We start from the raw sequence: 72,089 nt of genomic DNA on the forward strand, positions 1-72,089 counted from the left end.
GACCACCTAGAGAAACCACTACAGCCACAGTCAAGTCATCATGGGAGTATGTCTAATGGGAATACGTCTTTTTGGGAACAAGCTATGGGAGCGTTCCAGCTCAATTTTCGTCTTGGCACCTGGGCCTACAGGAGTCATGGGTCGCACCATCCTGGTGCATCATTTTCTAGGATGCAACCGCAACCTCGTTTGGGAACATTTAGTGAGGTGTTTTAGTAACTATTGGTTTTTTTTTATATTTCAGACTATATGTTAAATACACTATGTTTTTTTCCAGATTTAGGTTACCTCTGGTTTTTTTTTGACATATTTGTATATTAGATTATTTGGTTCCCAAACTTTGTATCTACGGTAACTTCTTGTGCACAGGAATAAGCCTAGAGAAAATTAGGTTTTTAATACTTTATTATTGCTTTGATATTGGTTTATGTAATTCGGTTAAATTTATTTTGTAATATTACTTGCTTGTTTCCCAAATATTTTACTGTTATTCGCTTTATTCCATTTGTTCGGTTAATTTATGTCATCGTCGGTATTTATCTCAACTTCATTTCTACTTTAGTCAATTGTATATTTAACTTTATTTATTCATTATTGTATTTTCCCTTAGTGAGGCTTGGGCCTATTTATTTGTAGTATTTTCATCTTTGTCGGTTTCAATTCAGTTGTACGTAGCAGGCGTACTATAACCATTTGGTAGAAGACTCATGTGAGTTGTACCCTATATATATGTAAGAGGTATTTAAGTTTATAACAGATAACATTATTGTTGTTATCTTTAAAATATATATAGCTTCTGGTATAACTTTTGTCATGTTAGAGTCACAGCATAATATGCTTGTCTAACTCAGAGATTGTTAAAAATCTAGTAGTTATTTTAATAAATATTTATTTATTTTGTATATCATGACAGCAGTATAAGATACCTGGGAAAATGATCGAAGATCATTTTCATGGCACCCATGATATGTTAGATTTATTTATTTTGTTCGTCTTTAGCAATTATCCATCTCCATTCATTTTCAGTACATTATTCTTATTTTATTATTTCATCTTTTAGTCATCATTACTATCTATATAGAGCTACTGTTCTTCGACAGGCATGCAAACGAGCCGTATCCATCCTTGAGTGTCAAGTTGCTCTCTTGCATCTATAGCTAGCCAACTCTATTCAGTTTGCCTCTGTCTCTTCCCACTTCTACTTCTATCCCTTCTAATTCCCCTTTCTTCAGTACTACTGCACTTTAGTAGTATTTTTCCTATTGCGGCTTCTCAACGTAGAAGCCACTTCACCCCTTCTTTACAGCCCATCTCTCTACATCTATGTCCCATTAGTTATTTATTTACTTTTTTCCTTACTTCTGTTGGAGTATATCTTGCTTTTTACTTTCACTCCAACAGAAGTTTTCTTCTTTTTGTTACACTGACTTGTTACACTTAGTCTTTTTTTTCTTTCTTACTTCTGTTGGAGTATATCTTTTTACTTTCACTCCAACAGAAGTTTTCTTCTTTTTGTTACAACACGATCCGATACAGAGAGGACGAAAAGGTTGCTCGAAACAGCGGAGATGAAAACCCTTCCAAAAAATTGATGGTAAGACTGTATGTGACAGAGCTAGAAGTACAGATATACGACGGAGATGCAAGGTGGACAACATCAATAACTGGGTAAGAAACAGAAGAATATAATGGAATGAATACATAAGCCGAATGACAACAAATAGAGTAGTAAGGACAGCGAGACACGATTCCCCAATAGGAAGATGATCAGTGGGAAGAGCAAGAAAACAATGGAACGACAATTTACTAGAGGCATATTAAAAAACAGTTAGAGTCATGTCTATACAAAAAAAGAAGAAGATGAAGAAAAAGACTTACCATATCACACAATGTGTTTCATGGGTGACAAGTCAGCTGATTTTATCCTGTTACAAGATCACATTTGGAATGGTTTGTAGGTAGAGATGTAAAACCGGTAGCAGTAATTTACCAAATTATCGTCGAGCTGTCAAAGTGCCGTTAATTATAACGGCAATAATGATTTATTTACTAAATATACATACAGCACCCGATACATAATGCTTGATTTTCTTGCTCTATGACGTTTAACAGTCAAGTCTATCTTTTGTGTCACAGATCGAAAAGGTTCTTACACTTATGCGCCCATAAGGGCCACACAAACAAAACCGAGGTTTATCACTAAAGCACACAAAATTACATAGTCATTTAAGTTTTGCCGAGTTCTGTGCCATTCTAAGGGTCGAGCCTTATGCTGTGATGTCAAAGGTAACAATAAAAGCGAACGGTAAGCTCCTAATTCCATTCCAAGTAATCTTTAATTCGGCTTGAGTTAAGCTTTAATTCTTGAGTTCCAGTTGATGTACATTGTCCCTTCTAATTCTGACAGCGTCCGCATTGGTAAATTTTTTGTGCGCACCAGCTGTTCGTCGCAAAGATTTGCGTGCTCGAAATAAGTTGTGTGTTTTTAGTAATTTAGATGTCAGGTACTGTGCATGTATACAGGGTGAGCCACGCTCAACGGGACGGAGCGTACCGGGTAAACGGCTAAATATATTAAAAATTCCTTTCGTAGGAATACGTAGGTCAGTACCGGCTACAAATTAAAACTTGTGAAATATATACAGGGTGTCCCAATTTAGCGTAATGATCTAAAGTTATATATTTTTAAATGGAACAACCTCTATTTCACTTTAATTTTGAATTCTACTGAACAAAATAATGGTATTTTATTCAACATTCCCTATATCTACTCTTGACCGATTTCGATTTATTTGGGTTTTTCTGAAAATGTACTATTCGCGAAATTAATTAATTACACATTATCGTATGAATTTTAATTAACGTCTTTTTGTCAGTTAATTGTCAACTGTCCATGCTTTATATAAGAATAATTACCATTTTAAACTAATCTACAGAGTGTTCCCAATCTGAAGTGCCAATGCTGTACAATATTTTGTATAATTACTTTCTTAACTTAAATGGGACACCCTGTATTTTACTTTAATTTTGAATTCTAATTAAAAGAAAAATAATATAACTTTATTAAACAATCCCTATACCTCTCTTCGATAATTTTCGATTTATTTGCGTTTTTTTGAAAATGCACTATTCTTGAAATTAATTAATTACACTTTATTACATAAAGTTAAACAAAACACACTGGAAAAAATTAATTTACATTAAATGTTCAAAATGGTGTCCATTTTCTTTAATACATAACCTCACTCTGTGTTCAAAATTTTGTTTTACTTTTCTTAACATTTCTGGAGTAACTGTTGCAATCGCATTACGAATACGCGTTTTCATGTATTCCGTGGTGGTAGGTGCAGTTTGATACACCAAACTTTTAATATATCCACAAAAAAAAGTCCATTGATGTTAACCCAGGTGATCTAGGAGGCCAATTGACAGCACCACCCCTACTTTTTTTATCCATTTTCCGGAAATTTTCTGTCTAAATATTCTCTAACATTACGCGTGTAATGTGCTGGAGCACCGTCTAGCTGCAGAAACATTGTTCTTCTAATATTTAAAGGGATATTTTGCAAAAGTATCCAAAAGTCTCTTCGTAGAAATCTTAAAAACTTTTTTCCATTTAAATGGTCATTAAACAAATACGGCCCTATCATATGTTCTCCTATTATTCCACCATATACATTAAGGGACCATCGGTTTTGTCGATCAATACATCTATATTCATGTTGATTTTCCGTATTATAATAGTGAAAGTTATGTCGATTCACGAGTCCATTATTATGGAAAGTAGACTCATCAGTGAACAAAATTTTATCAAAAAAATGTTGATCTGCTCCCGTTTTGTCTAGAAACAATAAACAAAACTCTAACCTACGTTCAAAATCAGTTCCATACAAATGCTGATGCATTTGAATATGGTATGGGTGATATTTATATTTTTTAAGAATTCTGCATATACTAGTTTGGCTTACTTCAATCTCCCTGGCCATCGTCCTTGTACTTGTATTTGGATTTTCAATAACTGATTGAATAACTTCTAATTCGGTATTTTCATCTTCAGTTATGGGATTTATCAATTTTCGTTTAGTATAAACAACACTGCCAGTTTCACGAAACCTTGTTAAGACTCTTTCAAATACTTCTTTACGAGGATGACGTTTTAAGGGAAATCTCTCAGCACAGACTCTTGATGCTAACAAACTGTTTTGATCACATTCACCCAGTATTAAAATCATATTTACTCGGTCTTCAATTGAATAGTCTGCCATTTCTATTAGTTTAAAGCAATACAGTTAATAGTTTGACTGTTAGTTTGACAGCTAGGTACCTTTTGTTTTTTCATGGCATTCTTTATAATGTATAATGAGCTATGTAATTAACGACATTTAATGTTCCAGGTAACATAATGCAAATAGATCTGAAGATACTAGATATTAATAGGTATAAAATGTTATAATAGTTTGAGTATAATAATTGTTACAGCATTCAAATATAGGGTATTTCGTTTAAGTTAGAACTTTATGTAATAAAGTATAATTAATTAATTTCAGGAATAGTGCATTTTCAAAAAAATGCAAATAAATCGAAAATTATCAAAGATAGGTATAGGGATTGTTTAATAAAGTAAAATTATTTTTTTGATTAGAATTCAAAATTAAAGTAAAATACACGGTGTTCCATTTAAGTTAAGAAAGTAATTATACAAAATATTGTACAGTATTGACACTTCAGATTGGGAACACTCTGTAGATTAGTTTCAAATGGTAATTATTCTGATGTAAAGCATGGACAGTTGACAATTAACTGACAAAAAAAAGTTAATTAAAATTCATGCGATAATGTGTAATTAATTAATTTCGCGAATAGTACATTTTCAGAAAACCCAAATAAATCGAAATATGTCAAAAATAGGTATAGGGAATGTTGAATAAAATAACATTATTTTGTTCAGTAGAATTCAAAATTAAAGTGAAATATAGGTTGTTCCATTTAAAAATATATAACTTTATATCATTACGCTAAATTAGGACACCCTGTATACATTTCACAAATTTTAATTTGTAGCCGGTACTGACCTACATATTCCTAAGGAAGAAATTTTTAATATCTTTAGCCGTTTTTCCGGTAGGCTCCGTCCCGTTGAGCGTGGCTCACCCTGTATATTTCATGTTATTTTAATTATAACGGAGTTTATCCGTAAGTATACCGTATTTTATTAATTTTTACCGTATTCTCCGGCTAACCCGGATTATCGATAGCCCGGATCGGCCGCAACCCCGAATTAGCCGAGTTATCGAAGTTCCACTGTATATTAAAATAGCTATATTGCGGATGTGATTGTTTCACCTAGGTCAATAAACGAATATGTGAAGTTACTTTTGAATTTTATTGATTACCCTCCCTTAGATCCTTGGAAAAGTGATTTATTGTTGCACACCACAGGACCTTCGCCAGGCTGAGCTAGCCAATAACCTTTGTAAGGGTTAAACCTGTTAAAAATGTCCCCGTTAAACAAATCAGAAGGGCGCCTAGATAAATTTTTGGGCAGAAATTGTTTAAAGAATTCTTTTTAAAACAAATTAAAAAATCACCTTATTTTGCTCCTGAAAATATTTATTTAAGTTTTTTGGGTCATGCAAAAGTTGATATTTTTCCAGTTGTTAACAATTAAGATCTGAAAAATCGAATATACGCATTTTCGAGGCTTGAAAGCTCATACGTAAATTATTATTTTTGAGGTGGCCATGTGCCTAAATTAAAGACTAAAGTTTCAGTTTCAGGCTTCTAAAGAACAATTGGAGGTTTATTTCAATTTATGTAGATCCTTGTTTTTTTAAGTGTTAATAGGCTCGTCCCCTCGATTTTCTGTGTCGCCGCACGTCGCACTACAGGTACGGTGCCAATGGGTTAATTACAATAAATACGCCAATCATATAGTGATAAAACGTAGATTTCTTATATTTTTAAAATGTGGTTGATATTATGGTTTATATTATATAACGTTCATAATTATATAATATAAAAACCAAAACTATAAAACAGTTCTAAATAAATTAGAGTAATTTTCAACGAGCATAGCCGTCTTTCTCGATTTAAATCGCATTTTCTATTTAAAAATAGATCAAAATGAATCTACACATAGTCCAGGGCGCATCTGTTTTGAGATGGACGTTGAGAGGTGACTCAAATTTTTTTGCAGAAATTGCTTGAAAATAAATCAAATAATAATATTTGAGTTATCCTCCCTCTCCAAAAGGTCCGGAACATTGTTTAAATAATCAAAATGTCAAAAATTGAAAGAAAAATTCGATTTTTCTCTTCGTTCTTTGATTATAACTTTAAAAGTATTCATTTTCGAGAAAAGTTGTACTGACATAAAAGTTGCGTAATTAAATTCCCTACGATATAGAATTGGTTAAAAATTTAAAACAATAGTCACCCTAGTTGCAAAATAGCAATAATTGCGAAAAAACCATACAAAACAAGTATTCGCATTTTACATTTTTCAACCATTTATGCTACACTTAGGACCGTCCTATTTCACCCAGAAAAACTTTATTATACAGCAAAACAATACTGTAAATTTTATAAGGATCGGTTTAATAGATTTTGCAAAATAAATTTTGCAATCCAGCTTTCGTAAAAAAAATTCATTTTTTCAAAATGTTACAGGACTGAAAATAAAGCAGATAGCAAGTTGAATTTTTTTTTTGCTTATAGAAGTGTACTGTACCTTTCATTTGCAATTTTCAAAATTAAAATCGATTAATAACCACGGCGTCAGAAAATTTTTGAAATAAACAATAATTTTTGGTGCTACGCGCAGGACAGCGGTGTTCGATTCACACAATTTGATTTCCACCAAAATTTCTTCCAATCTGTATCTAATATATTATTTTCTTACTCTATATTTTGTTGTATTTTAATATTTTAATTCCACAAAAATCAAACTAATTTTATTATTGTTTGTGAAATATTGTTTAAACAATTGCATATGTTTAAAAATAATAAACTTTTATTATTTAAGTTAAAATATATTAACAAAGAAAATTTTTGCTAATAAAAGTGTTATTTCAAAGGATAGAGTATGTGTTTTTATTTTGCAATAAACAATTTATTTATTTATATCGAAATGTAATAAAAATTAAAATGTATCAATTATTACCAAAGGTCATTGGAATGCCCAATCAAAACAAACTATCCGCTGTCCTGCGCGAAGCACCAATAATTAATGTTTATTTAAAAAAATTCCTGACGCCGTGGTGTTAATCGATTTTAATTTTGCAAAATTGCAAATGAAAGATACAGTACACTTCTATAAGCAGAAAAATTTTCAACTTGCTATCTGCTTTATTTTCAGTCCTGTAACATTTTGAAAAAATGAGTTTTTTTTACGAAAGCTGGATTGCAAAATTTATTTTGCAAAATCTGTTGAACCGATCTTAATGAAATATACAGTATTGTTTTACTGTATCATATAGTTTTTCAGGGTGAAATATGAAGGTCCTAAGTGTAGCATAAATAGTTGAAAAACGTATAATGCGAATACTTGTTTTTGTATGTTTTTTTCACAATTATTGCTATTTTGCAACAAGGGTGACTATTTTTTAAATTTTTAGCCAATTCTATGTTGTAGGAAATTTAATTACGCAACTTTTATGTCAGTACAACTTTTCTCGAAAATGAATACTTTTAAAGTTATAATCAAAAAACGAAAAAAAAAAAATCGAATTTTTCCTTAATTTTTTGATATTTTTATTATTTAAACAATGTTCCGGACCTTTTTGAGAGGGAGGATAACTCAAATATTATTATTGATTTATTTTCAAGCAATTTCTGCAAAAAAATTTGAGTCACCTCTCAACGTCCAAATGTACTAATATTTTTACAGATGCGCCCTGGTCTAACATGAATTAATAGAATAAAAACAATTCATATATACACACACCCAAACTTATATGGAATCACCATGTATTTCAAAGTAATATTTATTTCATTTGAAAAAACTTGTTATTGTTGCGAAGAATAAAGGTTTTTATTGAAAATAAACAAATATAATAAGACAATCGGATAGTACAGCTCGGTACGATATAGGTTATTGGCTTGAGTTGCATTGAAGGAAAATAAATAAACCAATTTTTGCGTCTAAAAACGAAAATATGCCTTCTGTGGGGTTATAGAACTTACAACGAGGAAATATTAATGGTCTTGTGGAGAAAGTAATGTTCTCAGAGGGTTATGGCTGTAGACTACGAACTAGGAAAGCTCAAAAATAAAGCAAGGAAAAGTCGCCAAAAGTAATAACGGATCTCCACGATCGCTTAATTGTCAAATCAGCTGGAAGACATCCAACCATTTCTCACCTGCAGCTCCAAAGGCAGCTTTTGAAAGCTACAGGTGTAACTGTTTCAGTTGAAACGATAAGAAGAGTTCGTAACAAGAAGTATACAGCAGGAGACAGTTATGGGTTCCCGAGTTATCCAGGCAGCATAAGATTGATCGCCTAAATTGGTGTCTTCACTACCAAAACTGGAACTTTCGGAATTGACATAGTGTGCTATTTTCAAAAAAGTCAGAGTTTGTGTAAAATCAGATGACCCACGAAATCGTGTACTTAGAGGTCGAGGAAGACAAGCAAGGACTAAAACTCTCAGATCTGTTCACAAATATACAAGGGGAAGTGCAATGTTCTGGAGAGGAATTGTGATCCGTAAAAAACTCCTTTAATTTTCATCAAATCAACTTTAACTGCTCACAGGTATATTGATAATCTGTAGTCAGGCTCCGGAGAGGTGCAACACGAGAAAATTTAATTTTATTGCATGATAATGGACCTCTACATACCATTAGAGTGACTAAAGACATCATTGAAGCAGAAGCCTTGTTTGGAGTGGCCTGCTTGCTCACCTGAACTTAATGCTATAGAGTATTTGTGGGATATGCTTAAAAGAAAAATTAAAGCTCGCCGGGATAATCCACAAAATACCGCACGGCTAGTACAAGCTGCTCTTAATGGATGGAGCAACCTACCACACCAAAATGTTGATAATTTGATTAGGAGCGTGCCCATGCAAACTGAAGCTCGCATAAGGACTAGAGGTGATAACACTGACTACCGCAAAATACAAAAAAAATAAAAACAATTTAAATATTATTCGTTTCACATTGAAATTTTTATATGCAATTAACTTTAAAACAACTAATTTCAATTTGTTTGTTAAATACTTATATTGTTTTATTTAATTGTTATATATTTGTTATTTAATTGCTTTAAAATAAATATTGTTTGACTTCGTCTGTTCGTTTTTTTAAATGCGCACGAAATAGTAAGAAATATCAGATTATTCTCTATAAGTTTGGGTGTGTGTATATGTAGAAATTGTTGTTTGCTAATCATGTAACTAACTGGTTGTTTGTTGTATTAGGACTTTTGTACAACTAAATAATTGACTGATTTACTTTGCCGTTATTATGTGATTATAAACAAAACCTACAAACTATTAATGAATAATAATTATATCAATAAACAAAATCTGATTAAATTAAATTTTGTTATATTGCTAACAAATTGTATCCTTTGCGGACATCAACGATTTAATAAATGTTGTCCTTTTAACAATAAATAATTTTATCATAAATAAGCTGTTTTTTGTTTAACCAATATTATAAAAATTTAAATATGGATGGTGTTAAACAAAAAGTGTTTCTTAATGAATGGGCCATAGCTTAACCTAAGATTTCTGAGCTAAAAATAGGTCGATTTAAGCTAATTTTCCTTACTAAGAAAGTTGATAATAACCGAAATACAGGGTGTCAAAGTTAAACTGTTTGTATTTTATTTTTTTTTTGATTATTTCCTGACATGTATGGAATAACAACACAAAATTTGGTAAGTGGGGATTTTTTGGGACGATAAACCTAAATTCCCCACCAAAAATTATATATTACCCAGAGGGCGCTTTATACGTCTTTTAGCGCTCATTTAATACGTTAATTTTTTTTATCCCCCATTCTACATAACTATGAGGTCAAAACTTTTATTCCAATATTAGTCGAGGAAATGAAGCATTTTGGCTCACAATTTTTTCGTCTACCATGGATTTACTTGAAATTTTCACAGAAGGTAGAGAATAGTCCAAGGATCACTTTCTATATCATGCCGCTGTACGCTAAAACCTTAGGGGTGATTGCCACCCCATCTCGGGGGTGGGAATTTTTTATTACATTTTAACTATGTAAATCGATGTAAAAGTAATTCTAAGAAAAAAATGTTTTTTACATTTTCTTCGTAAAACTAATATTTTTCGAGTTATTCGCGCTTGAAAGTAACAGTTTTTCGATGAAAAAATCGACTTTTTTAGAGGGTTTTTTGAGAATACATCGAAAAAAATGCGTTTAATAAAAAAAATGTAGATATCAAAATTGTATCTTTTAGTAACTGAAACCAAATTCTTTTTCTGTAATATCTTTAAGATCAATACAAACGGAGATACGGCATGTTAAAAGTTAGCTTTTTTCGTCAAATGCATAATTTGAAATATTCAAAGTAAAATACCGGAAAAACTTTGCATTTTTCGAAGAAAACTTAAATAATTTTTTTCAAGTATACAGGTAGGCCTCTTAAAAAATAATAATAAAAACTTTTTAGCCTTAAAATTAAGCGACTTATGATCAAAAAAAGGTCGGTACCTGCTTTTCTCTATGAAAAAATCAGTGAAAACAACCCCCTAACTACCCTCCTAATTAAAAATTGGTCTTCACCTTTCCACAATTCCTTTTATATTAATATTATCAATGCACCCAAGAAGTTTGATCTATTTAAAAGGCCTAATTTTAGAAAAATTGGAGTTTAAAGAAAAATAATTTTTTTGGAATTTCCCATTCTTCACCTTTTACTTCAAAATATCTCCGAAAATACTGGAGCTACGAGAAAAATGATGGACTACTAAATTGTAGCTTTTATAATAACTAAAATTACATTGTGCATAGATTTTCATTACAGTAAACATTTAGCGAGATATAGCTGTTTAAATACTCTATTTACGAGCAAACATCCCTTATTCGAGACCTTTAAACCCACCCTAATTAAAAACTAAGAAATCTTACGGAATTTAGTTTACACAGTTTTATAACTCTTTAAAAATTCTACAAAGTTATTTTTAAAAAACCTTTTATCGCCAAAAGTGATGGAGCTATGTTTATAAAACGAATTTTTTTTTCGAAAAATTCGGATAGTCCGCTTATGGATAATTCTCAATGTATGTATAATACCACAGAACCGGTTCGTATACTCGAAGATGACTAAAAAACTATTTGTATTTGTATTTATACATATTTGTAAATTCGTATTTTTTGTAAATAAATGTTTTTGTAATTCTTTAATTCTACTTTTTTTTCTGTATAGATCTATTAAAATATGTACTTATAAAAACTGTAATGTTATTAAGGGTGGTTTTTAAGGGTTGAAATATTATGACATTATATCCTAAAGTATCAAACAATCATTATTTTAACCAATCAAAACCAAATTTTACCCATATTAAAGTTTACAATGTTTTATATAATTTTTGACAATAAGGGGTAGTTTACACCCCTAAACTGTATTATTTTTACTTAAAAGAGGTATACTAGATTCATCTCGCTAAACTTAACCGTTTTTAGGTAAATGCATTTTAAATCTACGATGCAAAATTCAATTTTTTGCATTTCATTGTAGTTACTAAAAACCATTTGACATATCCTTGTTATACTCGGTAGCAAGTGTAGGTGCTCTATATCCTACTTAATTATTTTAAATAAACATTTCTGGCTACTACCAGTGGCGTACGACGTGGGAAAGTGAATGGCTGACCCTTCCCAAATTTTACGGCACTAAATTTCGATCTTCCCAGAATGCCGATTATAACGAAACTAAAACCAATTGTAAAGCACATTCCAGTGATACGTTAGATAGAGAAACAAAGTCAAAAATTAAATTTTTAAATATATTTGCAGTAGAATTCTTATATCTGGTGTACAAAATACGCCAGCACGTGTAGTTAATGGTTAATTCATTTATATACAGGGTGTAACGAAAATACAGGTCATAAATTTAACCACATATTCTGGGACCAAAAATAATTTGATTGAACCTAACTTACCTTAGTACAAATGTGCATATAAAAAAAGTTACAACCCTTTGAAGTTACAAAATGAAAACCGATTTTTTCAATATATCGAAAACTATTAAAGTTTTTTTATCGAAAATGGACAGATAACATTCTTATGACAGTAGCATCTTAAGAAATAATTATAGGGAAATTTGGACACCCTATAAAAATTTTATGGGGGTTTAGTTCCTTTAAACCCCCCAAACTTTTGTGTACGTTCCAATTAAATTATTATTGTAGTACCATTACTTAAACACAATATTTCTAAAACTTTTTTGGCTCTTAGTACTTTTTCGAAAAGTCAGTTTTTATCGAGATATTTTGAATATTTGTCAAATCCACCACATATTTGTATATGGTTAAGTACGATTATGGAGACTTAATAATAATATGAAAATTTATGTATGATTTACATTTTTAGGTATATTTTGAACCGTATTAAAAAAGAAGCCATATCTCGATAAAAGGTGCCTTCTCGAAAAAATACAAAAGAGGCAAAAAAGTTTTAAAAACATTTTGTTTAATTAATGGTATCGCAGTAATAGTTTAATTGGAGCGTACACAAACATTTGGGGGGTTTAAAGGAACAAAACCCCCATAAAATTTTTATGTAAACATATTAAAAAAAAGCTGCAACTCGATAAAAACTGCCTTATCGAAAAAATACTAAGAACCAAAAAAGTTTTAAAAATATTGAATTTAACTAATGGTATTACAATAATAATTTAAATGGAACGTACAGAAAAGTTTGGGGGGTTTAAAGGAACAAAACCCCGATACAATTTTTATGGGGAGCACAAATAGCACTATAATTTTTCTTTAAGATGATCCTGTCATAAAAATGCCACATATCCATTTTTGATAAAAAATCTTTAATAGTTTTCGATATATTCGAAAAAATCGATTTTTATTTTGTAACTTCAAAGGGCTATAAGTTTTTTTCTGTGCATATTTGTACTAAGGTAAGTTAGGTTCATTGGAACTATTTTTGGTCCCAGAATATATGATTTAATTTATGACCTGTATTTTTGTTACACCCTGTATATTGTTATATAATAATATTTATATTTTTATGTTTATTATCTAAGCCATAAATAAGTTTGCTATTGTGCTATTTTCTTTAATAAAACATTGCGAAAGAAAATTGTTTTATAAATTTATTTGGAGGTAAAACGGTACAAGTTTACAAAAAAAATAACGAACCATTTTTGAAAAAGTGTCTTATGCTAACAAATTTTATGAGATCCAACATATAAGGTGCTAAAGAAACGAAAAATACAATACCTCTTTGGATTATACAAAAAAAAAACAAAAACTTTAACATTGAATAATTCCATTGGTCGTTTTTGTCACTTGTACCTTTTTACTTCTAACCCTTTTTCTGACACAAACCGTATTTAAAATGATCACCCCTTCGTAAAATTCTCATCACGAGGCGCACCGACTCGTTTGTTTTGGCTTATGTGACGGAATCTTCCCTGAAACGCCAATGGTATTGTTTGCTCGGCTTTCTATCGACACAGAAACAAATCCTGCTGGAATGATCAAAATTAATTTGTGAAACCACGATACACGGGTCGTCCCTGTTACGTAATCATTTGCAGATGAATATTGGTGGAAGCGCTTCACCGAAGATACAAGTATATTAAGTTATACTTGGCGTATGTGGTTCAGCGAGAGATTTCTGTTTAGTTTGACAAATTATATTTGTATTATATTTTGCATGTACATTTAGTTTATAAATATACAACTTTTGTTACTAAAGCAGTGTGACCGATAGTAACGTTCAAATGTCCTATCCAGGAACATTCGTTATTTTTCAGCACAAAATATTTAGCAATTAGAGATCGAAAAACAAGCAGGATTCCGAGCAGGAAGATCCTGTATCGACCACATCTTCAAGATCAACCAACTCAACGAAAAAAAGGAGCCAGAGACAGAGAAATACATCTACTATTCTTCGATCTAACTAATGCATATGATACCGTACCACTTTGTAAATTATGGCAAGTCCTGGAAAAAACCCCTATTAATATAACTTTAATAAAAGCAGTGTAACAGTTCTAGGTATAACAATATCCAAGCAAACATAAAAATCAACAGCAGATTATCCAATAGCTTCATGGTGAATAAGAGACTACGACAGGGATGCAGCTTATCGCCAACACTGTTTAAAATCTATATAAATGAGGTATTGAATAGGTGGCGGAAATCGTGTTCTGGAATGGGGATACAGCTAAACGACGACTCAACACTATACACACTGCATTTTGCTGACGATCAGGTGGTGATTGCCCAGGATAAAGATGATCTAATATTTATGACAAACCGGCTGTTTCGAGAATACAAAAAATGGGGCCTGTACGTTAATATAAAGAAAACCAAATACATGTGTATAGGAGGCAGAGGCGTGCGGTCCATGGAAGCGGGGGAAGCACCGCTTCCCTATACTTCGATATAAGAAAATAATTAATTAATATTTAATTATCAACAAATTTTCCCTAATCTAAATAATCTATTATGTAGGCAATAGGATCGAAAATATAAAAAATTTATCGCATAAACGAACTCAAATAATAATATACACACAATTTAACCCATCCTATACCAAGAGTGCGTGCCTGTACGGAAGCTCTTTTTAAAATTAGCGTAGTTGATCCATTCAAATGTGGGCCATTCGTGGTCAGGGTTCAATGACCGCACTGACAAGTCATCTTGAGTTCGCGCGAATTTTCCTACGCTGGAAGCGCTACTCTCGTCGCCTTACGGCCAGCATTTACTTATAAGTCAGTCGAAATTCGTAGGTTTACGAGGAGATGTTTTTTTAAATTTTAAATTTTGTGCTGTCGTTTAACTTTTTCTGCAATGAAAGGAGCGAGTGGACCGTCCTGGAGATTTATGAATAATATAGGAAACGGTGTTTGTATTTGTATTGTGAGTAGTTTATTAAAAAAAGGATTTTCAAGTCGAAGTTATCAAGAGAAAGTGGACATTATTAAGTCTCGTAGGTCAAAGGAGCCCATTAATTTGGAGACAAAAGTGGAAAAATCGGCAAAGAAATTTACCAGACATTTCCATGTGGGTTTTTATGAAAAATATGAATGGTTAACTGGCTGCCAAATTGTATCAAAATTATTTTGTTGGCCCTGTATTCTTTTTAATACAAGCGAAAAAACACATTGGAACTCGGTCGGCAATACAGATTTAAATAATTTTCACAAAAGTGTAAAGCGACATGTAAATAGTAAGTACCATTTAAGTGCTACAATTAAAGAAAAAACATTCGGGGCATATCGCATTGAACATCGTTTGGACAATCATTTAAAAATAAGCCCTAGACTTCACAATGAAAGCGTTAAGAAAAATAGGGATGTGTTAAAACGGTTGATTGATGTAACTTGTTTCTTGGGAGGACATGAATTTAGTTTCAGAGGTCATAATGAAACAAGTGAATCGGCCAATCGAGGAAATTATATAGACCTTGTAAATTTTTTGGCAAAATATGATGAAACCCTAAAAAATCATTTTATTAATTCCACAGTTTTCCGAGGTGCCTCAAACAGAATCCAAAATGACTTAATTAAATGTACTGCTGACGTTGTAATGGATCATATTAAAAATGAGATAAAAAAAGCTCCATTTGTTTCAATTGCACTTGATGAAACAACATATGTAACCAATTTTTGTCAGTTATCCATTGTTGTGCGATATGTGGTTGATGGTATTCCTTAAGAGAGATTTTTAGAATTTGTGAACATAACTGGCGATCGGACTGCACAGGCTATGTTTAAAATTGCTCAGAAGATTGTCGCTCAAAGCTATGATGGTGCTGCAGTAATGGCTGGTCAGTTAGCAGGTCTTCAAGCTAAAGTAAAGGAACAGTTTAAACATGCAATTTTTTTTCACTGTTTAGCACACAGACTTAATTTGGTTTTATCTCGAGGCATGGACAATATTAAAGACGTTAAAATTTTCTTTTCGACGCTAAGTGGCTTGGCATCATATTTTTCTAAATCATCAAAAATAACGCATGCTTTGGATATGCACGTTCAGAAAAGGTTTCCAAAAGTTGTTCGGTGTTTCGGTGTTTCAATACCGTGATTCATTGATAGACTTTTTTCAAGACGTTTGGGATAATAAAGAAAAATGGGATGCTGAGACTGTTACTTCTGCTAAGGGGTACTTACATTGGCTTAAACAAAATTTCGATTTCAATTTTTTGCTAAATGTTTTTGTAGAGACTTTTCCTTGTACTGATATTTTATTTGACATTTTACAGACGAAGTCAAATGACATTGGATTTTGTATAAGCCAAATAGATAAGTTTCGAAATACACTAATTAAAAAACGAGAGCATTTCAAAAATATTTGGGAGAAAACTGTAACTATGGGGTTAGAACCTGAAAGTAAAAGAATAAAGATTGGTAATGTCGGCGACAGAGAGACTCTTATCGACGATTATACATCGAAATTTTTGACAACATCATACAACAAATGAATTCTCGATTTCAAAATTTTAACGAATTAAAATTTGTAGAATTATGTAATTTTGATATATCCAATTATAACTCATCAAAATTTCCCACAGAGGCATTTAATTCCCTACGATTAAATTATGGAAATTTTTTTGATATCCCAGCTTTGAACTCTCAGTTAAGTGTCGTTTATGAAACAAGTGACATTAGTGAAAAAGAAATTCCCAGGAACCTGTTAAATTTTTTAAACAGTACTGGTTTAAATAAGTCCCTGTGTGAAGTTGTCAAATTGTGTGAATTAGTACTAACTATCCCAGCCACAAGTGCATCAGTTGAATGCAGTTTTTCAGTGTTAAAACGCATTAAAAGTTTTACACGAAATTCAACCAGCGAAGACAGACTTTCCAAGTTAGCCCTCTTATCTATTGAAAAAGAATGCAATAAACAATTGTCAGAAAATCCAAAATTTTACGACGATGTTATAGACAAATTTGCACTGGTTGATAGGAGAATAGACCTCAAATATTCAAATATAAATAAGTGTTAAAAGGTGCTTGTTGTGGAAATGCCTCGGAATATAATAACAATTTTAAATGGAACTCTTCTTTTTAAGTTTAAAGAAACTAAGCCCGGAGTCGAGGTCCGAGCAAGCAATACAGATCGATAATTCATTAGAAACAGCGGGAATAGAGCGCCTCACGCTGGACTGCATTGATCGGGGTAGGATTTCGTGTGTGAGTCCTTGTACCCAGGACTCCCGCATGATAAGCACTTTGCTGATAGAGAGCCCCTATAGCGCATCAGAGTGCTATCGGGGGGAAGTGGATGGTCTGGAGCATTGGGGCGGGATGGAGTGACGGCCGCTTCTAGGAGTAAATCCTCCTCTCCCCAATGAATTATATCACCCGAATGTCTTTCTCAAGGGGCGTGCAAGTCTCTCAGTCTGGGTTAAACACTATTGCTTGCTTGCTTGTTTCGTTTTACAGGTAATTTTTTAAAATTTTTTGTTTTTAGTCCATATAAGTTAACAAGTAGTGTAATATTAGGTATATATCTACTATTTACCTATTAAGTAGGTATATATTTATCACATAGTATATATTTTGATCTCGACCTCCGTAAGAAAATAATTTTATACTCTTACTGAATCGCTTCCCCTTTCGAAAATGTCACCGCACGCCACTAATAGGAGGACAGAAAAGTGAGTACAACTAGAGGATGATATAGTTATCGAGCCAAGCTCTGATTATGTATACCTTGGAACGAGAATCCAACAAAGTGGAAGGAAAGAATTCGAAATAGAGGAAAGAATTATGAAAGGAAAGAAGATAATAGGAGCTTTGAACTCACTACTTTGGTCAAAAACCATATCAAAAGAAAAGAAAACACATCTTTATAATAGCATCTTTAAAAGCGTGGTACTGTATGGATGTGAAATTTAGCAACTGAATAAGCGAACAGAACAGAAGTTGCTCGCACTGGAAATGGACTTCTTGCGAAGATCTGACTACATCTCCAGACTCTCACATATAACGAATGAACGGGTGCGAGATATTTTGAATAGAAAAACAAACATAATTGAAGAAGTCCAACAAAAACAATGTTGGTATGGCCATGTAAAAACAATGGAGGAACATCGACTCCCAAAGCTAATAATGGAATGACAACCCCCGGAAAAAGGAAAAGGGACAGACCGAAAACAACCTGGATAAGTGGAATCCAGAAAGCCACGTCTGAGAGAGATCTCCGACCAGGAGATTAGACAGACCGACGCGGCTGGAGAATAGGAACCGGAAGGCGGAGGACGCTATAAACCGGTGTTATATATAATATTTAGCAATTCCCTTGCAAATTAGTCTAGGTGCCAGTTATGTTAGCGTGGTCTTTACAGTTCTGATGGGCAAACCCAAGAATTTCTTAGGTACTTTTGGCTACTAATTACGTATTTCGAGGGTGAATTTCAATCCGAGTGGTTAAAAATTTTTTATTTTAAAATATTTATGAGGCTCTAGCCTGTAAACTAAAAGAGATAAAATAAGTTTTCCAATACAATTTATTTCTTAATAAAAAACAAACTCTAAATATTTTAAAATTAGTGCATAATGCAAATTGAAAATTCCAAAATGAGAATTTTTCGAAGTTTTTTCGATCGTAACTCAGCTTCTACGCATGCAAATGAGCTTTGCAGGGTCCTATTTTAAATCATAATAATTAATTCATAGACTTACAAACAAAGTTTATTAAATTACTTTTTCTTTATCTGTATTAAAGTAAAACATTTGTACATTATTTTGTTTATAAGGGTTTTAATCAAATTTAAGTAATAAACATTTTTAGGGGAGTAAAGTATGCTAAATTTGCAGTCACTCGAGCGTTATGGGGACCAATTGGGTTGTGATTATTAGGTCCTAAAATCAAAAAAAAGTTAAGTAAAATTTTCAACTTTAGCGGGCGCTTGTCATTTTTTAATTTAATTTTCCATTTCCAACAATCATTTTTTCCGATTATAGCGCCATCTATCCATAATTCGAAAAAATGTCTCGAATAAAAGTTGCTTATTTTTACGTAAATAATCCAAATCTGCAATAAAAATGTGGGGGTCCCATTTAAGATTTTAAAGTAACCCCCACCCCGTCCCCGTGGGGGGTCGTGTTTGGTACCATTCGATAGATTCTTCAAAAACATTTTGAAAGTGTATTTTGCAGTTTTTCGATCTCATGTTCATTTTGCGAAATATCGCGGGGTTTGTAATTAAAATTTTAAATTTACCCCCCACCCCTCTCCGTGGGGGTCTTGTTTAGTACCATTCGATAGATTTTTGAAAAATATTGAAGACATATTTTTTAGATTTCGATCTTACGTTTATTTCGTGAAATATTCGCTTTTCTTTTGTGAAACTTTTTAACTCACCCATTTCCTTACGCCCCGCTCAAATCGTCAGATTTTTTAAATATACACTCTCTTGCATGTACTTAACTTATCTTATCTTAATCTGACAATTTCGGGTATTTTTAACCATAGATATTTTTTTTTCGGCCCCCCCTTAACGAACCTCCCTGTGTTAAGAGCCAATATATGGTAGAGGTACATCTGCAGGGTACCACGTTTCTCCCATATGATAATCTGACGCGTTCGAGTAACTGCAAAAATCCCTGCTTGGGCTCCCCTACCATAACGGTAATATGTAATAGAAGAACTCAAAGGGGATATTTTGAGCGCAGACTAATGCTAGTAGGTTTCTTTTTGGCCAAGATTCAGATAATATTAATAGCGAGCTCTTAGGCGTAAAGGTCTGTATAGATATGGGCGCCGCGCACTTCGAGCCGTGTGTACGCCGTGCGTTCTTGGCGCCGACAGAAGTTGGATCGTGTGCGCACCGTGTGTGTGCCACTTGAAAACACGTACTAACATTCAATATGAACTAATTTTCTAAATAAAATTTCTAACATGGGTATATGAATTAAATTATTTTTTTGGTCAATATAATATAGTCCAATAGTATATAATCAAATCCTGAATTCAAGTTTACTTTCATATTATAACAGATATTAACATGTATATATATATATATATATATATATATATATATATATATATATATATATATATATAACATGTATATAACAGATATACATGTCACTTACAACCTTCCATTTCAGTAAGTATAGCTTTTATATTATAAAATGAAGTGTATAAATGATTTTTTCTTTTAAAATACATACAGTCGGAAAAATAAAAAAATACCCATGAACGATCATATCAAGCACATATTTTGGATTTGCTGCCTTATTCTATAAATAACAAACAAGAGAGATATATTATTAAGTATTACTAAGCAAAAACGTTATCCAAGACATACACAGTTACATATTTATAATTGACAGAGTGAGACCGTGATACAATTGTTCAACGTAGTTATATTAATTTAGTAGAAAATTTAAACCCACACTTGACTATTTCTGTACTTCTAACGTCATTTTTAGAAAAACATTCAACATCAGTAGAGATAATGATTGTATAAACTACTATTCGAGTAATCCTGCTGGTCAACTATAATCTGACAGATTCAATTTCTGTCACTTTGACAGTGAAACTGGGTTAGGTTCGGTAGAGTTTATAAATTTTAATAATCAGTCGTATTTACTTGAATAAACTTAGTTCTTTTAAAAGCTATTTTGATGTTATATTGTTGTTAGATTTTCTAACATAAAGCTAATTATCATTTCTACTTATATAAGAATCTTAATAAAATTCGTCGAATCATTGATAATTTCAAACGAACACATCTGCCCTTTGTAGCTTCCAAAATTAACCAATTCCGAGAAAACATTTGCTTGTCCCGTGGCCTCCCATTTCAGTCGGCGATACAAGGACCCGTGCACTACGAAAACATTCTAGGTTAAGATATATCCGGTTCCCAGGGTTTGGATCGAAATTAAGAACAATTCTTTCAACTTGACAATGTGTGAAGCTGTCTTGCTGTCGGATTTATGTATCCTTAAACCAATAAAGGCCTTTGTCGTTACTGGACTAAATTAAACCTTCTGTTTATTTCTGAACGTAAATTAGACACGCATAGGACATTGATGAATGAGTTCCACTTCTTTTTGGGGACCCAAAGGAAAAAGGAATCCTTATGCCTAAGTCGTTTTTAGTCTCTCGTCTCTCAACCACTTATTCGTCAACTACCGAGCTAATCGGTCGCGTCTCTCGCTCAACTCTGAAAGTGTTCACGTCTCGTATTTTCCTATCGCATTACACGGTTTTTCACGCGAATCTTCTCTCACTTGTTACTAATCACATGTTTCACTCTTAAATCGCGGTTCACTTTACTGTCAATTGCACATAGCAAATTTATGTATGTTTTTTTTGTTGTAGTAAAAACAATAATAATTATTTTGTACGATACTTGTAAATATTAGTGTTTGTGTTAAATAAACTAATTATCTCACACGTATTTTAATCATTTCAACACCGATTTACACCTTGCTTCGACTCGACAAAGAATATCAGAGTCTAATTATATCAACCACTATAGAAGCTGGTTCCCCTCTTGTGTGAAGGACAGGAGATATTCACCAGGTCCTTTTACCACAGGTGAAGCGTCCTACACATAATTTGGTACCCCTGGTGGGACGATTCAAAGAATCGTCTGCATACCCAGAAGCAAGGCTCGCGGTGTTGAAATTGAATCGAATCGTTATCGGCTGTTCCGGTGATCCTATTACCTCTACTTGGACCGTTGCTGTCCCGCTGACCGCCTCTACCTTGGACCGTTGCTGTCCCGCTGATCGACTCCACCTTGGACCGTTGTTGTCCCGCTGATCGCCACCACTTTGGACCATTGCTGTCCCGCTGACCGTCTCCACCTTGGACCGTTGCTGTCCCGCGGATCGACTCCACCTTGGACCGTTGCTGTCCCGCTGACCGTCTCCACCTTGGACCGTTGCTGTCCCGCTGATCGACTCCACCTTGGACCATTGCTGTCCCGCTGACCGTCTCCACCTTGGACCGTTGCTGTCCCGCTGACCGCCTCTACCTTGGACCGTTGCTGTCCCGCTGATCGACTCCACCTTGGACCATTGCTGTCCCGCTGAACGTTTCCACCTTGGACCGTTGCTGTCCTGCTGATCGCCTCCAGCTTGGACCGTCGCTGTCCCGCTGACCGCCTCCACCTTGGACCGTTGCTGTCCCGCTGATCGCCTCCACCTTGGACCATTGCTGTCCCGCTGAACGTTTCCACCTTGGACCGTTGCTGTCCTGCTGATCGCCTCCAGCTTGGACCGTCGCTGTCCCGCTGACCGCCTCCACCTTGGACCGTTGCTGTCCCGCTGATCGCCTCCACCTTGGACCGTCGCTGTCCCACTGACTGCCTCCACCTTGGACCGTTGCTGTCCCGCTGATCGCCTCCACCTTGGACCGTTGCTGTCCCGTTGACCGCCTCCACCTAGGACCGTTGCTGTTCCGCTGATCGACCCCACCTTGCACCGTTGCTCTCACGCTGATTGCCATCCAACTTGGACCGTCGCTGTCCCGCTGACCGCCTCCACCTTGGACCGTTTGCTGTCCCGCTGACCGCCTTCAACTTGGACCGTTGCTGTCCCGCTGATCGCCTCCACCTCGGCCTGGTTCTGCTCCCGCTGCCCGCCGCCACGCTGACACAGTCCCATTCTTCAAGAACAACGCTTTCTTGACGCACACTAAGGTAACATCGCAATAATAAAAAAAACTTTATGAACTTTTATTTTATTTCCTTAAATATTACTCCACATATTATCTTTCACTCAATAAGTTTGTGTACGCATGTGATTTAAAGGACAATTTATTTGTTTACTCTTTATTTTTTATATATATCTGCTCATCTCTTTTTTAAATATTTTGCATAATTTTTATTTCTTTTTACACTACATACTCACTTTACTCACTCTATTTTCAACCACGATCTCTCTTTGTGTAATACCGTTAAAATCACAATATTTACAGATTGTCACTGGACAATCAATATTTTAATTTTTTTAAATTTTGGTATATTTTAATTATGGACGCACTGAAGAGGGAGATTGGTACATGCAAATCATCACTTGAACGAAATTTGAATTGGATAAGCAATTTTCTCGATAGTCAAACTGAAACATTTGAACTAAGTCATAGAAGAATTCACTTAATTAATGCATTTAATAATTATAATGATATTTGTAATAAGATAGACACTCACAAAAATGCTGATTTGCACACAGAAAATAGAGAAGAAGTTGAAAATAAATACTTCTCTGCTATGTCTCGAATTGACGGTAAATTGGCGCAATTTTCGAAAGTTAATTCTTCTTCTTCGGTACCTTCTCAGTATCAACACGGTAATCATGCTAACTCCAACGTACGCTTACCACCTGTTTCTGTTCCTATATATCATGGCGAGCCCAGTAAATGGGTCTCATTTTACCAATTGTTTTCCTCAATTATAAAGGATAATCACACACTCACCAAAGCTCAAAAGCTAATTTATTTGAAATCTTCCCTCCGCGGAGAACCCTTAAATTTAATTGATTCGCTTGACGTAACTAACGAAAACTTTGATCTCGCTATTGACATACTCGAAAAGAAGTACGACAACAGTCTTGCTATTATCAATTCTCACATCAATCTTATCATAGATTTCCCTACACTCACAAGGAGCAATTATCGGTCACTAAGTGATTTTACAAACGATTTAAAAATAAATATTGACTCCTTAAAGGCTCTACAAGCTCCCGTCGAATCGTGGGATTATCTCTTAATTAATTTAATAACAAGAAAGCTCGATTTTGCCACCAAACGATATTATGGGGAAAGAAGAGATAGAAATTACACTCCCACAATTGTCGAACTTTTTGAGATCCTCAATGAACGCTGCAACATTCTCGCAGACCTCACAAATATCCCAGAATCAAAAAGGGACAAATCACACGCTAAATCTAACTCCACTTCTCTTCTCTCAAATACATCTCCACCTCTCTCCTCTAGTAATCATATCAAATGCAATTACTGTAATAATTCAGCGCACAAAATATATTCCTGTAGGCAATTCGCTGCCCTCTCTCACTCAGAAAAATATAATTTTTTAAAATCGCGAGACATGTGCTCTAACTGTCTTGGTACAAAACACACTCATGCTCAGTGTACTTCTCGCGGTTGTTTTATTTGTTCTAAAAACCATCACACCCTTCTGCACCAAAACTCGTATGCAGAAAACATTAAACGTACTCGTTCTTCTCACGCTTCTCACCACGAAGATAATCGCAATGCAAGCACACATGTAAATTCTGCTAGATTTACACCCTATGCAGAAACCGCTCAACAGAATAGTAACAGAAATACACGTTATAATGCTTCTCGTTTTAATAATGATGCAAATTCGCAAGCACAAGTTGCTGATGCTCGCAGTCTCTCACCCCGCACCACAAATGCCATAAATTCCACTAACTCACTCCACGCAAATATTGCTCAGCCATCTTATTTTAATGACTCTCAAGAAGATGAATGTAACCCTAACGTAGCTCTAACCGTTACTAATAAACCTTTTACACACTCTTCGACTCTTTTACCCACCGCTCAAGTAATTTTAATTGACAAATCTGGAAATGCCATATTTGCTAAGGCAATCCTTGACTCTGGTAGTCAAAATTCTTTTATAACGGAAAATCTCGCTAATAAAATTAATCCCGAAATTTCTGGCAATGAACTAAAAGTTTGTGGCATTGCCCAAAGTTCTCACACTTCGAAATCAATGGCAAAAATCATGCTTTACACACCTGGTTTCGAACGTAATGTCAATTTAAACTGTGCAATAATTCCAAAGATTTCTTGCCAGCTACCGCAATTAGATATCAACCCTGATTTTCTTAAAATTCCAAAAGATCTCAGCCTGGCTGATAAATATTTTTATATGGAATCAAATATTGAAATTCTGATAGGAGCAGATGCTTACTACGAAATCCTCTTACCGGGTATCGTAAAATTAGGAAAAAATCTACCCACACTCTTCAATACAATATTTGGATGGGTAATCGCCGGTAATATTCCAAACGCTGCCCATTCTAAACAACAAAACATTTCTTTATTTTCTCACTCTACAAATGTGTATTTTGACAAAATCAATTTAACCCATAAAACACCATCCGAGAATTTGAATATTGACGAATCATTTCCTATCCCAAGAAAACGTCTAAAATCTCATTTTAAAAGGCATTAACAAAAATGAAAATATTTCTTCCCTTTTTAGGAAACACAGTTCAATAACCGACCTTACCCTCAAAATATTACCGCTAGCATTGTATAACTAGACAATGCCTCTATCTACTCAAGTACCCAAGTCACCCGCACTTTCACTTGTTGACAATAAATTTGAAAAATAAAAACACCACAACAGTTCACTCAGGGCAAAACGCCTATAATTTATGACACATTTACAGTTACCCGCGACAACTGATTTGTAAATTTAGGTCAAAACCCTTTTGTACAAAATAGTATATACACTAAGAAAAATGAAAAAAAAAAAACAAGTTTTGTTTATTATTGTAAAGAATTATCTCTTGATTTTTCGCAATTTATTTGTAAATATAATTTTTAAATAACTCACAACTGAAGATAAAGTTTCCCATAATCTCTTCTTCTCTCAAGCAAATTTACTAAAAACCGCACTCTCTCTCTCCCTCTCTCGCTCTCTCTCTCTCTTTCGATCTCTCTCTCCCAATCGCTATCTCTCTCCATCGCTCTCTCTTTCTCTATCTTGCTCTTAACATTTATTTTTCCTCCTCTGGCGCGGGGGGCAATTTATGTTAGATTTTCTAACATAAAGCTAATTATCATTTCTACTTATATAAGAATCTTAATAAAATTCGTCGAATCATTGATAATTTCAAACGAACACATCTGCCCTTTGTAGCTTCCAAAATTAACCAATTCCGAGAAAACATTTGCTTGTCCCGTGGCCTCCCATTTCAGTCGGCGATACAAGGACCCGTGCACTACGAAAACATTCTAGGTTAAGATATATCCGGTTCCCAGGGTTTGGATCGAAATTAAGAACAATTCTTTCAACTTGACAATGTGTGAAGCTGTCTTGCTGTCGGATTTATGTATCCTTAAACCAATAAAGGCCTTTGTCGTTACTGGACTAAATTAAACCTTCTGTTTATTTCTGAACGTAAATTAGACACGCATAGGACATTGATGAATGAGTTCCACTTCTTTTTGGGGACCCAAAGGAAAAAGGAATCCTTATGCCTAAGTCGTTTTTAGTCTCTCGTCTCTCAACCACTTATTCGTCAACTACCGAGCTAATCGGTCGCGTCTCTCGCTCAACTCTGAAAGTGTTCACGTCTCGTATTTTCCTATCGCATTACACGGTTTTTCACGCGAATCTTCTCTCACTTGTTACTAATCACATGTTTCACTCTTAAATCGCGGTTCACTTTACTGTCAATTGCACATAGCAAATTTATGTATGTTTTTTTTGTTGTAGTAAAAACAATAATAATTATTTTGTACGATACTTGTAAATATTAGTGTTTGTGTTAAATAAACTAATTATCTCACACGTATTTTAATCATTTCAACACCGATTTACACCTTGCTTCGACTCGACAAAGAATATCAGAGTCTAATTATATCAACCACTATAGAAGCTGGTTCCCCTCTTGTGTGAAGGACAGGAGATATTCACCAGGTCCTTTTACCACAGGTGAAGCGTCCTACACAATTGTATTTTTGGTTTGATAAGTATTTTTATTTAATTAAAATAAGTCAATAAAATTTGTAAGTAATCATCTGTCAATATGGTTAACTTCTGTCTATGAGTTGGCCAAACGTGTACATATTACTCTGACTTTTCAATCATAGTGTATAAAATTACAGATTAGTATATTTTTACGAATGAACATTTATGTGCACATCATGTCTTGAAAATGATCTGGATACCAAAATGATCTGAACTCATTAAGTTTACTTTCATTTAAGTCACTTAATGCAGCTGACATAGAGGACATTTTTTAAATTCCTGTTACTATTTACGTCCGGCAGCTTTAACATGGAGAAATTGACAATACTATATTTGCTTACTCATTATTTTTGTATTCGTAATTTATACCAAATAATTAATTACAAATGAAAAGAATATCATCACAAAAAAATTTTGACATATTTACGTAGCGAAAAATCGTACGGTGGGGTAGTAGTCACATCCGTTTTTTTACAGCATTAACTTAGTTTAACCGGAGGGACCGCAGACGTTCGGAAACAATTAGCGTCTCTTTGCAAAGACAATGACGTCGACTTTGCAAAGTAACAAGACACTTACTCAACACACACACTACACATTACTCCCCTGACTTAGTGATAAGTTATACAATTACGTGGCTAAAGGTTCTAGTTCTAAACCAAAGCCAGAATCAGAGAAAAAAAAAAAACTTAGTTTAGACGTTGTTTTGACTAGAAATTTTTGATTTGATTCGTATGCATATCACCGATAACGCTTGGGTATCCCTTCATTTTTCCTAATGTAATAATAATTATTACCCGTACTTATAAGTAAGTAATAATTTTTCAATTTCAATATAGCCCAGTAACTGAACGGGAAATTCGGCGATACCGTCTAATTTTCAGGGGCAACTCCGAATTGCATGAAAATTTGGATTTGGGTTCTACTTATCCTCCACTTCAAAGTTGAAATTGTGCCGTTAGTTGCTTTTACTTGGGGGGTGAGAGTCACCCCTTCTCGGGGGTGGAAAAATCTACGTTCAAGATAAGACGGGAAATGGATAAATTGACTGATTCTAAGCAACTTTTATTCTATAGAATTTTTTACGTAAGTCAATACTTTTCGAGTTATTTGCCATTGAAAATGTTGATTTTTCGATAAAAATACTACGTTTTCAGACGGTTTTTCGCAAATAACTCAAAAAGTAAATATTTTATCGAAAAAAATATTGTTAGCAAAAGTATAGCTTATAAAAAACCCCAAAAAATGGAGGGCCATTAAAGTCTATCAATCAAATAAAAATAAAGTTATCGCTCATGAAAAATACCTTCTTATTCGTTTAACCCTTAACTACAGACATCCCAATATTATCACGTAACTACAGACTCCCGGTATTTTTTACCGGTCATTATAAAATAGAGTCAAAATATAAAGTTAATAATAAAAAACAAAAACGTTTTGCATTATGTGTTTTTATGGAGTCTCTAGATATGTGAAAAATGGTAAAATGAGTGATTTTAATAATATAATACAAGATTTTTGAAGAATAATATATTAAACCAGAATTTTGGTAACATTTTTGGTCTATTGAAACAAACGGCCATAAATGCTATGGACAAAAATTTAAACTTTTTTTTAACAAATAAACGTAACATAGAATCACAAAGGAAATATAAAATAGCATCCACGAAAATTTTTACATCCATGAAAAAAAAATCTGCAAGGGGTAAAATTGTAATAAAATTAAATGGCAATTCCATTTTTGCAAAGTGGCCTCAAAATTTTTATCTTCAAATTTAACCTTCATTGAAGGTCCAGGATGTCTTCCACAGTCCATTTCTTTACTTTTTCCCCAAAAACACAAAAAAATAATGTAAACATTTCAGATTTACAAATATAGTACTCATATAAAAATACTCCCTTAACACAGACATCCGGTAATTTTTACCCGTTAAGATTTTTGATGTGTACCAGAAAAGAAAATATTGACAATACACAATACACGCTTTGACTAGCATTGTTATACAAACTGCCCGAGAGGTACAGAGACACATGAACTTGTAAGTTGTGAGGTTACCACGAAATCCACATTTTGGGAATGCCCGCCGGTAAAAAATACCGGATGTCTGTAGTTAAGGGTTAATTCCAAATCGAATATTTCAAGGTGCATCACCGAAAAATTAAGCACTTTTCGGGAAAAACCTATTTAAACTTTTTTAAAGTGTTTATAAAAAGCTTTATTTTAATTGTTAACAAAAGTTTTAGCATTAAAAATAGCTAGTTACGCTCAAAATAAAGTTGGCCCTCTTTTTTTTGTAATAAATCATGAAAATCTCGCCGTGTTTAGCTCCCCAAAAATGAAATTAATCGCTACCGCTTTACTAACAATTTACTCACCTATCTATTTTTTATATGATCTTTCAGTCTCACTGGTTTAAAGTGTTTATTTTTTAATGGGTTATAATTGTGAAAGCTTGAATTGGTCACTAGTCACGAGTGTATGCAAAATTTGAACAGCCATATCTTAACCAATTTTTGTCTTACGGAAAAACAAAATTAAACTAACATATTTATAATAGAAAAACCTACATTTTTCTACTCTTTAAGATTTTTCCTATCACTAATACTTTTTAAGTTATTTTGAAAAAATTAAATTTTTCAAAAATTATTAGTTTTTTTTTTTAATATAAAACCAAATGTTTTCAAAAATAAGCACTTCAAACCAATCAAACTTACAGATTATATAAGCAATACATATACAGTTAGAATAGATGGTAAAGCCAAACGATTAATTTCATTTAGGGTGCTAAATAGAGAGAGGTTTTCACGATTTTTTTTTTACAAAAAAAAAGGGGCCAAATTTTTTTCAGTGTAACTCCTTTATTTTTGATGCTGTAAACTTTTGTAAAAATCAAATAATAAGCTTTTTTCGATACTTTAAAAATGTTAATAAGGTTTTTCCGAAAAACGCTTCTTTATTCGGTGATTTCGCGTTGAATTATTCGATTTGGAATTAGACGAATAAGAACGTATTTTTCATGAGCTACAACTTTGCTTCTACTCAATTTGTAGACTTTACTGGTACAATATTTATTTCGTTTTTTTTGTAGGCTACACTTTTGCTAAAAATATTTTTTTCGATAAAATATTTACTTTTTGAGTTATTTGGGAAAATCGGTCTAAAAACGTAGTATTTTTGTCGAAAAATCAACATTTTAAATCGCGAATAACTCGAAAAGTATTGACTTACGTAAAAAACTTTATAGAACAAAAGGTTCTTAAAATAAGTCAATTTATCCATTTCCGGCCTTATTTTAAACACGTGTTTTTCACCCCCCGAGAAGGGGTAAATGTCACCCCCCAAATAAAAGTAACTAACGGCACAAATTCAACTTTGAAGTGAGGAGTAAATAGTACCTAAATCCAAATTTTCATGCAATTCGGAGTTGCCCCTGGAAATTACACTCCGAAACGGTCATTTATTGGGCTAATACTCTATAGTCGGTAGTGGTCGGAATTTTTACTTATGCGAGGATTGTTGCATGTCGGGATGTTGGCCTGTCGGGATTTTGGGCGCCACCGCATACAGGTATATACGGAAATGAAAAATCAGATCAACTGGCGAACAAAAGTCGAATGAGTTCAAACCATACAGCAAAATTGAAAAAATATTCGTATACCGACCTGAAGAACCTGATCAAAATTTACTGTACTAATATATGGCAAAATCATTGGGAAAAATTAGGCAGCAAATTAAATGAAATCGACCCAAAAATAAATATTGTCCTGAATAATCCTCCCAACAGAAGAGACCAAGTTATCATTAACCGTCTAAGAAGTGGCCATACTGCCTTAACACATAAATATTTAATAACAAAAGAACCACCACCAATCTGCTTCGATCCACTGACTGTTGAATCCAAAACATATCCTGCTCGGGTGTCCGCAATCCAAGAAAGAAAGAAGATCTCATGGAATCACAGATGATGACCTCAAGACAATTCTTACAAGAAACTTCAACTGTGTTAACCTATTTAAAAGACCGGTGCGGTGTTGCCCAAAATCCCGACGGTCAAAACACCGACACGCCAGAATCCCGACACGCCAAAATCCCGACATGCAACAATCCTCGCATAAGCAAAAATCCCGACCACTACATTTTAAATACTTATTGTTCCTTTTCAAATGCAATACTAAATCATATTATAGAGTATTGAAATTGAAAAATTAATTACTTACTCCAATAAGTACGGGTATCAACTATTATGTATTTTAAAAGAAAAAATCAGTAAACGATTCATTTTATAATATAAAACTACACTTACTGAAATGGAAGGTTGTAAGTGATATGAAAATATCTACTATATGAAAGTAAACTTAAATTCAGGATTTGATTAGAGTGTAACAAAAATACAGGTCATAAATTAAATCACATATTCTGGGACCAAAAATAGTTCGATTGAACCTAACTTACCTTAGTACAAATATGCACACAAAAAAAGTTACAGCCCTTTGAAGTTACAAAATGAAAATCGATTTTTTCCGATATATCGAAAACTATTAGAGATTTTTTAATGAAGATGGGCATGTGGCATTCTTAAGGCATGAACAACCTAAAAAGAAATTATATTGAAATCTGTGCAGCCCATAAAAATTTTATGGGGGTTTTGTTCCCTTAAACCCTCCCAAACTTTTATGTGCGCCCCAATTAAATTATTTTTGTAGTACCATTAGTTAAACAAAATGTTTTTAAAACTTTTCTGCCTCTTAGTACTTTTTCGATAAACCAGTTTTAATCGAGATGCGGCTTCTTTTTTAATATCTTTACATAAAAATTTTATAGGGGTTTTGTGCCTTTAAACCGTCCAAATGTTTGTGTACATTCCAATTAAACTATTATTGCTGTACCATTAGTTAAACACAGTGTTTTTAAAACTTTTTTGCCTCTTAGTATTTTTCAGATAAGGCACCTTTTATCGAGATGTGGCTTCTTTTTTAATATGGTTCAAAGTATACCTCAAACTGTAATTTATAAATAAATTTTCACATTATTACAGTCTCTAAAATCGTACTTAACAGTACACAAATATGTGGTGGATTTGACAAAATATTCAAAATATCTCAAAAAAAAACTAACTTTTTGAAAAAGTACTAAGAGGCAAAAAAGTTTTAAAAACATTGTGTTTAACTAACTGTGCCCCAAAAATAATTTAATTGGAACGTACACAAAATTTTGGGGGGGTTTAAGGGAACAAAACCCCATAAAATTTTTATGGGGTACACAAATTTCACTATAATTTTTTTTTCAGATGTTCCTATCATAAGAATGTCACATGTCAGTTTTCAATAAGAAACCTCAAACAGTGTTCGATCTATTGAAAAAAATCGATTTTTATTTTGTAACTTCAAAGGGCTGTAACTTTTTTTATGTTCACATTTGTACTAAGGTAAGTTAGGTTCAATCGAAGTATTTTTGGTCATAGAATATGCAATTTAATTTATGACCTCTATTTTTGTTACACCCTGTATATTAGGGTGGTGCGAAAAAAGTCAAGTTGATAATTCCGTATCGCTATAGTGCGGAAAAGTTGCAATTGGTAATTACAAGAAAAACAAAACAAGAATTATTCAAATCGGACTTTACCTTCCGATCTCGTAACAGGCCTAAAAATTATGAAAAAAATGAAATTTTACCTTTTTTTCAAAAATTTTTATATAAACTCCATTATCGTTTTATCCATAGTAAAATTAATTTACAGTTTGCATGGCTGGGTAATAAAAAAAACAGTTTTACGCATTTAACGAATATATTCCGATCCTGCAATGTCAATCAAAATCTATAAAGAAATGAAATTGGTGATAAATTTGATAGATTAAAAAACATTTAGTTATCTCATTTTTCTGTTACATTGTGAAGCTCTTCGCTTGTTTAGATATTGTATGACAATATTTAAACAACCCAGAACTCACAACAAGGTGGTGGTTGCACTTGTAGGTCCACTCACACCCTTCTGTCCCACCAACCAATGAGTGTGTGTTTTTTGCAATATTTACATATATCGCACTATCAATGCAAGACTATCACAACTCAAAAATTACCATTTTTTGTTTTTTATGAATCTGTAATGGTAATGGTAAGGGATGGTAGGGATGTAAGGGATAGTGATGCGCAATACATAGCCTCTCCTATTCAAATGTCAACCTCACCTGCCCGTGAGATGATCTCGATCATGATCATCCGGTACATCCTGCTAGATAACAAACGAGGCGCTGACGTCCGAGTGATTGCCGGTATAAGCAATCCCCCACTTACTGACCAACAGCTTCGGGTGGAAGAGTCGGTAAGTGGAAGGGCACCTTCTTGTCCTAGAAATGAGAAATCATTTCTAAAGGCGGACGAACCAGGCATGGTCAACGGCCGCGGCGTGGAGATGCATAAGGCAACGGGAAACCAATGCATTAAAGGCTCATAGAGCATCCCTAGTTAATCATCATGACTAACAACATAACCAAACACTCTACTGATCATGAAACTCGGAAAACAAGATCCGGCAGAGGAGAAAACTCACAAGACTGCAAGGCCTCCCCGGTCGTCAACATGCGAAAACCTTGCAAAGTAGCGACGTGGAATGTTAGAAGTCTACATCAAGCTGGAAAAGTACATAATGCCGTTAATGAAATGGAAAGGCTGAATGTAGACATTTTAGGAATCAGCGATGTCCAATGGCCCGACTCAGGAAAGATGAAAATCAACAATAAAACAATATACTATTCAGGAAGTCAAGACGGTTCACACAGATATGGTGTCGGGATAATACTAAACAAACACATGGATAAAGCTGTAGTAAATTTCATTCCATACTCCAACAGAATTATCCTCTTACAATTAAATTAGAATAAACCCAAATTAAACATAATACAAGTTTATGCTCCGACTGCGGACAAACCAGAGAGCGATATTGAAACTTTCTACGAAGACCTAGACAATATTTTAAAATCCATTAAAACGCAGGATGTTACAATTATAATGGGAGATTTTAACGCAAAGGTTGGAGACGAAAAAGTAGAAGAATGTACAGGAGGATATGGGCTGGAGGATATGAAACGAAAGAGGTGACAGGCTTATCGAATTTTGCCAAAACAATAATTTTGTCATAATTAATACATTGTTTAAAATGTCAAAGAGAAGACTATATACCTGGAAGTCACCAGCAGATCAAGAAGGGAGAATTGTAAGAAACCAAATAGATTATGTATTGATTAGACAAAGATACAAGAACGCAATTATATCTTCAAAAACCTATCCAGGTGCCGACATAGGATCAGATCACAACCCAGTAGTGACCAAAATTAGGCTCAAAATGAAAATAATAAAACGCAGAACAACAGATGTAAAAATCGATACAAGTAAACTAAGAAACCCACTCATAAAACAACGCCTGACAGATGAAATTAATAACCGTTTAATGAATGTTAAAGAACAAATCCAGCAAAATACTGAAACAGAGACAAAATGGTTATTAATACAGACAGAAATAGATAAATGTCAAAAAGAAATTCTTACACCAACCAGATACAAAAAGAAACAATGGATGACGGAGGAAATCTTAGATTTAATGGAAGAAAGACGTCAACATAAAAACAAAGATAATCAGATGTACAAAAATGTGGATAAACAAATAAAATCCAAAATTAAACAGGCTAAAGAACAGTGGTTAAAAGAACAATGCGCAGAAATAGAAGAACACCAAAAAAGACATGATAATTTTAACACACATAAAAAAATTAAGGAATTAACGCAGATCAACAGAAAAAGAAAACCGGGAATACTAAAAGATATAGATGGGAAACTTGTGTTGAGTACTAACGAAAAATTAAAGAGATGGACAGAATACATAAATGAATTGTTCAAAGACAATAGAACAGAGCAGATGGAAGTCGAAGTAGAAGATGATACGGTTTTGAAGATATTAAAAGAAGAAATTAAATCGGCATTAAAAAACAGCAAAAATGGTAAAGCCGTAGGTCCAGACCAAATCCCAGTAGAAAGCTTAAAATGTATAAATGATGAAACCTTAGACATTATCGTAGACTTGTTTAACACAGTGTACATAACAGGAAACATACCAAAACAATGGTTACTCTCAACCTTTTGTGCTATCCCTAAAAATACAAACGCTAAAGATTGCAGTGAATACAGAACAATATCATTAATAAGTCACATTCTCAAATTATTCTTGAAAATAATACATGGTCGTATAAACAAAAAACTAGAAGAAGGAATAGATGATAGTCAGTTTGGGTTCAGAAACGGACTAGGAACCAGAAAGGCGTTATTTGCTTTTAATGTGTTAGCTCAAAGATGCATGGACATGAATGTGGATGTGCATGTTGGTTACGTTGATTTTGAGAAGGCTTTTGACAAAGTAAGACATGAAAAATTAGTCCAAATTCTAAAGACAAAAAAGATAGACAAAAGGGACTTACGAATAATAACAAACCTTTACTGGAATCAAAGAGCACAAATTGTAATAGATAACGAACCCAGTTCAGAAATTGAAATCAGGAGAGGAGTTCGGCAGGGATGTATTATGTCTCCACTACTCTTTAATGCATATAGTGAAGCCATTTTTGAAGAAGATTGCTATCTCAAAGTGAAGGCATAATAATTAACGGAAGATCTATTAACAACATAAGATATGCAGATGACACCGTGATTATAGCAAGCTCTGCTGAACAACTCCAACTACTACTGAACAAAACAAACAATTTCTGTAAAGAATATGGACTAAAAATGAATATAAAAAAGACCAAATACATGATAGTAACTAAGAAAACAAACATACAAACAAGCATACATTTGGGAAATATACCGATAGAAAGGGTTGATAAATACAAATACCTAGGAACCTGGATTTCAGAGAAAAATGATCAAACAACAGAAATAGGGACCAGGATAGAAATAGCAAGAAATGCGTTTGTAAAAATGAAAACAGTTCTCTGCAACAAAGACCTTAGCTTAGAACTGAGAGCAAGAGCTTTGAGATGCTACGTGTTCTCGATACTACAATATGGACTTGAAAGCTGGACATTAAAGCAAGAACACATAAATAAGCTACAGTGATTTGAAATGTGGTGTTACAGAAGAATGCTTAGAATAGCATGGACACAGAGGAAAACGAACACTGAAGTACTGCGAGAAATGGATAAAGAATGCGAAATAATAAACACAATAAAAATAAGAAAGTTACAATATCTGGGACACGTAATGAGGGGACCGCGATATGAAATGCTAAGACTGATAATACAGGGAAAGATCAGAGGCGGAAGGAGTATAGGAAGAAGGAGAGTGTCATGGTTAAAGAATTTAAGGGACTGGTTTAGATGCAGTTCTATAGAACTCTTTAGAGCAGCGGTAGATAGAGTAAAGATAGTGATGATGATATCCAACCTCCGATTAGGAGACGGCACTTGAAGAAGAAGAATGGTAATGGTAATGGGTAGTCAATGGTAACATAATGAAAGATTATAACTCAAAATTTAATATAAGACATTATTAAACAATATTAATGTTAAGTTATAATACTCTTGCATTATGTTAGACGAACAATTACCATTACAGATTCATAAAAAACAAAAAATGGTAATTTTTGGGTTGTGATTGTCTTGCATGGATGGTAAGATATTTACATTTTTTTTAACTGTTTGTGTCCAGCTTTTAAACGCCAACTTTTTATTGTGATTTGGTGGTAAAGTCTGGCAGCATGGACCTTATTTTAATGTTGCTGTGATGAATCCATCTCTTGATTAGGGCCCACATTTAGACATTAGACGATGCTTCTGTGACCAAATCTACGTACCGCTCGTCAGCTGCTTGCATGTAGCAGGGATAGTTTTGTACATTCCAGTCTGGAATGTCGCCCGATGTAATGCAATAACTTATATCTTCATTTGAAACTCTTCGAAGAAATGATGGAGAAGATAGTGTTGCAACATTCCAGTCTATTATTTTAGTTTAGTCTTGTGCTTCAAAATTTGAAGTAGTAGGGAGAAAGGAAACACATTAGAGAGCTAGGGCTAAGGAGGGAGTTAAACTCCGGACAGACTAAAGCCAAGGTCTAAAGTATTAGAAATTTCATTCCTCCTACTTTAAATTTTGAAGCACAGGACTACACTGAAATAATAGACTGGAATGTAGGGAAACTACCTTATCCACCAGTTCTTCGCAGAGTTTGAAATGAAGATATAAGTTCCTGCATTACACTATGCCAGACTGGAATGTACAAAACTATCCATTCCACCTGCGGCAAGCTGTCGAGCGGTGCGGAAAGTTGGTCACGTTGGCGTTGGTTGCATCGTCTAATGTATGTGGTTCGTGGATCCCAATCAAGAGATGGATTCATCAGGGCAACACTTAGATCAAGGTAAATGCTGCCAGATTTTACCACCAAATCACAATACAACATTGGCGTTTAAAATCTGGACACAAACAGATCAAAAAGAAATGTACATTTGTAAATAATGTAAAAACACACTCACTGGTTGGAGAGAAGGGTGTGAGTGGACCTAGAAGTGCAACCACCACCTCGTTGTGAGTTCTGGGTTGTTTAAATATTGTCATACAATATCTAAACAAGCGAAGAGCTTCACAATGTAACAGAAAAATGAGACAACTAAATATTTTTTAATTTATCAAAATCATCAAACATTTCAAATTTTTATAGATTTTGATTGACCTTGCGGAATCAGAAGATATTCCTTAAATCCCTAAAGCTATTTTTTTATCACTCAACCATACAAAGTGTAAATACATTTTACTATAGCGATAAATAAAACCTACATTACGGATAAATAAAAAATTTTGAAAAAAAGGTAAAATTTCATTTTTTTTTCATAATTTTTAGGCCCGTTGCGGGATCGGAAGATAAAGTCCGATTTGAATAATTATTTTTTGTTTTTCTTGTAATTACCAATCGCAACTTTTATATTGGCAAAAAAATTATTTAATTCATATACCCATTTTAGAAATTTTATTTAGAAAATTAGTTCATATTAAATGGTAAATTCTTATGGCCATAAACAAAAAACCAGAAATAAATTTAATTATGTGTCAAAAAGGAACTTATCAAGTAGGTGGAGGCCAATAAACTGAAGAAGAAGAAGAAGGAACTTATCAAACCTGTCGGGATTCTGGCGTGTCGGGATTTTGGCCTGTCGGGGTTTTGGCTGTCAGGATTTTGGCTGTCGGGATTTTGGTTGTCAGGATTTTGGCTGTCGGGATTTTGGGGTAGACACTTAAAAGACATCAAGTTATATAATTGTATTTAATGTAATATTTTTTGTATTTGTTATATCCACTAATAACGCTGCGCGGTTGATATGGTTTTGTGTGTAAATAAATGTTGATCATATATAGTATGATAGGTACAGATAATCTGATTATGTTTTAATCAATCTGAATTAAAAAGTACGGAAATAATAAAATCAAACCAGGTTAGTCATATTGACTTTAGTTAAAAGCGCAAATCCTAATCCTTGAAATTGTCTTATACTTCGGCAAGGAAAAAATCATTTTACAGAAATCAAACCACGAGGGAGTATTTAGTTCGCCAGCCACCCGCGCACTCTAGGGGCGCTAGGGGCTGCGAAGCTGGGCCTGCCCAGCAGTGCATCGTCGACCGCCACGACGCCAACGTTTCGACGCTTCGGCTGCACTGACGTCAAATCTCTTGGAACGCGAAAACTTCGCGGGAACTCTGTCTTTTTCTAAATAAGGATTATTGCTGACTGTGGTGAATGAGTGATGTGACGTTTGGCATTCGATCATTTGTGATTTGTTGTGGATTAGAGAGAAAACAAAAAGTTTGTTGTGCATAAAAATTTGTGATGTAAGTAGACGGGGAGCGGAGGAAGTTTGAAAAGAAACTGGATTCTGGAAATACTGCAATGTCTTCGGGCACAAGCTACCAGGGTTTGGAAACTTTTCAAAAAAAAATTTAAAACCACTTTATTAATTAAATGTTATTATATTATTTATTCATATCTATGCAAATTCTATTGAATAAAAAAAATATTTTGCATTTAACCAAAAAGAAGATAAAAATAAATTATTTTTCATAACGTTTTAAAATAAATAATATTATTATAATCTATTATTATTATAACTATAATTAGAACTACTATAAAAATTAACGTAAAATATATTCATATTCTGAGATAAGCCACGGTGAAAAAAAATTCTACTCATCCTTCGGAATCTTCATCAGTCGTCCAAATTTTATTTATATAAAAATGTATCCTTATTCTTCTTCTTTTTGTAAGGACATTACTCTGTCTGCTTTTTAATTGTGGTTCCAGTACGTTGTCGTTCCATTGCCTTCGTTGTCTTCCCACTGTTCGTCTTTCTATTGGGGAACCGCCTCTCACTGTCTTTACTTCTCTATTTGTTTGTCATTCGAATTATGTTGTTGCTCCATTCTACTCGTCTGTTTCTTAGCCATTTCTTAATCCTCTCCACATTGCATCTCCGTCGTATATCTGTATTTCTAGCTCTCTCGTATGAGATACCATCTACTTTTCAAAGGGTTTTCATCTGCTATTTCTAGCATCCTTTTTGCCCTTTTGTGTCAGGTTGTGTTTCTGCCGCGTTTGTCAATATTGATCTGATGATTGTTTTGTAAATTCTACCTTCCATTTCTCTCTCAATATTTTTAATTCTCCCTATAATTTCATTTAGGCAACATACAGCTTTATTTGCTCTATTCACTTCATCTTCCACTTCTGTTTTCAACTTTTCCTAGCTATATAGTGTGATGCCTAAATACTTAAGCTCCCATCACTTTTTCTATTATCTGACCCTTCCGGTCTTCTTCTTCTTCTTTAGTTTATTGGCCTCCACCTACTTGGGTATTTGGCCAGCTCATCGTTTGGCTCACAATTTGGAGATAGTACATTGTACAATTTGCTTCTTCTTCTTCTTCTTTACTTAACTGGCAATTTTGCTTGGTGTGGGACAAACATGACAAGATAAAAAAAATTCACGTTAGGGGCAACTGTCTATTAATACACAGTCTTATTTTTCTTCTTTGATTTAGTAGGAATTTTGAGTTGGCATGGGACAAATACAACTAAACTTTTTTCAACGACATTAAACTTTTTTCTCTCAGGGGCAACTGCCGACTACTGATCCTCCAGGTCTAATTGACATCTTAAATTCGAAGATCGCAAAAAATTAAAGTCCTGGCTGGCGAAAGGAAAACGGCAGCCTCTAGGCATTCCTCTAGATTACATTCTTCTTCTTCTTTTTTAATAGAAATTACTCTGTCTATATTTTCAGGGTACCAGTCATTTCTCGTTCCATTGTGTTCGTGGGTTTCCCACTGTTCGTCTCTCTATTGGGGTACAGCCCCTCACCATCTTCACTTCTCTATTTGCTGAAATTAGGCTTACGTGATCATCTCTTTTGTTTCTTGCCCAATTATTTATATTCGCTCCCTTGCATCTCCGTCCGATATTTCTAGCTTTCTTTTTGTCTTTTGTGTGTCACTTCGTGTTGCGTATGTCATTATCGTTCTGATCACTATTTTGTTAATTCTGCTTTTCATATCTTTTCTGATATTTTTAGTTACCTATCCGTATTCTTTCACTCCGGCAACATACACCTCTGTTGACTCTATTTACTTGATATTCCACCGCTCTTTCAAACTTAACTTAGCTAGATATGATGATATCTGGATATTAAGACTTCATCAATTGCTCTATGATTTGGCCCTCCGGCTATAATTTACACCTTACTGGATTTGCTGTCATAACCATGCACTTTGTCTTTTTTGGGGGAAACTAACATGTTAAATTTTCTGACTGTTATATTAGATTGGTGCAGCATACGTTATAAATCCTCTTTCCTTTGAGAGAAAACTTCGCGTGAACTCTCTCTTTTTCTAAATAAGGATTATTGCTGACTCTGGTGAATGAGTGATGTGACATTTAGCATTCGATCATTTAAGCTTTGTTGTGGATTAAAGAGAAAACAAAAAGTTTGTTGTGCATAAAAAATTGTGATGTAAAGTAGACGAGAAGCGGAGGAAGTTTGAAAAGAAACTGAATTCTGGACATACTGCAATGTCTTCGGAAACTAGCTACCAGGGTTAGAAATCTTTTCTAAAAAAATGTTAAAATCACTTTATTAATAATTAAATGTTAAATCATTATAATATTTATTCATATTTATGCACATTCTATGGAATTACAAAATATTTGGCATTTAGCCAAAAAAACAGATAAAAATAAATAATTGTTATTACCGTTCTAAAATAAATAATATTATAATCTATTATTACTTTAACCATAATTAGAACTACTATAAAAATTAACCAAAAATCTACTCAAATTTCGAGATAGACCACGGTGAATTAGAATTTTACTCCTTCTTCAGAACCTTTATCAGTGGCTCAACTGTTATGTATATAAAAATGTATCCTTATTCTTCTTCTTTTTGTATGGGTATAACTCTGTCTGCTTTTTTGTGGTTCCAGTACGTTGTCGTTCCATTGTCTTTGTGGCCTTCCTACTGTTCGTCATCCTATAGGGGAACCGTCACTCGCCGTCTTTACTTCTCTATTTCTTTGTCGTTCGGCTTTTGTTGTTGTTCCATTCCACTCTTCCGTTTCTTACCCATTTATTAATCCTCTCAACCTTGCATCTCTGTCGTATATCTCTACTTCTAGCTCTCACCTATGACTTACCAGCTACTTTTCAAAGGGTTTCCATCGCTGCTAGTTCTAGCATTCTTTTTGCCCTTTTGTGTCAGGTTGTGTTTCTGCCGCGTTTGTCATTATTGATCTGATGATTGTTTTGTAAATTCTGCCTTCTATTTCTCTCCCAATATTTTTAATTCTCCTTATAATTTCATCTAGGCAACCTACTGCTTTATTTGCTCTATTCACTTCATCTTCCACTTCTGTTTTCAACTTTCCGTAGCTGTATAGTGTGATGCGTAGATATTTAAACTCCCATCAGTTGTTCTATTATCTGACCCTCCAGGTCTAATTGACAACTTAAATTTGAAGATCGTAAAAAATTAAATAGGCCTGGATCCGCGTACCAAAAAAAGTTTATTAATAGCAAGCTGAAAATTTGTAAATAGCTTAACGGTGTCTAGTTGGACAAACTTTGATGTACGGGAACACTGGAACAGGAAAAGTTTTAATTGTGAAACAGTTTAAAAATTTGAAACGTCAGATTACCAAAACGTCCCATGTATTTTGTCGGACAGAACATCCAATTGATTTGTTACCCTTTCATTAAACTCTCATGCAAAACTCAGATTGCATTTACTAACCTACACGGTTCCTGTCATGTGACATATTCCTCGTGTTCCACTCATTAAAATACCCAGTTGGTGATAAACACAAATCTGATTTTTGCATGAGAATTTAATGAAATGTTAACAAATCAATTGGAAGTTCTGTCTGACAAAATACATGGAACGTTTTCGTAGACTGACGTCCTAAAATTTAACCTGTTCCACAATTAAAACTTCCCTGTTCGAGTGATCCCATACATCCAAGTTTGTCTGACTAGAGACCGTTAAGCTATTAACAAATTTTCAGCTTGCTATTAATCAACATTTTTTTGGTACGCGGGATGCAGGTCTAAAAGTCCTAGCTGACAGAAGGGAAATAGCAGGCTGTAGGCATTCGTTTATATGATTATCTTCTTCTTCTTCCTCTTTTTCTATAGAAATGACTCTGTCTATATTTTCAGGGTACCAGTCATTTGTCATTCCATTTTGTTCGTGGGTTTCCCAGTGTTCGTCTTCTTATAGGGGTACAGCCTCTCGCCGTCTTCACTTCTCTATTTGTTGAAATTATGCTTATGCAATCCAGTGCCTTGTGTTTCTTGTCCAGTTATTAATGTTCTCCCCCTTGCATCTCCGTTCGATATTTATAGCCTTCTTTTTCTCTTTTGTGTGTAAGTTCGTGTTGCGCATGTCATTATTGGTCTGATGACTACTTTGTAAATTCTGCTTTTCATAACTTCTTCTTCTTCTTCTTCTTTCTCATAATCCTTAGTGCCCTTCAGGGCGTCGGATGTCGGGTTCCGCCTTTCATCCACTTCTTCCAATTGCTCCTATTGGTGGCCAGGTTCTTCATATCCCTCATACTGGTGTGTCTCCTTTCACCTATGTCCTGGATCTGGTCGATCCATGTCTTCCTCGGCCTTCCCTTTTTCTTTTGTTTCCCATTTTGGCTTCATGTACCTTCTTTGTAAGTCTATTTTGCTCCATTCGTTGTATGTTTCCAAACCAGCTTAATTGTTTGTTTTCGATCTTCCTCATTATCGGTTCTTGTTCCAGCTCTCTTCTTATATCTTCATTTCCGAATCTATCAAACTTCGTAACTCCGGCTATTCTTCTCATGTATTTCATCTCGATCGCGTTTACCATTGATTCATGTTTCTTTTGGACAATCCATGTTTCCGCCCCATATGTCATTATCGGATTTACTATGCTGTTATATACTCTGAGTTTAGTTTTGTTGCCTATTTCTGACTGTCCAAAAATTGTATTATTTAAAGAGTATTACACGCTAGTTGCCTTCTTCAGTTTATTATTTATTGCCAAGTCCGTTTTCCCATCATCTGTTATTATGTTTCCCAAATATTCAAAAGTAGATACGTGTTCTATTACTTTTTCCCTTACTATTATATTAGTATTTCTTTCTCTTTTGTCATCTTCATTTATTATTATAAGGTTTGTTTTATTAAGATTCATTTCCATTTTTAATTTATGTATGTCTTTTTGCCAAATATCTATTAGTTTCTGCATTTTCTCTACTGTGTCTGTGATTAAAACTATATCATCAGCTTTATATAGAAGGGAGTTGATCTTTATTGAATTTAAGTTTTTATATCCTACTATGTATTGAAGGTTTCTTGTTTGATCTTTGGTATTTTTGATTACAGTATCCATGACTATTATAAAAAAGAGGGGGACGTATCTTCTTCAATATTTTTAATAATCCATATTCTTTCATTCAGGCAACCTGCGGATCTGTTTGCTTTATTCACCTGATCTTCCACTTTTGTTTCGAGCTTTACTTAGCTAGATAGTGTGATATCTGGATATTAAGACTCGTATCAAATATTGTTCTATTATTTGGCCCCCCGTTTCCTATTTACATCCTAGTGGATTTGATGTAATAACCATGCATTTCGTCTATTTTGGGGGAAAACTAACATGTTAAATTTTCTGTCTGTTATATATTAAATTCGTGCACCCTACGTCGTAAATCATCTTTCCTTTAAGAGAAAACTTCGCGTGAACTCTGTCTTTCTCTAAATAAGGATTATTGCTGACTCTGGTGAATGAGTGATGTGACGTTTAGCATTCGATCATTTGTGATTTGCTGTAGATCATAGAGAAAACAAAAAGGTTTTTGTGCACAAAAATTTGCACAAAGTTTGAAAGGAAACTAAATTCTGGAAATACTGCAATGTCTTTGGACGCTAGCTACCATGGTTTGGAAACTTTTCAAAAACAATTTAAAACCACTTTATTAATTAAATATCAAATTATTATAATATTTATTCATATTTGTTCGAATCCTATGAAATTAAAAATTATTTTTGACAAAAACGGATAACAATTATTGGTACTAATGATTTAAAATAAATAATATAATGTATTTAATATATCTATAATGAACATATAATCTATAATAACTGTTCTAAAAATTATTCTAACATCTACTCAAATTCCGAGTTAGACCACGGTGAATGAGAATTCTGTACTTCTACCTCTGTCCCATGACTTACCATCGATTTCTCGAATGTACAGTCAGTATTCACTCAGTGGCGAATACCTAAATAAGTACAATAATAATTTGATTGATTTGGTGTTTTAGTTCATTCGCTAGTGTTGAGGCCATGAGTGTGTGCTCTTTTTAGTCTTGTATTCTGTAGGGGTGTCAGGAGATTGGTGACTAATATTTTTGGGTGATACTGCCCATTGCGGTACCAGTCTATTGCGGTACTTGGAGTACAGGGAAATAATTTCTTCTTTGACGGTTTAGACTTGGAAATCGCTATGTATAGTACTATTAGAAATGCACCAAGGAGCTTTTTAAAGTTTACTTAGAACTTTTGATGTAAAGCGCTAAATATTTTGTAAATTTGTTTCGCTGGCAGTACCGCAGATTTGGATGCCATGCATCAAAATGTGTTTTAGTACATATCTGTAGATAAGCAGTTTAGGCGGGGTTTTTGATTCATGAACCAGTAAATTTTTTTGCAAATAGTCGCAATTTTGTAGTTGCAATCGTTTGTTCCAAATATTTTTATACAATATTCGGCTGCTGTATAGGTAAATCCCCAAATATTTGACGTCATTTTTCATTGGCAGTCGAGTGTTGTTAAAGGTTACAGCTGAATTGATCCCCTTTCTTAGTGCAGGCGGATGAACTTAGAAACGATTTTGCCAGATATGCCATTTTAGTCCAAGTAATGAAGCTTAAAATAGGACAAAATCTCGCAATGCTTACAGAATATATAGATTTGCTTGAAAATGTGAGAATAAGTAGTGGATAGTCCAAGGATCAAAATCTATTAAATGTGATGCCAAAATGCGCTTTTACCATGGAGGTGGTTGCCACCCCATCTCAGGGTTGAAATTTTTTATTACATTTTGAACACAAAAGTTGGTAAAAACATTTATTCTAAGCAAAAAACGTTCTATACATTTTTTTGATAAAATTAATAATTTTCGATTTATTGGCTATCCAAAGTGTTACTTTAATATCGAAAAAATCAATATTTTTAATAAGTATTTTGCTTCTTCTTCTTCTTTAGCTCATTTATAAAAAACTTCGGACATAGGAGGGGAGGCCGTCCCCAAACCACCCCATCTCCGTCTGTCCTTGGCTGCACTTTTCCAGTTAGTTCCCGCAGCTCCAACAATATCGTCCTTCCATCGCATCTGAGGCCTTCCTCTTCCTCTTCTTCCTGTCCACGGCCTCCAGTTTTGTATTTCTGCAAAGTTTTCTGCTAATAATTCCAAAAGTTTTGGTTTAATTAAAACAACTTCACTTAACAAAAACGTACTTTTTAAAAAATAAACAAAACCGTTTTTTTTTTAATTTTCTTTAAGACCAATAGTAATCGAGCTTTACTTTATTATATGTTAGATATTCTTCGTCATATACTAGATATTGTAGTTTCAAAGTCAAAAGAAGAGAAAGCTATGAATTTTTCGAGGGTAACTTGTTAAAACTAATTTAAAGTATTTAGCAATATCTATCTCCAGAAATAAAAAAGTCTCTAGCTCAAAGATTAAATGACTTATAATGAAAAGAATGGGCGAGTGAAATTATGTCAAAGTGTCACGAGGGCAAAAATTCTATATTAATTTTAGAGATGGAGTGCAATTTGTTGCGATTATTTCATGAATAAAACTGTTCAACACCAAAATTTTATTGTAATTTATTTATATAAGTACAAATTAGTACAATTAAACACACAGTTGTTATAAATATTAATTTGACGGTTGAAAGTCATCACTTTTATAATTTTTAAAACATTAATTTTCATTAATGTCACTGAATGTATTTTTTCGTAGCAACGAAGGGCATCTGACGTAATTTACTTGACGACGGGAAATTATCAGTAGTAACTGCACAAGAGCTCTGAAATTCTATATTAATTTCAGAGGTCGACTGCAATTTGTTGCGATTATTTCATGAATAAAACTGTTCAAAACCAAAATTTTATTGTAATTTATTTCTGTAAGTACCATTAAGCACACAGTTTTTATAAATATTTGACGATTGGAAGTCATCACTTTTATAATTTTTAAAACATTAATTGTCATTAATGTCACTGAATGTATTTTTTCGTAGCAACGAAGGATATCTGACGTAATATACTTAACGACGGGAGATTATCAAACATTATCGATTTAATTCAGATTTCTGTAGCTTTCTATTGGTCAGAATCTCCTATGAATGAAATAATCAGTAGTAATTGCACAAGAACCCTAAAATTATTGAATTTTTCCCGAGTGACACTTTAACAGTTTTAAATTCACAGAAATTATGTCAAAATGCCACGAAGGCAAAAATTCTATATTAATTTTAGAGATCGAGTGCAATTTGTTGCGATTATTTCATGAATAAAACTGTTCAAAACCAAAATTTTATTATAATTTATTTATGTAAGTACAAATTAGTACAATTAAACACACAGTTGTTATAAATATTAATTTGACGGTTGAAAGTCATCACTTTTATAATTTTTAAAACATTAATTTTCATTAATGTCGCTGAATGTATTTTTTCGTAGCAACGAAGGGCATCTGACGTAATATACTTGACGACGGGAAATTATCAGTAGCAATTGCACAAGAACTAAAAATTATTGAATTTTCCCGAGTGACACTTTGACAGTTTTAGTTTCACAGAAATTATGTCAAAGTGTCACGCGGGCAAAAATTCTATATTAATTTTAGAGATCGAGTGCAATTTGTTGCGATTATTTCATGAATAAACTGTTCAAAACCAAAATTTTATTGTAATTTATTTATGTAAATACAAATTAGTACAATTAAACATACAGTTGTTATAAATATTTTACGGTTGAAAGTCATCACTTTTATAATTTTTAAAATATTAATTGTCATTAATGTCACTGAATGTATTTTTTTCATAGCAACGAAGGGCATCTGACGTAATATACTTGACGACAGAAATTATCAAAAATTATCAGCTTAATTTAGATTTCTGTAGCTTTCTATTGTTCAGAATCTCATATGAATGAAATAATCAAAAATTATAGGGTATAGTATCACAAGAGAGTGAGAATAAATTGAAAATAATGCGACAGTTTTTCGAAAATTTGTTGTTTGGCAGTAGACACGAGAACCCGCAGGGCCCGAGTGGCTATTGCCCAATGACAACAAATTTGAGTAAATTGAAGCATTATATTCTTATTTATTTTTACTGTCGTGTGATATTAATTACTTAAAAAAATTATACCGGTAATTTTCTACAGTAGATAATTCTCAGTATAATTTAGTAATCTCAGTAATTAAATATCTTACTACACGATTGGAAGCTAAAATCATTAAAAAATAATCGATTTAATTTAGATTTATGTAGCTTTCTATTGGCCAGAATTTCCTATGAATGAAATAATCGCGGTAATTTTATTAAAACATGAACACAATAAGATAAATTTGAAATAAATTAGTAAATAATATATATAAATATTAGTTTATTGCATGTATTATCATATATCATAATGCCATATTCCAAGATAATTTACTTTCCCGCACGCCGTGCGGGAATGTGCAACTTTCGAAAATGAAATGCATGCGTGAAGGTGGAACTTTTAGCACGGCCGTAGAAAAAAATATTTAAATTTGAAATTGCAGCTTATTTAATTCCCAAGAACACTGTTTGCAAAACATTTTTCTACGGCAAAAATTAAGTGAGCTCTTGAAAATTAAAACTTGTAGTAACATGAAAAAAACCACCTATATACTCTTTTTACGACTGAGGACTTTAAAAAGACTTAATATTAACAGACTTATAGATCTTGTAAAAACATACAAAATTCTTTTTTACCGAACTTTCTAAAATAAAAAATAAAAAAGTTCCTGTTAAAAAATCAATATATTTTTTGAAAAAAAAAAGGAGAAATCAAATTGGAAGCAAAATAATGTAAGTTTGCGGTGTTTTTAGTCATTGGCCTTGTTCTTTCTTCTTTGTTTATGTATTAGTAATAGATTCTAGAAGTTTAACTGGCTTATAATGATTAGTTTTAAAAAAAATTAGTTAGAAACGAATAACGAATTTTTGTAGTTTGGTAAAAAATGCCATTTTCTTCAGAATAGAAAGATCAGCACCAGAGATACGAAAAAATGTTTAAATATGAAATTGTAGATTATTTAATTCCCAAGAACTTGGTTTGAAAAAAAAAAAAAATTTTTATGGCAAAAATTGAGTGAATCGTAAATGAGTATTTTCGAAAAACATTGATTTTTTCGATATAAAACTAACATTTTCAATAGCAAATATATCGAAAACTATTAATTTTATCAACAAATGTTTAGTGCTTAGAATTAATGTTTTTATCAACTTTTGTGGTTAAAATATAATAAAAAAAATTCCACCCTCGAGATGGGGTGGCAACCGCCCCCATTGTAAAAGCGCCTTTAGGCATCATACAGATTTTGATTCAAGGACTTTCCAATATTTATTCCCAAATTTTCAAGCAAATCGATCAATTCTGTAAAAATTGTGATATGAAATGCTTCGGTTCCTGGACTAATTTCCGATTATTCTGGAAGTGAACAACAACGTTGTTATTTTAAATAGAACACCTTGTATAGTAATGAATTTTTAGATTCTGCTTAAGATTTTGGACAAAAGTTGTATTAGAGATCATAAAATTTCATTTTAAATTAATCAGTTAATCATCTTTCTTTGTTGACAGAGAGAGAAAAAGTTTTTGATAGCTCATCCATTTACAAACATAATGCCTTGAAAACCTTTGTACACAAAGAGTAAAATTCAGCATCTCCACAAATGATATGTAATTTCTTTAAACTTCAAATCACAATAAGTCAATAGTTTTAACCTTTAATCAGCCGCGCATCAAGTTATAACGCGTGGCGTACTTTATACACCACAAGAAAATACACTTAAAAACAGCGGATTTGTTTATTATTTTTTGTTTGTTATAAACCTTAGTCGGCATCAGCGAATACTTGGAGTTCCTTCTCAGTAATCCAATTGGGATTTATAACTGGAATCTGATTCCATGATAAATAAAGTTACTAATAAAATTTTTTTTGAAATGTGACTTTTAACATGAGAAAAAAATATTTTTTTTTTATTTGCATAAAGCCGCATCAACCATGGAAGATTATTAGCGGATGTTGAGCAATTACAGTATTTATAATTACTACATTTTATGAAATAAATGTATATCTTTAAGATAATTAATAACTGTACTGAATAAATTATAATTTAATATATTCTTCAGCTGACTTGGTTCTTCAGAAATGTTGTTGATGCTTCGTTCATACGAGTAAAGTGGACATTCTATAAGAATGTGATGGACTGTTATCAGGAATCTACAGTATGAGCATTGTGATGGTAGCTCTTTGGTTATTAAGTACTTATGGGATAATGTTGTTTATCAGTTTCTACCTCAGAGGACGAATCAGTAACTGTGGGATGAATATTTTTTTTTAAGTCTTGTTAATTTATTTTTTATGCTACGGTCTGGAATATGATCATGAGCGAATAGTAAAATTTCTTTAAAATAATTTATATCTGCTGCGTAATTTACTACTATATAGGCAGGATTTTTTGAGTTTAAAGCATTACATATAGCATCGCAAATAACTGTAAATTCTAAATTAAATTTCGGGCATTTAGATTCGAGCTTACCTTTAATACACTGGGGTGCAAAATTAACCGGACACCTTAAAAATGGGTCATTTTTGATGTCTCGAATTTCCTAAGCCTGTTGTCCGATTTAAGTGATTTTTTTAATATATTATAGCCTTATTCTTTAGCAATATCGCTGTAATAGTATTGTTGCTAAGCAGTTAAATTTTCATTATATACCGGGTGTATCAATCAAACTGTGTTTTTTCTCAAAGTTCGCATCACCCTGTGGAATATTCTAGCATTTATAAAATACTGAAATTAAAATCCAACTATAGCCTCATATTTTCTCAACATTTTTTTTTGATTTATTCGCTTATGTTGGATAATAAAAAAGTTAGGTACTTTAACAACTAGCCATGTTTTTAATCAAAACAGCGTGTTTTTAAATAATAATTGGCAAACTTTAAGGGGTAATTCTGCATGAAAAAATAATGACAGTTTTCTTTAGCAACGATATGTCTGTAAATGCTTCGTTTCCGAGATAGGGGGTGTTGAAAGTTTTCTTACAAAGTGACGATTTATTTATTCCTTTAAAACCGGTTGAAGTATGCAAATGAAATTTGGTGGGTTTTAAGAAGTAGTTATTATACAGTCAGTTTGTAAGAAAAATTTCAACACCTTCTATCTCAGAAATGAAGCATTTGCGGACATAAGTTTATAAAGCAAATTGTTATTATTTTTTTATGTAGAATTACCCCTTAAAGTTTGTCGCACTTATTTAGAAACACCCTGTATTGATAAAGAACATGGCTAGTGGTTAAATTTCCTAACTTTTTTATGGTCCTACTTAAGCGAATGAATCAAAAAACAGAATGTTGAGAAAACATAAGGCTATAGTTGGGTTTTAGTTTGAGTATTTTATAAATGCTAGAATATTCCACAGGGCGATGCGAATTTTAAGAAATAAACACGGTTTCATGGTACACCCGGTATGCAATGAACATTTACCTGTTTAGCCACAATATTATTACAGCGATATTGATAAAGAATATGGCTATAACATATTAAAAAATTACTTAAATCGGGCAACAGGTTTAAGAAATTCGAGACATCAAAAATGAAAAAATTTTGAACCCTAGTGTAGATTCCAGTGATTTAAGAATATCATGTTGGGAGACATTTGGACGCTTAACTGGATTTTTTGGTTTTAAAAAAATATTTGGGTCGTCTGGATTTTGAGGAGTGTCCGGAGAGTCAGCAGATATTTGTTTTTTTTTGTTTTTTGATGAGGGGATCAGTGTTTAAAGTAGTAGTATTATTATTTGTAGTTGTTTCATTGTAATTGTCTTGTGCTGTAATTAGAACATTAGCAGTATGATTATTAGAAGTTACAGCTTCCGTTTTCATTGTTTGGGGTTTGGTTAAGAGTGGTATTCTAGGTTCAGATTCAATGGTTGTTTCACATGGTATTGCTTGCGATAAAACAGGACAATCTATTTCACGATGACCTTTAATCATGAACTTAGAGCAGTTTAAATTGTCTATGGATAGATATAATCGATTATTGTGTAAAAAATAAAAGAACTTCTGTTGGAGTGAAAGTAAAAAGGACAATATACTCCAACAGAAATAAGAAAAAAGAAAAGTAAACTAAAAGTAACTAACTGTAAGCTAATGGAACAATAATGAGAAGATAGTGAGGTTGAGGAAAATGGGATTAAAAGGGATAGAAGTAGAAGTATGAATAGACAGAGGCAAACTGAATGGACTGGCTAGCAAGAGATGCAAGAAAACAACTTGACACTCAAGGATGGATACGGCTTGTTTGCATGCCTGTCGAAGAACAGTAGCTTAAAGTAGATGCTGATGGCTAGGAAAGGTATATATTAAGGTAATAGTAATGTAGTGAAAATGTATAAAGATGAATAATTATTGCTAAAGAAGAACAAATTAAATAAAATTAACAAATCATGGGCGCCAGGAAAATGATCTTCGATCATGCTCCCATATATCTTACACTGTTGTCAAATATTAAATATATAGGTAAATGTAAATATAAAGGGAATAAGAATAAATGATGTACAAAATAAATAAACATTTATTAAATTTAACTACCAGATTTTTAACAAACTCTGAGTTAGATCAAATTGAATATAATGTGACTCTAAAATGACAAAGTTATACAAAAGTTATATTTAAGATAACAACAATAATGTTACCGGTTACAAAATTATATAAGTACCTCTTATTTACATATAGGGTACAACTCACATGAGACTACCAAATGGTTACCGCTTGCTACGTACAACTAAATTAAAACTGACAAATATGGAAAATATATAAATAAATAGGCATAAGCCTGACTAAGGGAAAATACTATGATGATTTAAGCAAGGTAAATATACAATGAATGAAATAGAAATGAAGTTGAGATAAATACCGAAACGATGACCTAAATTAACCGAACAAGTGAAGTAAAATGAATAAACAATATAATATTTGGGAAACAAGCAATTAATATTACAAAATAAATATCAAACTAATAACGTATAAAATCCTAATTTTCTAGGCTTATTCCTGTGCACAATAACTTACCTTAGATACAACAGTTTGGGAACCTACTAACCTTATATGTACCTATATTAACCAAATAAATTCAAGCTAAATCTTGAGAAATAATCATAATTAATAAACGTAATACATTAACCAAATGTCTGTGATATGAAACACCATAAACAAAAAGTTATTATCACAAACTTATTGTTCCCAAACAATCCCAACCGACTTCTTAAAAAGGTTGCTGTCGCATACCGTAAAAGGAGCACCATGGTGGTGCAAAACTGTACCTCATGTAGGTCCCGGTGTAAAAAAGGAAAGTGCTTGCTCCCAGGTTGACTGACTGGAGCCGGAATAGCTTCCTCTCTGGTGGGTGAGGGTCTATGACTTCCCATGTTGGTTTAAGTGTATTATTTCCCCAAAAGGCTAAAACAAATATTTCCCAGTCTTAGTTTCAATATAAAAGTCTAGGAAAAAGTCAAAGGAGAAAAAAGAGAAACTAAGAGGTGGTTTTTATTATGGATTGTAATGTAAAAAAGGGCCATTAACATACAAGAAAAACTTTCGTTAATGGATAGTACATGACAAAATTTGAACTTCAGAGCGAAATATGTGACAATTTCAAATTAGAGTAAAGAATAAATATGATTTCTTTAAAATAACTATAGAATACTTATTAGATGTTGCAATAAAATATACAGATATCAAAGATACATACAGATAAATAGCTAAAAGTTAAGGTTAGGATTTTCTCTGAATGAGTATTACTTGAAGATACTGAAATAATTAAAATATACCTACTAAATTCACTGAATAAATTTCATTGTCATTCAATGTCATTAACCTCGTTATGTCAAAAAAATATGTATCTATTTACCGGATCTCTCAGTTCTTCATTACTGTTTTCCTCTATAAAACACTGGATGGATTCTTGGAAAACACTGCGAAAACCATGTACATCCTAGGGAACTTTATTTCCCAATAAAGGCTTACTACTTAAGAGAAAGATTCCGCCATTTGGGTACTGTGACCTACCTATTCCGGGCTCACAAATCAAGTGGTCAGTGAACTTGACTTCTCCCACAAGGAAATGTCAAATTTATCTCAGAACACGAAATAATATTTTTCGATAGGTGGCGTATATAGTACGTTCCATCACCGAAGTATGACGTCACGTAAGTTGTCCTTTACGAGAAAATTATAGAATTTAAATGAGATTAAGGAAAAGTAATTATAAAAATAATTAAAGAGCTAATTTCTTAACGTGAACCGTTAAAATTGGTGTTGTCGAAAGATATTTTAATGAAGTTTGGTAGACTTAAATTTTCATCAGGAGTGATAAAAACTTGACGACGGAAACTTAATACGTGGTTACAGGCAATGTCCTGTACTCCAACTCGCAGAAACGTTTTGAGATACTGCATGAATCCCCAATGTTGTTCTGAAGCTATTTCCTTGTGGCATTTTTATAATTACGTATTTTTTATGGGAAATAAGCCACAATTTTACTAAAAAATGAATTTATTAACGTTTCGAAGCCCAAATCGGGTTTCGTTGTCAAAATACAAAATACTATTAAAATAAAACAAACATGTTGTTGCTAAGTAAAAAAATTCTTCTAATAATTTATTTAATCTGACTCATTTATATTGGCAATTCAGACGTATATTATACATTTTAAAGTAGAAGACTTTAAAATGATATCGCCAATATTTATGAGTTGCGTTCCTGGGACGACTTTACTAAAAGATAGTTCATTCGATTACATGAAATCAATCCCAACTCAAGAATATCCGTCGCAAAAAAATCATAGCATGTGATCTGTCTTTAAAAAGACAACTAAATGCAACGATGACAGTAAAATTCTCGCGTTAGAGATTCCATAGTAAATCACGAGGGAAAACCAGGAAAAAACCTCGTGATACTATCCCGACATCGTAAGTATTTGGTCTTACATTTAATCTACCTTCAAAAAACTAATACCAAATTCTGACTTTAATATGTTTAAATTATAAATAATATTAATATTACATAGATATACAATAAGTAATACTAAAATATAAAATTTGTACTAACTCGATATGTTATTGACTTACTAATCGTGGTATTTTCTTTCTATTGACTTCCTCTTTAAGTATGGGTAACCACATCCTACTGCATTCTACCGGGGAATTTGCTACATTCTACTTCGAAACGTTAATAAATTCATTTTTTAGTAAAATTGTGGCTTATTTCCCATAAAAAATACGTAATGAATCCCCAATTTTTTCAACTCATCCTCTAGTATTGAATTTGGTATAGTGGGAGAAATATTCGAAATGATCAATCTTGTGGCAGGATTAATTAAACGTCTTATTTCGACTGCGGTATTGGTGATGGATAACTATGTGTGTGATTTTAGCAATGTATTGACGACTTCAGTATTTGCAAGATAGATACAAATTCAGTTGTTAGAGATGCGGGATGCAAATAATATATTTTTAAGTTTTACTAGATTTCCTATTGCAATAATATACTCGTGTATTTTGACTCCATTTAGAGCCGATAGAACAACGGCTTGGTTTTTTGTTGGGCATTTAATTGAGGTTACAGCATTGGAATATTAACTTGGTTGATTATTATTAGAATAAGTAAGTCCAACAGGATCTTCATCCATTTTAATATAAATTTTTCATACCTCGATATAAATTATTTGGAGACGATATTATTTGCACAAGAACAAAACGACAATGAGCTGCCGATAAAAATATACTTGTTATGATGATGTGTAATACTCACAGTTGTAATTTTTTCCGTAGAAAGTCACTGTAACTAGAGTGTTTCACTGGTATATTATTTATGTATTTATTTAATATATTTCTTACATAATTTTATATAAACCTCGGAGTAAATTAATTACAACCTGACTTTGACCATAGTACTACTTATATTAGTATAATCGTGGCGTATATTTCCCACCAGCGGAAACAACAAATAATAAACTGTAAATTACGATATTCCAATAACCCCGATTATAAAAGCCGACACTAAAACCAATAGGGAACTTGCATAAATGTTTAAATTCGAAAAAAATGTTATAAATCACAACAGAACATAATTTAAAACATGTATCAAAGATAAAAAAGTTTTGTTTGTCTTTCGTTTGGCCCTTAAAGACGATTGAAAATTCAAATTAAAACAGGTGGTCTAAAATGCGTCGTGACGTCACTTGGTTTTACATGTACATTTTTCCAATAAAGTAAACAGAATTTTAAATTAGACTTTATAAACGTCAGTAGAAAATACATTTATGTGACGTTACAAGTGTTTTTGATCGTTAGACCTATTCATAGAAAATTTGTACTTTTACAAAATGGTTTTATTTTCAATAGTAAACCTTCGTTCCTTTCCTTCAAAAACAGTATAAAACTACAATTTTAACAAACTGGTATATATTATTACAATGATATACGATAAATGTCATTAGAATATAAATATTTTTGACTTATTCCACGACGATGAGCTTGCCAAATACCCAAGTAGGTGGAGGTCAATAAACTAAAGAAGGAGAAGAAGATTATACCTAAATATAAGGTTGTGTCTAGGTATACGCTAACGTGTACGCAAATAAAAAAGTTAGTGTCAGTGATTTCTTATTTTTTATTTGTTTAGTGTTTGTTTTTAAATTAACTACGGAGTGTGGACAATTATTTAGTTATTTTAATGAGTTTAAGAACATTTTAAAACAGTACGAAAAAATAAGAGACTATAAATTAATATATATTTTTTTTAGTTATAAATGAAATAGTATTACCGTAAAAGATTAAAATATAACGACGACCTAAAGCTTTCACAATAATAATTAACTTGTTCTGAAGCTATTATCCTTGTGGCATTTTTGTAATCAACTATTCTAAATGAGAACTAAGCCACAATTTAACTAAAAAATTGATTTTATTAACGTTTCGACTTCTAAACCGGATGTCGTTGTCAAAATACAAAATATTATTAAATTAAACAAAAATGTTGTTGCTTAGTAAAAAATTTTTTCTAATAATTTATTTAATCTGACTAATTTTTGTATTTTGACAATGACATCCGATTTGGACGTCTAAACGTTAATAAAATATTTTTTTAGTTAAATTGTGGCTTATTTTGCATTTAGAATAGTTGATTATAATAATTCACTTACGTATAAAAATTATTTTAACAATATTTTGTACCTACATGTCGTGTAAACTAAATACATATAATTATTTTGCTAACCTAAATATATACTTTTATATTATACATTGATTGATTACAATTAAGTTTGAAACATCTGAATAGTTCTGCTTCCCTTCCCTTAACAAATATGTTTCTATCAAACAAACACTAAACATATCAAAATAGCATGTACAAAAATATATAGTCACTGCGCAAGCTAAATAATGACGTCACTGGCTTGATGAAGTTTAATTCGCGTCTACCTAACTTTTTTATTTGCGTACACGTTATCGTGTACCTAGACACAGCGAAATATAACCATAATAAAAACTAATGCAAAACTATGTGACGTCACGGGCCGTTTGAACTACTTTATACCGCAGAAGACTTTAAATATGTATTTCTAAGTTATTACGAGTTTTTGAAGTGTGAAATTTTGGAAATCTCATTTTTAAACAAAACTGAACATTATTATCTAATAAAAAAAAATGTGCAAGTTCCCTATTGTAAAGCACATTTCAGTAACTGGTTAGATAGATAAACAAGGTCAAAAATTAAATTTTTAAATATATTTGACGTAGAATTCTTATATTTGGCGTACAAAATATGTGAGCGCGTGTAGTTAGGGGTTAAACATTCTGTATTGTAAAATTTTAATCAAAAAGAAGACAATTAGCTTTCAAATTATGTAGGGGTTCACCATACCTAGAGTTAATACGTTTGGAGATAATGTGGTTTAATGTAAAAAGTAAGAATTTTATTGTCGAGTCAAGTACATACGCTTTAACTGTTCTCAATATGTAAACAAACTGACTAATTCAAAAGTTAATGTTTTTAAGAAAATGTCTTAAGACGATATAGTCCAATCAACAGCCATTTTCCTTGAAAATGGTCAAGGTCGATTTTCATGAAAATTTGGATTTAGGTATTATTTATAACCTTTGTCAAAATCTACCCTATGCCGAAGCGGGCTTTTGCCCTGGGGGTGGAAATAGTCCCATCTAGGGGATGAAATTTTTTTAAATTAAAATAACTCTGGAAGTCGACAGATTGACAAATTCTGAGTAAATTTTGGTAAATTTTAGGTAATGACCTATGTAAACAAAATAACAACTGAGTTATTGCTTTAAAAGGGTGGTTATTTTCGAAGAACCTCGAAATGGAGAACCTTCAATCTCAAATAATCCCAAAAGTGGTGCAACTTTTGGGGAATCTTAGGAGCAATCTTTTATATTTCATTAAAAAATTTATTTAGATATTAATTGATACGATGCATGTGATTTGACCGGTTTAAAATGCTTAGTTTAAGAAAATAGTGGTTTAAATCGAAAATGACATTTTTAGAGTTAAAAAAAAGTTCATTTTTCTTAAATAAATCTAAAAGTGTTCATACGAAAAAATATTTCAAATATTAATATTGTAGGATATTTTTACTTAAATTTTATTTTTTTTTTTGTTTTTGTATCTTGAACCCTTTTAGATTTATTTAAGAAAAATACAACTATTTAAAATATTATAAAAAATTCATTTTCGATATATTCAATGATTTAATCAAACCGATCAAATCATATGGATGGTATCAATTATACCTAAATAAAGTTAATTTCAAGTGGGAAGCTATTTATTTCTATTAGAACTGTAATGATGAGTAGTGATGAGCGAGACTGGTATTGGTCTTGCGATCTTGGTCTTGGTCTTGCAGCAAGACCGCCTTTTGGTTGCAAGACCAAGACCAAGACCAAGCTTTCAAGAACAAAACCAAGACAAAGATCGAACCTTGCAAGACTACGCAAGACCAAGACCAACATGCAAGACTCTTGCACTTTTTTGAGAAAAATTGGTTTTTATTATTGAACTTTATTTTTTTAGTTCAATAATATATACTGACATTGTAAGAAACCTTAAACAATATCGAATTTTTAAAATACATAATATTTTGGTTATATTTAAAGTCGTTTTGATTAAGTCAAACGGTTTGCATTTTCTCAACCTTCAAAGTGTCCAGAAGGCAAGTTTTCAAACGGCGACAGTTCAAGGACAATTAAAATTACTTGTAAGACAAAAAAATGTAATTATAAATAGGGTAATCAATTTTAAAAAAATGCAATTAAAAACGGTTTTTATGTACCAGTAGTTTTCGCTTTTTTGTCTAATAAAAATACTGACACTTATTTCAATTCTTTTCGCATAATCGAGGAAAAATGTAGGTCGTTAAATTTAAAATGAATACAAAAAATATCATAATAGATTTTGAAAAGGGATTCACAATACTGCGAAAGCATTGTGGCCTGAATAAAAAATAACTGGTTGTCGATTTTAATGTGTCAAGCTTGGTATCGCAAAATCCAAAGCTTAGGTTCAGTTTCTGAATATAATGACAAAAATTCCGATACTGGGAAATTTTTAAAATTATTTTTTGGATTAATTTTTTACAATCAACGAAAGTTGGAAGTTGAATTATTTGTGAAAATCCCGGATGACAAACGTGTAAAGAATTTTACTGATTTCATAGTTGAAAATTATTTGGAAGAATCTAGGTTTTTCCCAGAAAGGGCCAGTAGTACAAATAGTATGTGCCGCATTTGAAATGCATGCGCATCATTTCAGTGTGTTTTAAATTCTAGTTTTTACTACCCACATCCGAATATTCTCAACTTTTTAAATGTCATAATGGGTATTCAATCCAAAAATATGTGAAAATAAAAAGTGCGAATAACTCGTGTTACGAGAGCAATGTAGTTTAAATAAAATTAAAGAACTGCAAGATAACAAATTACAGAATTAAAAGTTTATAACTCCCCATTAGTTGTAGTTATTATGTTATAGTATTAGGTCTATAAATAGGTATGGTAAATATGTACGTATTTACTAAAAAGTATGTTTTAGTTAGTTTATAAAAAAAGTTAATTATATTAAATAATGATTAAATATAGTAAAAAATATTTAATTTTTGTGTTCTTTTAAAAAAATTTAATTTATGTTCTTAAATTTGACCCTCGTAGGATAAATACTACAGTGTTCGAGTGATAGGAGCAGATTATTATCTGTTAACAACTATAAACAGGTTATCCCTTTTCGTAAAATCCGTGAATTGAAGGTCCCCGACCATTTGTGGCACCTTTAAGAAGCTCCTTTTCTTTAATATTTTATTAAAATACAGGGGCAATAAACAATAATCCAGACTCAAGACGTGGTCTGAAGGCAGGTGGCAGGTATCGACAGCATGCAAAACACAACGTGACACAACCGAAATCCGGCAATTGCAACAAGGGTTGTAAATGCAGATTTTTCCTACTGATAAACATTACCATAATAAAAATATACTCTAAACTCTTTATATAGAGAGAAATAATTAGGTCATTAGGTGAATGTATAATGTTAAAATTGGTATCCGTTTGAAACTACATTCTACATTCTGTTAAAATTTTAAAGCAAAAAATATAGTCTCATTCTTCACATCTTTATTTATTTCAATGTACATTTTATTCGAAATTGTTTGGTTCAAATTATTACTACCAAAAAAGCAAGACCAGCAAGACTCTTGCAGCAAGACCAAGACCAAGAACAAGACCGGCTAGTGCAAGACCAAGACCAAGACTGCCTTTTAGCTAAAAGACCAAGGCCAAGATCAAGCTTGCAAGAACAACACCAAGACCAAGACTAGCCTGGTCTTGGGCTTGTTCTTGTTTTGCTCATCACTAATGATGAGGGTTTATATATCGCTACATTTCAAAAAGAATAAAGCAGAGAGCGACTTTATTTTCGTCATAAGTTAGTCACTTCTAATGCAAATTTTTTTTTTGTCAGAGCTTATTTGAAAGATTTTTTAATGATTTTTAGATGTCTCTTAAGTTTTCCCAAAGAAACAGCACCACATTCGAGTTTTTGAGATTAAAGTTTCTCCATTTCGAGGCTCGTCGAAAATAACTATCCTTAAAGAGCAATAACTCAGTCGTTTTTGAGTTTACGTAGGTCTTTTCGACGCGAATCTGTTTGTTTTTTTATTAGCTACAATTTTATTCTCAATAATTTTTTTATAAATTTTTATATTTTTGAATTATTTATCAAAAACAAATATAAAACGTGAGTTTTTCAATGAAAAAAGCATATGGGCCATTCCACGAACATACGCCTGTTCTGGATTACTTCGACAACGAGTATTTTACTGTGCAACATTAGAAGTACGAAAGTAAATGGCGCTAATAATTATTCCAATAAACAACAATATAATTTGTAATTTACTTTCGTTCTTCTTATTTTGCACAGTAAAATATTCGTTGTCGAACTAATCCAAAACAGGCGTATGTTCGTGGAATAGGGTATAGTTTCAATCGCTAATAGTTTGGAAATTATCAACTTTGTAAAAAAATTTTATAGAAAAAAAATTACTCAGAATTAGTCGATCTATCGACTTCCGGAGTTATTTTGATTGAAAACGTTTTCATCCCCTAGATGGGGTTGTTTTCACCCCAGAGCAAAGGCCCGGTTCGGCAAACGGTATATTTGGAAAAAGAGTGTCAACCGAGCTTAAATCCAAATTTTCATTAAACTCGATGTTAATTCTCAAATTTCCATGGTTTTACAGTTTTTACCGCTGATGAATGGTTTAACCCGGCATTGGTCGCTAGGCTGGTTGTTACGCGAGTGGTCGCGCGTGAGATTTTCTCTCACATATCCAACTTTTGCCTTCCTTTACAAAATTTTACAAAAAAGATGAGGTTTCATCAACAATAAAGCCATTTGCTTTAAAACGACGCGACGTTTTTCTGTTTTATTATTGTTATCTTTATATAAAATGTGACTATTGATGCCGCCGATATTTAACATTGAAAAATATGTGGTAAGTGACCATCTACAACTAACCCGTGAAACAGAATATAGGATTTTCATATCATCGACCACATCCACGCCACCTTTTATTACATCATAAAAGGATATTATTTTAGGTTTTAAGGGGAATAATCAAATTAATTTTTATTAAACTGGCGTCACCAACTGTGACGCCAGTGGTCGCTTGATGAGAGAATCTCTCACATGAAGCGCACTGACTCAACAAAATGGTGATACTAAGAAAACTGAGTCACTATCTGAGCGGACGAGTCTATTAGATTGTCGAGGGAGGATAGTTAGGAGACTAGAAGGAAGTACAGCGCGTATAATTTCCCAGAAAAAAAGTTGTGCGCAATTTTCTGAAACCGTGAGAGAAAATCTCATATAGCGACCACTCGCGGGTTAATAGGGATATTAAAAATTATTTATCCTCAAATTCATTTTAATAATAATAAATTGTAATATATAGATGGGAGAACCAGATAGTGGAGGACCTTAAGAAGATGGGAGTCAGAGAATGGGTAACCAGAAGCAAAAACAGGAACGAATGGAGGAAAATTGTAGAAGATGCCAAGTCACACAACCAATTGTAAAACCAAAATGTTAATGCGGATTGATTCACCGCGACAAACGAATTGGAAGAGCCCAAAGAGGGCGGCAATCACTCCGCTAGGAGTGTAGATGCCATGATGATGATGAATATTGAAAATATAAATGTATCAACAAAATAATTAATTTAACCATATAACTACTTAATGTGTTTGCGTTACAAAATTAATAAATTTGAATATATTTTTTGTTGTGAATAATCATAGAATGAATCGTATATACAACTTACATTTAATTATCATTATGAAGCGCTTGTTCTATAAGAAACTCGCCGCCAGGCGGCTCGTTTCCTATTCGTCTTACTCGCTTTATAATGACCATCATTAAATGCTCGTCGCATAATATACTACTATTTAAGCAAGCTGTGTATCAAGATGTCATATTGTCATTATTGTCTTTATTTTTAGTTACTGGCGCTTGTCCAATGTGATCAAATGGCTTATTTAGAAATAAAACAATGATTTAGAAATAAAAACAATTTTTGAAGATGATTGTATACAAAAAAGATCACAAAATGTTTAACGGGTCTTACAAGCTATTTATTATATTGTTACTACTATTTTCACCTTTATTCTTATTTTTTAATCCAAATACAGACCTTACCAAATAATAAAGGTTTAATGCTTTAAAGGAATATAAAAAATATTGATTCAAGTTTAAAAACCATGCTCCTCCTATATATATGTAATATCTCCTACATTCTGCATTAAAAATATTAAGCGGTATATTTTCTTTTAGTAATATTACTTTTCTGGTTTTTCCTTTCCGATATATTCTTATTTTTTGCTCTGACACTCACTCAAAATTTCTTAAATAAATGTTTATTGAAATTTCAAGTGAAATGATAATCGTCCTACTTTTTTATTCAAAATATACTGCTGTCCTAAATTACGGATTCTGTAGCTTTTATTTCGACAACAGTCTTCCTTATCTCTTTGTCTCCGTTTTTTGTTCTCTACAAAGCCTAGGCTACGATTCCTGTAATTCATCCTAGAATACCAAAAACTTGACAATTAACATGACGTATCGTGTTTTTCTATATAGTATATTAGGCCAGCGGGAGATACCCCTAAAATGACCAGGTACTGACCACGGAAAGGTGAATGGCTAATTTTATTCATACTTTATATTTTTGAAGGTGCTGAAAGTGAAAATGAGGTTTATTTTGAATTTTAACCTAAAAATAAAAAAAAAAGAAATCACGTTTTTTTGCGTTTACCTCGCTACAACTCTTTACCCTTTTAATATTTTTTTCTGAAATTTTTACAGTATATACTTCTCACCTTTCGTAAGAGAATGGTACTTCAAGCTTCATTCTTATTATAATAAAAGTTATGAATTTTTTAAAGTGAAAGGTGCAGATTTCTGAATTGCAAAGTTGAATCGCAAAAGTTCAGCGACAAAGTTTGAAATTTAGCTTTTTAATTTAAAAAAACCGCTAAACGCCTAAAAAATGAGTGGCGCATACAATATTCCAGCTACAAAAAATCTGATATGAATATTACGTGGCGCGAAAATGTATTTTCATTTTGATGTAAAACAAAATTCTAGTTTTATTTTAAAAGATTTTTCCATAATATTCGCTAAATTTGAAGTAAACGCGCCACAAAAGAATAACTTTGATACACTTTGAATTTTGAAACTGTTTTGTAGCTGGAATATTGTATGCGCCACTCATTTTTAAGGCGTTTAGCGGTTTTTTATTCTTTTATCATGAGTTTTTCAAAGTTATTTATAAATTAAATGTATGAAGTTGAATGCAATGTTCCTCTATTACTCGTTAAGCTTTATAAATGGTCAACTTTGTTGCATTATCTCCCAAATGATCTAGTGTCCATCGAATGTACACTAGGTATTTTTTTCTATTCAAAATAGATTGAAAAAAAAAAATATTGACATGACTGGTGAATGAAGTCGGATTGCCCGTTACCAGATCAAATTTAGCGTCGTAATCACTACAACTACATAAACCATTTCGGGAATAATCGTTAATTGGATTATACTTCTGTAGCTTAATAACTTCTAAAAGGTTTAACCGATTGTGATCAGTAAACATGAGTTTGAAACGTATTGAACAGTAGTATCTGATGGATCTAAGGTCAAGTATGATAACTGAAGATATTACAGGAATTATTGAGCTTGAGAAAACGTTTTTCGTGTAGGAAATAGATTTGATGATATTTATGAAGCCTATGACTTAAAAATTCGAATTTTTCCGGATATGAAGTATACACCTTTAGATTCGTCTCGAGTCCTTCTACAAACGCTCAGTTATTGGCGCAATTCGTAGGTTGAAATTTTGAGTAATTGTCGAAAAGCCAAAATTGTCAAAGTATAGTTTTTCAGTTTTTCGGCTATACTGAGCCGTGTGTATGTTGGATCCTGACAATTTAGACACCATTTGAAAGCTTGACTTAGCACTATTGATATGATGTATTTAAGGTTCTCCGGTCTCTTCTTAATCCGAAGATATATACCCCCAAAAAATATGCCGTTTTTTACTTACCAAGTCCTCTAGTTGGCTTATGGGTGGTCAAAAGTCACAAAATACATCGGTTCTGAATCGGTCCTTACCCCCTCTTCGAACACAGAAAAAATATTTTAAATCGGTTTAACTTTCAACCACACATACATATCCACAAAAATTTTCCCTTTTTTAAATAAAAATTGAGTCATATTTCTGAGCTCGGTAACTTTTGAATGGTATCACCGATTTTTAAAATTAGACATGCGTTGGAAAGGCAATGCTCAGTACTATTAGAAGCCGTAAAGGTTGGACTTAAATTTTCGAATTTTTTGGGATATTTGGGGACGAGAACGAAAAACAGACCCTAAATATAAAGGGCCGTAAAATCCACACCCTTAGACCAAAATGGATGGTTGACTTATGAATGGGTGAGTCTTTTCCTTAACTTTAAGATGGGACTTGGCTAATCTTTCAAATCAGTCAGATTTAGAAAATCGAAAATTTCGTGTAATATAGTGTCGCGTGTAGGTGGGTTTTGGTGAGCGCCACTGGCGAGAACTTGCCGTTCTCTGGTAATATTATGCATATGATGAACACTCTGCATATTGTTTATATTATATATATTTATTTTATATTTAATGCATATTTATATTGCATAATATAAGCCATCTCTACTTATTACAGTTATTTTATAAGTTACCAATTTTTAATTAAAATTTTATCTGTTTTATGGTCGAATTTGCCATATATCCCAGTGTGCCAAATAAAAAACATTTATGGCTTTTGGTTTTGATATCGGGCGATACACAAACATTATTCCAGCTAAATAACTTTGCGATCGATCTCGCTTTTTGAGAGCAGCTTTCGTTATTCCTTGACCTCACAATATTTCCAAGCGGATGAAACTTTATACAACGCTTCAATATAAACAATTGTGATATAGTTCGTAAAAAGTTTAGAACTTTTGTAAAATGTGCAATACTCGCGAAGTGTCATCCGACAATTTAGTAATGGCTTGCCATTCTTCTTCTAGATTTTCTATAAAAATGTACGTTTTTAGTATACGTTATAAACAGAGCTGTTTTAGTTTAGAGTTTTAGAGCTCAGAATGATTACGTTCAGCTTGATTTGCCAACAAAATTTGTAAACTTAATATCAATCTTCGGTGTCGACATTTTTTTGCTAAATGTTTACAGTCAATTGTTTATAAAACACGTTTTAAATAATTTGGTGGTTTTTTTTATTTACAAATTCGCATCAACTCGAAGGTTATTAGCAAGAAGCAAATGTACAATATCAAATATTAGGTATTTACAAAATTAATAAACTTTAAGTAATGTAACATATTGGTGAAAAATCAATTTAGTTTTTTGTTGGCTAAAAAGTTTAAAAAAACTACACACCTATAGGTGTGTTCGGCATCTTTTGTTTGGATTTTTGGATTTTTGTGATTTATTCCCAAAGTTTATTTATTTTATTTGGACAAGATACAAACAATTGATTTTAAATAACCAATGTGAAGACATTTTAAATATACAATAAATATAAAGGGTTGTCTACAGCTAATACCGTTTCCCTTCCGTCAGCCAGGACTTCCATTTTTTCGATCTTCCCAGTCTCCGTCTTCCAATCCTTTATTAGTCGACTTCATTTTTCCAAGATTTTCTCGGTCGTCCTCTTCTTCTTGTTCCTCTTGGTCTCAATTCTGCAACCTTGCTTATCCAAGTGTTTTCTCCTCTGCGACGTGGCCGTACCGTTTTAGTCTTCTCTCGTCTCTATATTACAGGACATCTTTTCCCACTTGATTTCTTCTCCTTAACTCCTCATTTATTATTCTGTCTCTTCTGGTGGGACCACAGCATCTTCTTCAGTATTCCGTTTCGGTTTCCAGAATGCTACTTTGAGGTTTTTTTTGTTTATGACCCAAATTTATGCGGCATATGTAATGATGCTTCGTACTATTGTTTGGTATATCATTTTTTTTTGTTTTTCTCTTGATATTCTTATTCCAGATTCCATTATAGATTTGTCTGATGAAAGATCTTGTTTATCCCAATCTATTTTTTATTTCTGCTTTTGTTGTTTCCTTTTTTGACAATATGAAACCCAAATATTTAAAATTCCTAATTCCTTTTATTTCCACCTGTTCTTTCTATTTCTAAATTTTTAACGTCTTCTTTCGATATTGCTAAGTATTCCGTTTTCTTCATATTTATTTTCAGGCCCATCTTTTTGTATTCCTCTTTTAGTTTTCTTACCATGTAGCTGATATCCTTTTTAATTTGGGTCATAACTACCTGATCGTCTGCGAAACACATATGTAGTAGAGATAATCGTCCCTTATCGGTATTCCCATATCCCTACACTTTGTCTTCCAAGTTGTTAGTGCGTGTTCTAAAAATATTTTAAATGGAGTTGGTGACGTTGGACCTCCCTGCAGTTGTTTTGAAGTTAGCAACTACCTTGTTTCCGATTTTTGTACTTACTTCATTTCCACTGTATATGTTCTTGATTGCTTGTGTTAGGTTAGGTGGTATCCCTATTTTATCATTGCTTTGTGGAGTTCTTTCCTTAGCACGGTGTCGTATGCCTTCCTAAGGTCTACAAACGCCATATGTACATCTCTGTTCTTAGCTATTTTGTTCTCTATTTGTTGTAATGTATGGATATGATCTAGACATGACTTCCTTGCTATGAAACCTGCTTGTTCTTCTCCGATTTTACCTTCTATATTTTTCTCTATTTTGTTCCTGAGGATCCTGCCATACAGTCTTCCCATTGTAGCGATGACGCTCATCTCCCTGTAATTTTCGCATTCGTTTCTTTTCCCTTTTTTTGAATGTCGATACTATGTAGGCTTCCTGCCATGGTATAGGGCTTTCCTTTCCATTTATTGCTCTTTCCATGATTCGGCATATCATTCCTCTTAATTTCTCTGTTCCGCATTTGATTAGTTCCGCCACATTTCCTCCTGCTCCTCCAGCTTTATTGTCCTTCATGGAATATATTGCTCGTTTCATCTCTTTGTCTGTTATGACTATTTTTTCTTCCTCTTTGATCATTATTTTTTGTTCGTCTTCATCAATGCTAAATTCTGGTCTTTACTCTATCAGTAGATTTTTATACTGGTTCTCTAACTCGTCGCCTTGTATGTATTGTATAAAAGTATTCTCTTTCCTCTTAGCTCGTAATGATTTTACAATTTTCCATGCCTCTGAACTTCTTGTTTCTCCCATATTCTATTCTATACTTCTACATGACTTTTTCCAGTGTTATTTTTTTTTCTTTCGTTGTAATAGCCTCCTCTGTTCTTATCTCTATATTTACGGAGGTCTTGTGGATCTTTTGTGCTTAGGTATTTATCGTGTAGTTCCTTTTTTCCTTTATTTTCTGTAAGGTGCCTTCGTGGAATTCCCATTTGTAATTTTTGTCTCTTGTATTTTCTATTTCTACTAGCGCTTCCAGAGCTACTTTTATCATGCTTTCTCTTATGTGTTCGTATGTACTGTTGATATTCTCCTCAAAACGAAATTCCACTAGCTTCTTATCTAATCTTCTTTGGTACAAGTTTCTTATGGAGTCGTTCTGAAATAAGCGTATCTTCAGTCTTTTTTCGGTTGGTGATTCTTTAGGTGGTTCTTGGTTACTCTGTGAACTTTGGTGTACCCATGGTAGTTCTTATCTTGCTATCAGTATTCTATGGTCGCTGCCACATTCTGCTCTTTTTGTACTCTTACGTCTATTATTCGCATTGTGGTTTCTTTCTTTCGTATGATGTAATATATTATCGACTTAAGGTTTCTTGTTTCTTGAATCCATGTGTACTTATGAATTTCTTTCTGTTCAAAGAAGCCGTTGGTGATTCTGAGGCCGTTCATCTCACACAGTTCTGTGAACCTCCATTGTCGTTTCCAACGTATTCTCCGAATCTTCCAATTGTTTGTTCATTTTCTTTTTTCCCAACTCTACCATTCAGATCTCCAGCGATGATTATTCCTTTCCTTTTCGTCACCTTTATGATTTCGCCTTGTAGCGTATCCATGATGTTTTCCTTTTGCTTAATGTTACTGTTATCTGTTGGACCATATACTCCTAATACCACTATATCTCTACCGAATAAGGTTATATGGTCTTTTATAATTCTTTTATTTATGAGCTCCCACGATTTGATGTTCCTTTTATACTTTTTCTTAATAAGAATTTCTACTCCTGCTTTTGCTCTTTTATCTTTATCCACTCCATATGTGTATTATATCCCCGAGTTACCCTATGTCATTTCCCTTTTTCTTAGTTTCACTTGTAGCTAATATGTCTACATTCATATTTCTGATTTCTATTAAGATTTCCTTGTATTTTGTGTTCCATCCTTGTATATTCCATGTTCCCATCTTGATTCTTCTCTGTTTTTTCTTTTGTTTTCCCTTGCTGACGTTTTCAACTGGACTCTGAAGATCTATAGCAAAATTGCCCACCCCATATCAGTTGAGGCTCCCTCTTAAAAATGTGTGGATTACCACCTGGGATATTTTCCGCAACTTTTCATTTTGCCATTTTTTTTAAAAGAAAACAGAAATTTTTAATTTTTATGAAAATCATCAAAACATTTTGCACATAGCCCAGGCTTATCTGGGGATGCTCTACTTTCATAAATGGTAAGTTTTCTTTTTTATTTGTTCTGAAAGCTTCACATTCTGTTGTTTTCCTTTCTACTGATTCGGGAAAAATCTTGATTTTCTGACTTCTCTATGACTTTTTTTCTCTATTTTGTGAATATGGTTTTATATGCAGCAATTTTTTTTATAATTTCTAAGCGAAAATCACACAACCTTATAGTTTCCGGACAAGAATACTTTTTATATTTATACAGATATCTATCCACTACATCTCTTGTGTTCATGTTACTCTGGTGTTTTCTTCGCTTTTCTTCTAATTATGATTCGATTTCTTCGTCCTACCAATATGTTTTTTTTTTATTCTTCTCTGTCCGTTCTAAGGCTTTTGCTGCGGCCGAGTGTATACATTTTTTAAGTAGGTATATTGTTCTTCTATAGATGCGTGTTGCAAATCTTTTAATTTTTGGTCGAGTCTTCTTCTGTATAAAATGTCTACACTTTCTTGCTCTAAACTATTTAGGTTGTATCTTATTTGTGTAATTTCCTCTTCATATTACTTCACTTCTTCTGTCTGTTTTTCATATTTGTACGGGAAGATAAGTTTTATACCAAGGAAATCGTGATCGCTACCACAAGTTAATCCTCTATATTCCCTGACATCTGGAACTATTATATGAGATTTTTGGTTCATTGTCGTGTAGTCTATAATTGACTTGAGTGCCCGTGATTTTTGTGTCCAGGTGAACTTGTGTACGTCTTTGTGTTGGTACCAACCATTTAGTATTTTCACTTCCATTTGTTCGCATAGGTCTAAAATTCTTATCCCACTACCGTTTGTCGTATCTTCACCATATCTTCCAACTACTTTATGATAACGTGTCTTTCTCACTCGTCCATTTAGGTCCCCTAGTAAAATGATTACTCTTATATTACCTATCTGCTCTACAGAATGGTTTAGATCTCTGAAGAACTGGCCTTTAATGTGTACTGGATAATCATCGTTTACCACATATACTCCTATGAATGTTAGATTGTGCCCATAATGGAGATTTTAATTTTCCGGAGATCACCTGGCCAATAACTTCGTTATCTGACACCGAAAACTCTCATAATTTATTTAAAAGTTTTGTAGTAAATTCGAACTTAATACAGCTCATTACAGAACCTACCAGATTTAGAACTAATAACCAACCATCTACTTTAGATCTGGTGCTTATTAATGACGAACAGCTGATTTCATCTCTCGAAATCAGCTCTCCTATAGGAAAGTCAGATCATGCAGTTATAACGGCTCACATCCAATTCAATCAAATTCTACCCCGCAAAAATAATATTGTAACATACACCACAACAGATTTTTCTGAAGTCGACGCTGAATTCTCTCAAATCAACTGGAATTTGTTTTTTGCTGACTTAAACGACCCATCATCAATGTGGACTGCATTTCTCGATACCGTCCACAATATAATTTCTAAAAATACTACCATCCGTAAGACTTATAAAAACAATCTTAAACCGTGGATTAATCAAACGGCAACAGAAAAAATTAATCACAAACGACATCTCTGGCGGAAATTTAAACAGACCGGGCTTTACAGCGATTTTCAAAACCACCGCAGATTTTCAAATAATTTACAAACATTTCTAAAAACTTTAAGACGTAATTTTGAAACAAGTGTTATTGAAAGCGGTAACATTAAAAAGTTTACAAATACATAAGATCCTCATTGACATCTAAAGTGTCCATACCTTTACTACAAAAACCTAATCAGACTTTATGCTCTTCTGACACAGATTCTTCCGAAACTCTCTCCTTAGCATTTTCACAGGTTTTTACTAAAGAATCGAATGATGGCAATCTACCTCCTATTAGGTGTAACCGTGTCGGCGCATCCTTAGAGCAAGTCGAATTTACAGTGGATCATGTCAAACAACATTTAATGAAACTTCGCACAGTCGCTTCACCTGGTTTAGATGGTTTAACACCAAAAATGTTAAAAAGATGCGCAGACACGCTTGCAATACCTTTAACGTTAATTATGCAGACTTCTTTTATCCAGAATTCCTTACCCCCTAGTTGGAAATTAGCATCCGTCACCCCTATTTTTAAAAAAGGCAACAAACTCGATCCCAACAATTATCGTCCGATTAGCTTGCTGTCAGTAGTTGGTAAGGTCATGGAAGCCATTATTTCCGAGGAGATGACTAAATTCCTTCTCCAGGAACATGTCATTCCAACACAACAACATGGATTTGTGTCTGGCCGCTCTACTCTAACCAATCTCCTACATTGTGTTAACGACTGGACGCTATCCCTTAACAGTTCGCAGCCGGTCGACGTTGTTTATCTAGACTTCTCTAAAGCCTTTGACCGTGTCCCTAAGCGCAGACTTCTACATAAGCTAGAACATTTCGGAGTTCGCGGTACTTTACTTCGTTGGATAGATGATTTCCTGACAGATCGACATTACAAAGTTAGAGTTGGCGAATCTTTCTCACAGGACAGGTTAGTGGAAAGTGGAGTGCCTCAGGGTTCTGTCCTCGGACCTCTGCTTTTTACGGTTTATACCAGCGATGT

This window comes from Diabrotica virgifera, chromosome 8 (assembly GCF_917563875.1).
Source record: "Diabrotica virgifera virgifera chromosome 8, PGI_DIABVI_V3a".
Taxonomy (NCBI): domain Eukaryota; kingdom Metazoa; phylum Arthropoda; class Insecta; order Coleoptera; family Chrysomelidae; genus Diabrotica; species Diabrotica virgifera.